Source organism: Balaenoptera ricei, chromosome 5 (genome assembly GCF_028023285.1).
Source record: "Balaenoptera ricei isolate mBalRic1 chromosome 5, mBalRic1.hap2, whole genome shotgun sequence".
NCBI lineage: Eukaryota > Metazoa > Chordata > Mammalia > Artiodactyla > Balaenopteridae > Balaenoptera > Balaenoptera ricei.
Window position 1 is genome coordinate 56,325,807 of NC_082643.1, and position 72,089 is coordinate 56,397,895.

The following is a 72,089-nucleotide window of genomic DNA, read 5'->3' on the forward strand; positions in this document are numbered from 1 at the left end:
AACCTAAGAAAAGTGTTCCAAGGAGAGGGAACAGCAAGCACAAAATCCCTGAGACAGAGAGTGCCAGGATGTTTGGAGCACAATACGGAGGTAGAAAGAAGTAAGAGATAAGGTCAAAAATATAAAGAAACATGGAATCACATTAGAAATACATGGAAGTAGCATCACCATGCAGCACCAAGAAATTGAGACAAAATATTACAAGATAAATATCCAGGGTTATCTTGGATGTCTGATAAACATTTCAGCATCAGCATTCTTAATCTTGAAGATGTAAGAAAGTATTAAAATATACAAAAACAATGTTGCCCACACAAGTAAAGCACATAGCATTCAGCATGAAGCCCTTATTGGGGTGATAAATGTGCCACCTTGGTGGTATAGCTTGTGCCAAGACCATTTTGTTTAATTAGATGCTCCAATTCCTTACTCTTTATTGGGTGAGGGGGCCAGGTCTGTACTACAAAAGGAACACACCAGCAAAATAGCAAATAAGAACAAAAGCTCAGCCTATAGCTCTGAACTGGTTGGGAAAATCTATCTGCGATGAAACCTTTGACCTTGGTCTCATTATATCATGCCATAAGTACACAAAATAATCAGCTACTGAAGGACAATTCCGACTCCATTAAACCATCAATCAACTGTTTAAATAACCATACACCCAAGCACCCAGCATGAGTAGTCATTTATGTTGTTTCATTCATTTGACTATTCGTGCCTCTTTAAAGTGTAGACTAGCTAGGACTTCCCTGGCAGTCCAGTGATTAAGACTCCATGCTTCCACTGCAGGCGGTGCGGGTTCGATCCCTGGTTGGGGAACTAAAATCCCATATGCCATGCGGCGCAGCCAAAAAAAAAAAAATCTAAATAAATAAAGTGTAGGCTAGTTAAAAAGTACGGACAAAATTTTGTATTTCTTTCTTTTCTATTTGTAAGCCACAATAAAAGTTCATTTTCCCTGGGTCATGGTTCATTGTATTTTTAGTCTCATATGTAAAAATTATTTCACTTTGGACAATGGTGTAATTATATGTGTTTAGTAAATATTAATTGATGGCTGCCTAAATTATATACACATACTGATTTTCATAATGCCAAATGCTTTCACTTATTACTGGATACCTAAGGCTGTAATAATGGGAAGTTCTTTATGAAATCAAATTCATGTGTGTCTGCATATCTGCCTAGACATTTACATTGTATTTTTTTTTAATCCAAATTTAGTGAAATGAGTTGGTTTCACACTCTCTTTTTCAGAGCTTTAAATTACTCTCTCTCAGATAATGGCTTCAGAAAGGATACCTCCAGTCCCAAGATCTTTTCTTAGGTTAGACGTACCTCTCCAGCTAACTGCTGGGAAATATCATACAAGTACTGCTAGTTACTAAAATTAAATATTATTAAAATACCTGAAAAAACTCAAATTGTCTATTCATATAACTAGTATAACTAATTCCTAAGTTACTCAGGCTGAGCCTTCATTCTCATCTTGGGCTGCTTCTCTTGCCTCTGGCACTGAATTCTCTATCAGGGACTGATCCTAGTTTTCCATCTTCCATGTTTCCCTCCATCCCTCCCTTTCCATCCCACAGTCTCTACAAGGCCCTAGGCCCATCCTATCCCATTCACGGACTAATGAGTTAGTCTCCCCAGTAAGACCTCCTGCCTCCCAACTCCCTCCCATTGTGGCCCAATCAGGCCACCAGATTAGCCTTTCTACAACACTACTGTTTTTCTGTAACTACTCCTTTCAAAAACCTCAGTGATGTCCTAAAGCAAGCAAAGACTCCAAATCCATCACACTTAGTGTCTTCTATAATCTTGACTGATCTTAGTTTTCCAGATTATTTTCCATTTACTAATCTATAAGTACAATACAGGGCCAATTACTATTCCCCAAGCATACTTTGCACTTTCTATCTCTTTTGTTCTTGTTTCTTCATCTACTCAGAAGTCCTGCCCATCCTGCAAAGCATAGCTCACATGCCACATCTTCCATGAAGACGGGAAACAATTTATCTTTCCTTTAACCAAAAGTTACTTCTCTGACCTCTCGATTTCTATAGCATTTGGAGTGCTTATGTGCCACTTTTTACCTATCACTCTAAAGTTATTTAAGGAATTTTATTTATTTTTACATGTCTGGCAAAACAACAGGCATGTAAAACCAATAAATATTTCTGAATAAAGGAATTAATGACTATATAAGAACAGTAGAAAACTAATATTAAATTTCTTCTACTACAAAAAGGACTTCAGTAGAGGCAGCTGTGGACATGTTCCTTTCCTTTGGTCTAAGGTATATACGTGATAACACCCAGGTATCAGTTGGAAGAAACTGGAGCTCATGAAAAACATTATAACTAAAGATATAAATTAGAAGTCATCTCTGAAAAAGAATGTGTATAAAGTAAGCTTGAAAAAAGTGGAGATAGAGTAGAATAGGTAAATAGGTAAAATTGAATATTTTAAATGAAATACACTTTCTTCTCTTGATAGTATAAATTAAATATGAACAGAGGGTAATAAATAAGATTAAATTGATTAATGAAAACAATTTCTTCTTACTCCAAAGGTGCCTTGTGCTTCTTTAGCACTTTATAGTTTATATAGCATGCATATTATCTGCTTTAATTCTCACAAAATACTGTGCAGTGGGTATTGTTATCACCATGGTACAGCTGGGGCAACTGAGACTCCACCATGTTAGAAGGACTCATTCAAGATCACTCAACAGTTACTGGAATAACAATCTTCAGTTCTTGAGATCTTTCTAGTATACTTCAGTTGTCCCTATAATAATGCCTTATATTCTGAAAAACTTTTTTAGAATTTGACAAATAATTGTCACATACATTTTATTTTGTTCTCTTTGGATAGGGAAGGCATTGTTTTATCAATTTTTAAAATAAGACAGCTGGAGTTTGAAAAAATTATGATTTACATGAGACCTCATAGCTTAGATTTGACAGAGAGAGAACCTGAATCCACATCTCCTAACTCCAGTTCTCTTTCTACACCTCCTTAGAAGTCTTTTACAATGCAGGAGTTAAACACTATGCTCAGAAATTTAGTCAATGAAAGGAATCTTTTATATCTCAGGTCTTTCATTTCAAAAACATGACTGGTATTAGAATGAAGGAAATCTCAAAAAGAAGAAATAATTTTTAATTTCCTTCCTTATTGCAGAAATGTAAAGTGAACATTATTAACAAAGAATGTATTACAAAACTGGAACTATTTTTCAATGTAGCTGGGTCCAAGTAAATTAAAACTTGATATACTATGCTGAAGTATAATCTATAATTTTTCCCTTCTCCAATAATTGTTTAATGCAGCCCAAGATCTATCCTCAAACACTAGAACTCAGTGAATTTTTTTAATCAAGTAACAATTGCTGTAAAACATCTTAAAATATATTTCAATGATATAATAATAATAAACTGGAGAAAGAATGTCCACGGGATTTCTGGGCTTTTGAACATGAGCTGCCCATTTTCCTTGCTTGGCCCTGAAATAAACCTTTTTTTGCTCCAAAAATAAAGAATGTCCATGAACTTCCAGTATATGAAAATGATTCCTTCAAGTTTAGAACCAATTAGACAAAGTATGAATAGAGCATCATAAGGAAGGAATTAATTTTTCCCCCAGCAATAAGGATGGATTTGTCTTATTATGGCCACACTCTCTCATGGGGTTGATTCTGTGGCCTGGATCTGTTAAAAAGAGCCTGAGTTCCAGGATACAGCCTGAGTCCTAAGAAAGGAAGAACTTAACTAGCCTGTGAAGCTATTGAGCCCACACTCTTGGCTTCATTGGCAGCAGGTTCTCCTGAACCATCATCAACCCCCCAACTCAACTACTACATACATGCAAACATAGGCACATGCTTACATAATACCTATTAGTCATTTGTCCATATCAATTTGCAAACTTTATGAGAAAAAAATGAATCCTAGATTGGCTTTTCCCACTAGCAGCAGATTCCAAAGCTTTGACACATCATTTCATGTCTGTTGTACACAGCTGTGCAGTTTGTGCAATGCACAGAAATGCTGGTTCAGGGAGAGACTGGAAGCCTAGATGGTGCCTATGCTCCCTGCCAAGCTGTCTACCCCAGAGTAGAGCTGCATGCAGACCAAGGAATACCACTGTCTCTGTTTCCCAGAGAAGTTGCCTTTTCCTAATTCTCACAGAAGCATTGTATAGGCTTGCTCAGGTCCCTTACCACTTGCCCAGTCTCTGTATCCTCAACTGGTATAAAGTGCTGTATATCCTCAAGGAATATAAGCTTATTTAAATGTTACCCAAGATAAAGTTAAGTTGGAAGGTAAACCATTGAATTAAAAGAAAGTAATGTAGTGCATTCCAAAGGTACATGCACATAAAATGTTGTGGACTTGTGATTCAAGGATAGGAATCTTATCTTCCATATGAACCCAGAGTTTTCAGAATGCATCATGTTTTAATAAAACAAACATATTCAAGAAGTCTTAAAACTATGGCACTTACTCTACCATCATCCAGTTGTGCAATCCTGAATAATCCTGTGTCTCTCTTTTCTTTTGGAGCACACCTAAGGTTATCAAGGACAACCAAAAAAAAAAAAAAAAAAAGTTAAGAAAGAAAGAAATAAAAGTGTTGGACTAGATCAGTGATTTGCTGGAAATAGGAAGGGGTCCTTTTCCCACAACTCAAAATCAAACAGAGAAGCTACTCCATTTTTATCTGTTTTAATCATTAAGCTTCCAAGCCTTTCAAGACCTTGTTTGAACAAAGTATTTCTCAACTTAAAAAATTAAATCATTGAATTGGATAGTCTCTATTGCCTGCCTCATGACACCATCCAAAGTTAATGAAAGGGACTAAAACAGAGTAAGTTCCTCTACTTTGGAACCATTTCTCATATTCTTCATAACTCCAACATAAAATGTAAATAAACACACTCAAATATATGTGTTTGTATATCCTGTAATACAAGGGCTATAGAAATATTTTTGAACTTTCCATTTCTTAGTATCAACAATAAGGTAGTAAGTGTGACAGAAATTAATAACAACAACGTGATGATTAACAGAAAACTTCCTCCCATCTGAAGTGGCCATTTGTAGTTTGAGCTTGACAGACCTGTATTTGCATTCCAGCTCTCTTACTAGCTGAGTAAGCTTCTGTTTCTTACCTGTAAACAAGGGTTTTTAATAGGGATTAAATTAAATGATGTAGAAAAGTTCAGCCAGTACATGGTAAGCACTCAATAGATGGCAGAGATTATTCTCTGATCTATATTTTTGTCAGTATTTAAAATAAGAGTGCACAGCATACAATCTTACATAAAGTCCCTCCAAACTATAGTAAAATTAGTTTTTAAAACCCTCTTTGCAGAGTCATTCATAAATTTTTCCATAGTAATGCCTGATGTGGACTCTGTAATGGGTATTACGTAGGAATGGGGCATATCCTGGCAGACAAGATGCATCGCTACCTTTCATGAGTTACAGCCTAGATATGGATGCAGGCTCATGAGGGGATAAGGGACTGTAACAGAGAAATTCATTGAGCATTATGAGATCAGATGAGGAGAAAAAGGTAACTACCTGGAGGGAAATGAAAGACGTTTAAATTATTTTAAGGATAAAATGAGAATTAACCAGGTATGACATTTGCCACACAAAAGACATCACATACAGAAGGGGCTGTGACATTTGATCTGGCTGGGGTCAAGTGGGCAGCTGAGGATGTGGCAGACGATGAAGCTGCAGGGGTGATATGATGGGCCTTAAATGCCATGGAAGATTTGAATGCCATCTGAGGATTTTGATGAGCTATAGAAAAATTTCAAATGAGGTATTGGAAGGGGAGGATGTCAGACCCTAAGATCTACATTTTTAAAAATCCCTTGAAGGATTTTAAAGTGTTGATTGGAAAGAGGCAAAAATCTTGAATTCATTGGAAAGAGGCAAAAATCTTGAATTTGATCTGGATTTCTCTTTTTCCCACATCTCATAAGTGAATCATCAGCAAATCCTCTAGGGTCTAAATTCAAAATATATCCACATTCTGACTACTTCTTACCACCTCCACTGCTACCACCCTTGTCTAAACTACCATCGTCTCTCACTTCGATTATTTAATGACCTCCTAAGTGGTCTCCCACACCATCCAGGCCCACTATTCCCCGCAAAGTACCCAGAGTGATCCTACAGAAGACATAGATCTGAGGTCAGTCTTTGCTCAAAACCCTCAAAGACTTTGTCTCACTGAGAATAAAGACCGAAGTCCTTACTTTCAAAGCCTTAAGTGATCTTCCCCAAACCATTGACTCCCTGATCATTATCTTTCTGACTTTATTTTCCTCCAGTATCCGCCACCCCTAACTTTCTCACTCCACTCCAGTTCAGCTGCCTCTCTTGCTCGTCCTCAAATTTACCACATGAGCTCCTTGCTCAGGACCTTCAAATTGCTGTTTATCCGCCTAGATAATTCTCCCCCTGGTATCTTCATGGCTTGCTCACTTACCTCATTCTGATCTTTACTCAAATGTCAACTCCTCAGCAAAGCCTTTCTTGGTCACTCTATCTAAATTTTCAGCACCCCGTACTTATACTTCTTCCTACTCCTTTGCTTTTTTTTCCTTTATTTTATTTATTTATCTTACTCATTTCTCTCCCCCCATTATTAGGAGTGCTATGATTGTTTCTTTTCATTGTATTCCCAGAAATTAAATTTTGCCTAGAACATTGCAGGCACTCACCAAATGTCTCTTGATAATGGAAGAAGGGAGAACATTTAAGAGGTATTTCACATAATACAAAATAATAGCAGCCAGAATAAAGAAAGAGATAGAGGTGATGGAGAGAAAGATTTAGGCAGTAGGTATAAGCACCAATGACCTCTCGAATGTGGGAACTTACCAAGAGGGAGCAGGTACAGCTAATTCCTGGATCTTTAACTGTACCAGATAGATGGTAGTGACATTCACCAATATTAGAAATAGTGGGGCATGAGTGCAGGCTGGAGAAAAAGATAGCAAGTTCAGTTCTTAACTGAACTGTTATATTTAAGGAGGTTCTAAAACATCCATAAGATGTCCAATGCATAATTGAAAATAATGATGTGGAGCTCAAAGACAGAAGTCTGAGCTGAAGATCTATCTTAGAAAATATTACCTTATTATATGCTTGCTGAAACCAGGGCATAGGATGGGATCATTGAGGAAGAATACACATCAGGAGAAAACAACCGCGGACCAAATCGTTACTATCATACCTGAAATCTTATTTAAATGGACACAGAATTGTCTAAAAGTCCTCTACAGACATACTATGTATATCTGAATTTGCAATTACCCTGTCGTTGTTTTCCTCTATTCTTACAAATAATGGAAAGTTATTGCCAAGTGACTCTATTAATCCACAATCATATATTGCTTCTAACTATGTATCAATGGCAGAAGTTAACTAGTATTCCTACATAAATCTGATATATTAATGTAAGGTATACTTTCAAATTAAAATTAGATCAACAATTATTTTATTGCACATTTACTATGTGTAAGAACAAAATCCTAGCACTCCATTTAATAAGCACTCAATAGATGTCAATTCCCTTTGCTTCCTCCAAGTGATGTCACAAGGGATAGGAGTCCCAAAATTTTTTCCATCTCTTATAGTGTGAGGGAGGAAGTCTACATCAGAGGAAGTCCATGTTCTTTTATTCTAACCACCCTGGTTTCCATTTCAAGCTCTGTCACTCCTGAGTTATTACTCTCTGAACCTCAGTTTTCCTATCTTCCAAATAGGGATCATAATACCCATCTTACAAGACTATTATGAAGACTGGCAATAAGCATGTATAAAGTCTGACACTTCGGTTCTCATAATAAAAGCATAGAATAAGTTTTCTAAAATTCATGTAATTTTCCAAGTCAATGAGAGAGAGAAAGAAGGAGACGGAAGCTGGTTAAATATGTCACAACTGCACATTTGTTTTGCTGTTTAAACACAACCACTAAAAATTTTACTGATCAGGATCATGCTTTAAAAGCAAACTATTTGCTTGAAGATTTCCACTGAATATGAGTCAAAATTCAGACAGTGTTAGCAAATATATTTTCTCTAATAGTTTTCAAAGCAAATATTGTACACAATTTAGTGTGTGTTGGCATAAGCTTTATAATCAGTGACATACAGAGGTTCAATGACAAGTTGCACTGCTAACAAGAGAGCAGGTATTTCTTCAGCAGTTTCTACAAGATGGAACAACCTATTCTTATGTAATTAATTATGGCTTGTGAGATTAAGGTCATTTGAGCTCCACACCCTTTGTTTATTGAGTCACATGTCTCATGGTGCTTTTTAGCCATTGGGTTTAATATGTTTTCCATGAACTGAAGCAAAGATGGTTCTAAAGCCATTCCCATGGGAGGCTCATCCAAGCTAAAGCATATGCTGACTCTAGCCTATGGTTTTTCTTTTTTGGTATTTTGGCTTCCAACTTAAGCCTTGTTTTTCAGTAACTTCTCATTCTACACTCATAAATCTTGATACTTCTATTCACCTCTGGAAATACAGTCAATTTTTTGTTTTTGGGGTTTTTTTTAAACATCTTTATTGGAGTATAATTGCTTTACAATGGTGTGTTAGTTTCTGTTTTATAACAAAGTGAATCAGCTATACATATACATATATCCCCATATCTCCTTCCTCTTGGGTCTCCCTCTCACCCTCCCTCTCCCATCCTTCTAGGTAGTCACAAAGCACCGAGCTGATCTCCCTGTGCTATGCAGCTGCTTGCCACTAGCTGTCTATTTTACATTTGGTAGTATATATTAGTCCATGCCACTCTCTCACTTCGTCCCAGACTACCCTTCCCCCAACCCCATGTCCTCAAGTCCATTCTCTACATCTGCGTCTTTATTCCTGTACTGCCCTTAGGTTCTTCAGAACCACTTTATTTATTTATTTTTTTTTTAGATTCCATATATATGTGTTAGCATACGGTATTTGTTTTTCTCTTTCTGACTTATTTCACTCTGTCACCTTATTTTTGATAAAGAAGGCAAGAATATACAGTGGAGAAAAGACAACCTCTTCAATAAGTGGTGCTGGGAAAATTGGACAGCTACATGTAAAAGAATGAAATTAGCACACTCCCTAACACCATACACAAAAATAAACTCAAAATGGATTAAAGACCTAAATGTAAGACCAGACACTATCAAACTCTTAGAGGAAAACATAGACAGAACACTCTATGACATAAATCACAGCAAGATCCTTTTTGAACCACCTCCTAGAGAAATGGAAATAAAAACAAAAATAAACAAATGGGACCTAATGAAACTTAACAGCTTTTGCACAGCAAAGGAAACCATAAACAAGACAAAAAGACAACCCTCAGAATGGGAGAAAATATTTGCAAATGAAGCAAGTGACAAAGGATTAATGTCCAAAATTTACAAGCAGCTCATGCAGCTCAATATCAAAAAAACAAACAACCCAATCCAAAAATGGGCAGAAAACCTAAATAGACGTTTCTCCAAAGAAGATATACAGATAGCCAACAAACACATGAAAGAATGCTCAGTATCACTAATCATTAGAGAAATGAAAATCAAAACTACAATGAGGTATCACCTCACACCGGTCAGAATGGCCATCATCAAAAAATCTACAAACAATAAATGCTGGAGAGGGTGTGGAGAAAAGGGAACCCTCTTGCACTGTTGGTGGGAATGTAAATTGATACAGTCCCTTGTTGTTGAGGTAGGGGGTCAATCAGTATGAAACTTATTTGGGTTGGCTTGCTTCCAGCTCTTCTTTTGACTCTCCCCTGCTGAGTACCCACTGATATTTACTGAACTTACAAATGCCAAACACTGTGCAACTGTGACCACATGTCATTGGCACAACAAACCCAGTAGGAAACAGAAGAGTAAACTGAGGCTCAAAAAGTCAGCAAGTGTCAATGGGCCAATTTTATCCTACTAGAAAATTACTACAGTTAGTCATTCCCAAATGTTGGACTCTGGACCAGTGTCACTGAAAGTCAGTTTTGATTAGCATAGCAAAATGAACAAATAAGAACAATGTAGTAAAAAGACATCATTAATCTAGAGCTAAATTATTCATCTAATTTGTTATTATGAGATTATGTCCTTCCTACTTTTATCAATTTAAATGCCCTTTTATTAAAAAATAATATGTGAGCATGGTCAATTTTTGTAATGTTTAATGTGTTTATTCAACAAAATTGAAAGTTGGAAAGTCTATGTCCACCTCCAAAAATCTTCTGAAATGATACTGGTCCCATAGCCATAGCGTACAATGTGCAGGTGGTACAATGTAAAATACCAGGAGATGCCCTTTCATCAGTACGTGAGTTGGGTAGAGCCCAAACAATACCAGGCAACCCTGCTGCGAAAACTGAAGTCTGGGAATCACTGACTCTCAGAGCATTCCCTTCCCACTTATACCAGAATGTTAGCAAAACAAATAGAAAAAATGGAAATCTGACTATATTCTAGCTAAATGTAAGTGCTTTTCAGTTCTGTTAAGGCTTTTAAATCTAAAACACACCCATGAGTTAACACATACAACAAATATTTATAAATATCATAAATCTATGGACCACCTATATATGCCAGGTACCCTACAAACTGTCAGAAACATATGCATGAATACCATCTTTATCCTCAAGGTTCTCACAGTCTAGTGGAGAACCTATTTAATAGAAATATATACTTTATACACTTAACATAACCTCACTGATCTTCAAATTAGCCTTGTGAGGCAAGTATTATTCCCATTTTTTCAGATGAAGAAAATCTCAGATAAATGACAATATGATCTCCAAGCAAACAAGGGATAAAACAGGAATTCACACTCAGCTCTTCTGGTGACCTCCCCAGTGTGAGTGTGTGTGTGGTAGGGAGAGAGGCCATGAGGAAGTACTTGGATTATATGCTTAATATAATACCAGATACTGTTAGTACAAATCTATTGGCTTACACTGCTGTTGATGATTTCATGGGTGAAAAAAATTACGCAAATCCTCTGCTGCTGGTACAGTTCTAATTAATTACAGGTGCTTATTACTCTCCTGGATCTCAGCTCTCAGCCTCTAGACATACCCCCATTTTAATAACCCGGAGAATATTACAGTGAGAAATGCTACTGTTCTGACTCCCTCCACCCCTCTCCCCCTAAAATGATCTCTCTTCAGCACATCCCTGAGGATGGTGCCCAGGTAAGGGAGCTTACTAAAGTAGTGTCCAACATAGGGTCTTAGAAGGAGTTGTAGTAAAACAGAAATAGTTGTTATTCTTGAGAACTTCATCAACTGGCAGAAGAAGGAAAAGTAATTGCAAACCAGAGGTCAGATTTCCTTATTCTTCTATCAAACTATCTAAATGTCAACATTTTAGTGCTGGAAAAAAAATTGAAAGAAAAACCATTAAGGAGAGTGTTGTTCAGTTAGATTTCATTTCCAGAACTATATTCCTATCAAGAAACAATCAGTTTTCTATAATAGAGCCATGTGCAAACTAAGAGACTTCTTACACATGGAAGGCAGAAAATGATCATGAGAGCTGAAATGATTGTTTCTCTGAGTGAAATGAGTGGCCTTTGATCTTTTCCCTTGTTCTAAGGCCAACACGGGCACCATCGGCCTCAAGATCTCTGAATCCATACATAGTATGTTTTGTTACCGTCGCCGTTGTGGTGATCCTGGCAGTGACCACAGCTCTACTTGTCTACTTTTTAGCTTTTGGTAAGTACCAGAAGATTGGAAATACCACTCTTCACATGAATTAACTAAATATACTTTCAGATTAAAAGTTTGGCATTCTCACTTTTATTGCCACTTCTATTTCTTAATACAACATAATTATATATTTTATTCATATACCCCTGAATATATGTTCATGTCTATATTTTCTCTAATTCAGTATTTTTTCTCTTCTTTTTCTTTTGGCCTTTTTTAGTATACTAAACAACATTAAACCCAGACAAGAATTATTCTAGCCAAGGGAAAAAACTCAATATTTTTCTGATGCTAGAGTTCACTTGTTTTGTTTTTTCATTAATACCATGATTTCCTTCTTCATTTAAAATTTGCAAAGGACCTTAAGTTTCAACATCTAAAAGTTGGATGTATCTAAATATTTGTTAATTCATGACCTGTCTCCTGAAAATAATCTTAGGGGCAGAACAATTATGATAGATGAATTTGAAGTTAAGAAGTAGAAAGAGGTTAAAAACAAACTTTAAAAAGGATTCTGTTCCTTTTTGTTTCTCTTAGTTTCTTTAATTTTTCATTGCGTCATAAAAATAGGAAACAAAGAAATAATATAAAGAATGCATATACCCTGCTCATTCACAAACAACTTAATATCTCAGTGAATATTCTTTCAGATGTTTTAATGTAGATAAAATGTGTCAAATTTCACTACATAATATATGTTATAATCTGTTTTCTTCACTTGAAAAAACACTTTGACTTTGTTTTTTTTTTTTAATTTTGCTATAATCCTGTTAAATTATTTAAATCATTGGGGCAGGGCGGGGCAGAGTGTGAAGGCATATGGGTATGTGTGAGTGTGGAGACTGAGCAAGAACAAATTTATTCATTCCAGTAACTAGGAATAATCTTTTCAGTCAATCTAATTATAAAGTTGTGGCTAAATTTTGCTTCTGACTACATTTTGCTATCAAATCACCTAGAGACAAATATGTCCAAAGTGAATTACGGAAGAAGGAAAAACAAACATCAAGTTTCAGATTAAACTAATGAATTTTCACTCTTAACGGCACTGTATTGTCACACTTAAACACAAAGTGCGAAGCCTAAGTAAGTCCTCTTCAAAGTGTATACCAGTGACCACTTATGGCTCCAGAAAGACTTGTCCTTCTGCCACAAAGGACCACACAACCCTATCCCCAGGATCTCAAATGCTTTCCCTGATTGAGGTATTTCTCTGCATAAATTATGTATATGAATGATCAAATGGAAGCAGGGAATTTTTTCCCAAGACAGGTTAGGTTATGTCCATGTTCATAAAGTTTCTAAGGTAAGGACAAGTATGTTTTAGGAATTTTTATTTCCTTCACATAGCTTAATATATCCATTGGTAGACCCTTTTTGATGGAAATAGTTCACATTGAACAACCAGATTAGCTTTCTTGTCAGAACAGTTATTTTCTAGCTTAATCCAGAGAACCAATAAGTCACTAATTCCTCTAAAAAGAATAGTATTTGAAATAATTTTTTAAACTATTCAGAATTACTTTATTCCTTAATGATAAATGAATAATAGTGTATTATAGACATTAATATTTCCTGAATGAATAAATCTGTAATCACAAATCTCCCTAAAATACAGTAAGAATGAAAATTATGATACTACTGAACAATTTAATTTCTCAAATAATGCTGCTCTGATTTTCATGCATTTTTAACAGTTCTAGCATTGCCAATCTTTTTAAAAACTGAAAGAAAAATAATTTCATTATAGTTACATTATATTAAGTTTAGAGTTTTCTTTCAAGGGAATCAAATTTTTTTTAATTGTATAACATAGCCTCCCATAATCCTGTATAATATACAGATTAAAGTACTTAGTAATGTGAGATTGATTCTGCCTTTTCTTTGTTTTACAGGTCAAAAACATTACTTTTACCGTAGCAGCATTCAAATCCTAAATGTTCAATATAGTGATGAGCTAAGTTCATCAGTTACACAGAAATACAGGAATTTGAGTGGAAATATTGAGTCTATGGTAAGTTAATATTTGCATTTCCTCTTTATTATATCATAAAACAATTATGATAATAAACTTAATATTTTGTGATACATTTGCAACTCCTAGATGCTCTGCATATTCTCCTCCCCGAATGGTGAAAGATGTGTTTCGTTGTGCTTTTTCCAAGTCAATTTGCTTGTACACTTGTTCTTGTTCATATTTTCTTACATCATGAAAGTTTTAGGTCATGAGTAAACATATTTTTTATGATTATGACTTCAGATTGGAAGTCTATTGTTTATGCAATTTGAGCATTTTTCCTACCCTTGAGATTGTCTTTTTAAATCCTTTTCATTTTGCCTTCTTTCCTTTTTTCTTATCCAACTAAACATACAGGTAGTAGGTGTTAAAATACATATTAACATAGTTTGGAGAACGTCATACTTTGGTTCAATGATCGACATAGAAAATATACAAAGAAAGCCTGCGCTCTCACTTGAAAAGGCCCCCAGGCTGCTTACCGGGAAACCTCATAAGCAGACCCTTAGCACTGGTTTATCATCACAGACCAGGGTTTGGCCTTCAGCCCTGCAGAGTCAGAGCTGAACAATCTCAGGGTTGCTCACTTACCCGTATGTTTTCTAAGATTCCTAAGGTTATAAATTAGTCCAATGGTTCTAAAACTTTAGCAAAATCACCTGGAAAGCTTATTAAAAATAGAGTTCTAGGCCCCAGTGTCAGAGTTTCTGAGTCAGTAGTTAGAATTTGCACTTCTAACAAGTTCCCAGGTGATGCTGATGCTATGGTCCAGGGACCACACTTTGGGAACCACTGAGTTAATCTATAATGAGAATTATCATGGCTGGGGGACTGAATCATTTGCTTGTCTAACACCCTTTTCCCCTAGGGGCAAACTACACTAGGAGCCAAGTATTGAGAAAAGTGCTTGGTGAGCATTAAATTAGAGCAAGGGAAGTTAGTATATTATTTAAATGTTTAATCAGAATAAACAGCTGAATCAGAATAATCTGGGAACAGAATCTAGGCCAGGAGGCAGAGGTAGGGTTAATATTGGGGAACACCAGTTTATTATGTCAGAAGTGGGAGCCTCCTGTTCCTTCAATAAACTTTTATTAAACATCAATCCTGTCAAATGCTGTGGACATACAAAAAGTGGAGTAGATATTGGATCTGCCCTCATGGAGCTTAGTCTAACATGGGAGATTAAACAAGCTTACAAATATTTACAATATAAGGTATGCAGTGAGTATGTGACATGAGAGCAACGCAGATGTAAGTTTGTGGTAAGAGGATAAATGATATCCAGTTATGGAGATCAGAGACAGTGTCTTATAAAAGATGATTTTTCAGGTTGGCTTTTAGAATGAGTAGGGCACACCACAGCTAAAATATGAGCCAAGGCATAGAGAGGAGAATGTGCTTAGCTAAAAAGTTTGGGTTTTATCTTGCAGAGAGAAAGTCTTGAGCTAGAGGCAGAATGATGCAAACAGGATCTGATAGATTCATGTTCCGAATGTAAAAATTAGACTATAAAGAGAAGAGCCTGCACACAGTAAGGCTAGTTAGAAGCTCATTACGGTGGTCCAGAAGAAAGCCAAGGGGTTAAAACTTGAATTAAGGCATATTCCAGAAAATGTGGAAATGCAGATAAAACTTCCATTTTAGGCTTACCAAAGCAATCCACCTCCCCAACTTCCTACTTTCTCTTCCCAACCTGCTCTTAAAAAATCAATAGGAATATTTAGTTATATCATTTGCATCATGAGAGCCCATTGTTTAGACTTCAAACCAAGAGACTTTTTTTTTTTTTTTTAGTATTTAAAGAATATCCTTAAATTTATTCACATTTATTTAAAAATGCCAGTTTTTAAAAACTTTGGTACTTTGTCATTAGTACCACTGACTGCCCACACAGTTTAGATGTTGAAAGGTGCTGATTTATGCAATAATCGGTGCTTGGGTTAGTAATACTACTCTGAGGCTGGACCCCACAAATACACACACAAATGCAAACTACGCAGACGAATACAAAGAGCCTGTGAGTACCTTTGTCTTAGGCAGAGGGCAACCTGCAAATCTGAACAGATTTTCTTGTGATTAACACTGCAAGAGACATTCTTAAATTTCTTGAAGAAGATACTAGAGACAAACATCTCAGGAGGCCAGTCTGAGGACAGTTGTTCATAATGAAGTCCTCACATCCACACAAAGACATCATGTAATGTTTCAGCTATTTACCCAGTCTAATAAAAGGAGCAAACTGAAAGTGTGTATATCGAGAATCCCAGCTTCATTATAGGGAATTAGAATCCAGCTATTTGTCATTAAAGCAAGATGCCAGAGACATCCTCAGCCCTAAAGAGGTCACTCAGTTCCTGCCAGACAGATCAGATATGTTAGGTCAGCGCATCCTTCATAGAGCATATGTAAAATTGCAAAAGACTGATATGGAGAGAAACGGCATAAGGCATAAAGCACAACGTACATATTCAGCAATGTGAGAAACATAAACTAAGTTTCTTTTCAAAAGCACTACCAGCACATTTGAAAGATATTCAGTAAGTCTTTAAAACCCAATCCCAATGACAAAAAAATTATACAATCTAATTTGTTATTCTTAAATTACTCTCAAAAGTGGTCTATAAATTGTAATGTATAAAGTGTTATCAAAATGAAAATAATTTTAGTTTTGTCTTTTGTTGTAAAGATAATATAAAAAAGTAGAAAAGTCAGGGCATTCAAGAAATATAAAGAGAAAGAAATATGCACAAAATCTCAATACTCATATATCCACTATTAATATTTTGATGTTCCAAGTACTTTTCATGAAAACTGCATAATCGTCCATGCACAAACACATACTATTTTCTGTCAATGGAATAAGACTATACATGCTTGTTTACTACTACTTTTTTCTCAAAAAATATGTCATAGAGGTATTTTAATATCAATGAAGAAATACACCATTTTAAATAACTAAATAGCATTATAGTGCACAAAGGTACAATATTTTATTTAACCAGTCCTCTGTTGACAGATGTTCAAATTGTTTCCAGTTTTTCACTATTATACCCAATATTCTGATGACCAGTCTTGTTGATACATCCTTGCACACCTGAGTGATTATATTCTTGGGACATATTCCCAGAAGTAGAATTATCAGAATATAGGGTGTATGCATTTTTTAATTTCTCTCTAGAGATTTTTAAATTTCTTCTTCAATTTTAATAAAGATTTTATTTTAGAAGCATTTTAGATTTATAGAAAAGTTGCGAAGATAATATAGAGTTCTCATATACATCATACCCAGTTTCCTCTATGATTAACGTTTTATATTACAATAGTATATTTATTGCAATTAATGATCCAATATTAATACATTGTTATTAACCAAATTCTGTATTTTATTCAGATTTCCTTTGTTTTTACTTAATCTTCTTTTCCATTTCCTGATCCCATCCAGGATAGCAAATTACAGAGTTGCCATGTCTCCTTAGGCTCTTGTAGACTATGACAGTTCCTCAGATTTTCCTTGTTTTTGATAACCTTGACAGTTTTGAGGAATACTAGTCAGGTATTTTGTAGAAATGTCCCACAATTGGAGGCCTTCTGATGTTTCTTCTTACGGTTAGACTGGGGTTTGGGGTTTTAAGGAGGAAGACTATAGAGGAAAAGGGTCATTTTCATTACATCATATGAAGTGGGGTACATAATACCAACATGACTTACCACTGTTGACCTTGATCACCTGGCTGAAGTAGTGTTGGCCAGATTTCTACACTGTAAAGTTACTCCCTCCCTTTTCCATATTATACTCTTTGGAAGAAAGACACTATGTACAGGCCACACATAAGAAGTGGAGGAGTAACGAGTTATGCTTTGAATATTTAAAGAATATTTGAAATTCTTCTGTTTGTCTAGTTTCTCCACGTACTAATTCAACCATTTGTTTATATCAATATAGTGATCTATGAATTTTTAACATTTATTTTAATTTCTAGATTGCACTCCAGAAGTGCCCCAGTTTACATTCTTACTACCAGTATATAAGTATGCATAGGTATGCTTATTTCCCCCACAGCATTAACACTATGCGTGGTAAATCTTATTAATTGTTGCTAATTCAATAGGTAAGAAGTGTTATCTCACTATTATTTTGGTTTGCATTTCTTTGATTACTGGTAAGATTTAATCTGTCTCCCTATAGTAATAGGTCATTTTTATAATTTCATTTGTGAATTGCCTGGTCATGACCTTGCCCATTTTCTTACTGGAGACTTTGTGTTTTTATATAAATCTGGGGGAAAAAATTCTTTCCTTGTTAAAATATTAAAATTTGCCTGTTATTCATTTTCATATATTTCTCTAACGAGATTTGACTTTCAACCTTGTTTATAATCTAGGGTTTTTTTTTTTACTGCCATATAGATTTAATTTTTTAGGTAGCCAAAATTATCAATTTTATCTTTGATTCACCTGTAATTTATTTTTTAATAAGATAGAGATCCAGCTTTTTCCCCTAAAAGAGCTAGGTGGTGGTACCAAAACAGTATATTAAATAGTGCAATGGATTTATTTGTTATGCCGTCTTTATCATACACTAAATTCCTCTTTTTCTTTTTTCTGTACTCCCCTCTCTTTCACTGATTAGTCTTTGCCTGTACCAGTACCCAGCTATTTACTCTGGCTTTATAATTAAACATCTGGCAGTGAAAGATTCCCCTTGAAATTCGTCTGATGTATGATTTCTACAGTTAATCTCATTTATTCATACTTCTGTAGAAACACTTTGAATAATACTCTAATATAGTACTTTATAGTTCATAAAGCACTTTTACATATATCATCTAACCTTCAACTCACAAAGGGCATGTAATTTTTATAGATGGGTAAGTGAATACTGTGAGAGATTAAGAAACATGACAAAGGCCATTCAACTGGAAAGTGATAGAACAAAAATTCAAACCAAGGTCTCCTGGTTTCAAGTTCAAGAATCATACCACTTACCAGTGGTAACATGAGTACCATCATTATCCTTGTTCCATAGTCAGCAGTGTTATACTTAATGAGCAGTGGAATAATTCCAGAATTTCTATTATATTAAGCAATTCACTTTTCTGGTTCACAGTTTATTCATTAGTAAAATAAAATCATTGATCTAGATGATTTTTATAGTACATTCTACCTCAAAAAGTCTATGATTATGTGATTTTCACACAAGATATCCATGCCACCCAGTCACCTGTTTTTCTCATCCTGCTTCTCTGGCCACTCCTTCTCCTCTGTATCTTTTTATAGATTCACCCTCCTCTACACTGACATTAAATGTTGAAATTCCCCAACTCTTTGACCTATGTACTCCTCTCCTCTCACATTATCTTCTATCTCTAGATGATCTCATCCATGACCATTACTTCTACCAACACTTATATACTAATGACTCATGCTGTCGTCAGCCCAGACTTTTCTTCTGTACTTCAGACCTTTTCCCCCAACTGCCAGCTTAATATCTCTACTTGTCTGTTGTAAAAACATCTCAAATATATTATGTCCCTAAATCAAACTCATGATCCCTCCATGCCATACTAGCCTTCTTCCCATAATCCTAACCCCATTGATGATAATACCATTTATTCAGTTTTCCAAGCCAGAAACCTAGGATTCATCCTTGACATACTGCTCTCTATCATTCCAAATATCCAATCTATTACCAACCCCTGTAGGTTTTATCCCCTGTATTTCCCTCAGATCCATTCATTTCTCTCCATATTCTGCTACCACCATAACCATCCAAGCCATCACCTCTACACTGAAGTGCCAAAATAGGACCATAACTAATTTATGTTATTTTGCGCCTAAAATTGTTTATCCACATGCAACCAGAGAGATTGTTCTCAAATTGCAAATCTGATTTTATTATCCTCTCATTTAAAACACTTCAGTGACTTCCCATTATTATGATAAAGACCAAATGCTTCACACACTAACAAGACTTTCATGGTCTGGCCTTTCTATATAACTCTAGCCTCCTTGTTTTCTAGGCTACAACTGTCCTGGCCTTTGATTCCTTAAACACAATCTGCTTGTTCCTACCTCAGGACTTTGTATGTGCCATTCACTCCACCTGTGAGGCTTTTCCTTTCTCTTCAACCAGCTAACTCTGATTCTTCCTGAAGATCTCAGTTTCATAAGCATTCCTCTGAGAAGCCTCTCTAATCTCACTGACTGGATCAAATCCCTCTACTATATTGCTGCACTTATCACAGTTATAATTCTGCTTAAATGTGGATGATAATCTGATTAGTGCCTATCTTCCCCATTAGATGTAAGCTCCATGATGGCAAGGACTGTCTATTTTCTCCACCAGTGTAACCCAGTGCTTGATAGAGGAAGCATGAAGCATAAGAGGTGCTCAAAAGCTGTTGAATGAGTGAAAAAATGAACAAGGTGATTTCGAAATAATGAGAGCATCTGTTTGCAAAATATGTGTATCAAAACTATGAGTGCATTCTGATTGAATGGGCCTCTCCAAATAAAACAAGGGACTTCAATCAGGATTCACACCTAGGATCAATTGAACCATTGAAACTCCCCTTTGGCATCAGGGGTGGTATTGCAACAGATTCTGCAAACAACAATTGCCATTTTTTCCAAAATATACCTAAGGACTGTACCATGAAAAAAACTAGGGCACAGGAAGAGAAAGACAGCAGTATCAATTTGCAATTAATCATATCACATCCCTTTTACCATCAGGGCTTTTAGTACAGCCATTTAATAAGCAATGATTGTTGCCTAATGCCTAAAAGAGAATTTGGTACATAGTTGGCATTCAAATATTCGTTGAATGAATGAATAAATGATACATTCTATCTGTTGGTTCCTGTGCTAAGTGCTAGGGACACAAAATAAAGATGTCATTGCAGTCAGGATGAAGCCCACAATGGTCTCCAAGATGGAGTTGTCATACCACGAAGGAATTCACAATAATTTTATTGGAGTCATGGAAGAAAATACTTAAATGTCACTCTACATGTGTTTTTCTCTTTTACGAAAAAATTTTTAAACAAGAAGAAAAAGAAAATAGGGAGAGAAGGAGTGAAGGAACAAATGAACAAACTTAGCTTTGTTACTATTTAACAAATGGATTGACACTGGCACCTTTGTTTGGTTTTATGTCAAGTAGTTCCACACAATGTGTGTGAAAATATCTTGAGGGATGGGGTGGGCAGTAACACAGTAGAACTGACTGGGCATCAGCACACTTTTACCGGCTCTCAGTAGATTTAAATGATATACAGCTTCCACTGGATTTTAAAATTATATTATCTAGCTCTAAAAGTAAACTAAACCTCCCCAAAAATTAATATGAGGACTGAGAAGAATCCTGCAAAACACAAATAAATTTAAAAACCTGCAATTTGAAGATAACCCTCATATGCAGTAATGAATATGCAATATACAATAATGAATAAGTAAATGAACAGTTAGTAACATAAGAACTGACAATCTTCTATTCCTGGCTAAAGCCATACTGCCAGGTTAAGCAATGCTTCTTAGAAGATGTTTAAACACACACACACACACACACATCCTGTCCCTTGAAGGTATAAGTGTGAGAAATTAACTGCTTTTTAAATAAATAAGAGAAAACTTTGGAAATACATGTTTAGCAACGTGTCCAGCATTAGGTGATTGAGTTCAGTTGTTTCGTTTTACTGAAAATTAAGGGCTTAGACATGCACACATAAAAATTTGGGAGGCAAAAATTACCTACCATGTTTGGTTGATTTTGAACACATTTCTTAAAATATGTATATAAATATAATGAAACTCCTTTGATTTGATTTGAAAGGGTAGCCAATTGAAATCAGGGAAGATGGAAAGTCACTTGCTGAATTTCAACAAAACCCTTGCATGATTGGTGGGACTGACAACTTAGTGTCATGATTTATTAAGTTCTGCTAATGAACTTCATGCATCTGGAGCCACATAATTGTGTGGAAACTTCTTCAGTGCTTCAGACCAAGTGTTTAGATTAAACTTAGAATCATACCTTTGGGTCATTTTATCACAGTGTTTCAAAAATTATAAATTCTATCCAGTCATATTGTTAACACTGAATATATTGCTATTAAAAAATAAATGGAATAAAATACCTAAATGTTTGTTCTGTAACTCAGCCTTTTTAATTTTTAACTTTGGCAATATTTTATAATTCATATTGTTAGTAGAACAGTATTATTACATGTGTATAATTTATAAACGTGGTTTGGCCACACATGCACAAAATGTATTACCCATAAGAGTGCATAATCAAAAATATTTGAAGAGTATTGTAGTAATAGATAGATTATATTGCCATGTATTTTATCTTTTTCTTGAAAACTGAGTTTCCAGATCTTCTGATTAAACAGAAAAGAAAGTTTGTAACTGAAGGGTGACTGAAATCACAAAAACAACATTATTACTATTATTCAGCTCATGAATATTATGAACAAAACTGTAACTATTGAGAAATGTTATGAGGTAGGTATGTGAGAGATGCTTCCACCTCATCAGTTGTTCGTGTAATTTCATCATTAAATACTAAAATACAAGACAAAACAAAAAATATACCTACCAAGTAAGAAGGTACTGAAAATAAGAAGGTGATTTACTTTCATGGGGTAGCTAATAAGATCTTTTCCCCCTCAAGATGAAAAATATGTGACAATTATAGACATTCTATGTGTAATGTCTTACCCTTCATATGACCTCATCTATTAACCGGTTTAATGATGGTTACTTTGTTAGAATTTACCTAAATAATCCATGTCTCACTTCAATTCTTATCGATTATGAATATTATTGAGGTTTGAGGATTCTAGGCCATTCTAGAATTCAAAGATAGTATTGTCAAGAGACCTTCAAGATGGCAGAGGAGTAAGACATGGAGATCACCTTCCTCCTCACAAATACATCAAAAATACGTGTTCATGTGGAACAACTCCTACAGCACACCTACTGAACGCTGGCAGAAGACCTCAGACCTCCCAAAAGGCAAGAAACTCCCCATGTACCTAGGTAGGGCAAAAGAAGAATGAAAAAACAGAGACAAAAGAATAGGGATGGAACCTGCACCTCTGGGAGGGAACTTTGAAGGAGGAAAAGTTTCCACACACTAGGAAGCCCCTTCACTGGTGGAAAAGAGGGGTGGGTGGTGGGGGAAGCTTTGGAGCTACAGAGGAGAGTGCAGCAACAGGGGTGCAGAGGGCAAAGCGGACAGATTCCCACACAGAGGATCGGTGTCAACCAGCACTCACCAGTCTGAGAGGCTTGTCTTCTCACCCTCCGGGGTGGGTGAGGGCTGAGAGCTGAGGCTCAAGCTTCGGAGGTCAGATCCCAGGGAGAGGACGGGAGTTGGATGCGTGAACATAGCCTGAAGGGGGCTAGTGTGACACAACTAACTGGGAGGGAGTCCAGGAAAAAGTCTGGAACTGCCTAAGACTCAACAGACCATTGCTTTGGGTCACGTGAGGAGAGGAGATTCACAACACTGCCTAAACGAGCTTCAGAGACGGGCACGAGCTGCAGCTATCAGCGCAGACACCAGAGACGGGCATGAAACGCTAAGGCTGCTGCTGCAACTACCAAGAAGCCTGCGTGCAAGCACAGTCCACACCTCCCCTCCCGGGAGTCTGTGCACCTCGCCACTGCCAGGGTCCCGTAATCCAGGGGCAACTTCCCTGGGAGAACACACAGCGGGCCTCAGGCTGTTGCAACGTTATGCGGGCCTCTGCAGCTGCAGGCCCGCCCTGCATTCCGTACCCCTCCCTCCCCCCAGCCTGAGTGAGGCAGAGCCCTCTAATCAGCCGCTCTTTAACCCGCTCCTATCTGGGCGAAGAACAGATGCAGAGGGTAACCTACATGCAGAGGCAGGGCCAAATCCAAACCTGAACCCCAGGAGCTGTGCAAACAAAGAAGAGAAAGGGAAATTTCTCTGTGCAGCCTCAGGAGCAGCAGATTAAATCTCCACAATCAGCTCAATGTACCCTGCATCTGTGGAACACTGGAATAGACAACAAATCATCCGAAAATTGAGGTGGTGGATTTTGGGAGCACCTGTGGACTTGGAGTTTGCTGCATGAGACTGATTAGTTTCTGATTTTTATGTTTATCTTAGTATAGTTTCTAGCACCTGTTATCATTGGTGCATTTGTTTATTGGTTTGGTTGCTCTCTTCTTTATTTTTAAATTACTTTTTTTTTACTTTAATAATTTTTTTAATTTTTATTTTCATAACTTTTTTATTTTATTTTATTTTTTTCTTTCTTTCTTTTTTTCCTCCCTTATCTTCTGAGCCCCGTGGCTGACAGCATCTTGGTGCTTCAGCTGGGTGTCAGGCCTGAGGCTCTGAGGTGGGAGAGCCAGGCTCAGGACATTGGACCAGCAGAGACCTCCCGGCCCCATATAATATCAACCGGTGAGAGCTCTCCCAGATATCTCTGCCTCACTGCTAAGACCCAGCTTCACTCAACAACCACCAAGCTCCAGTGCTGGACACCCCATGCCAAACAACTAGCAAGACAGGAACACAACTCCACCCATAAGCAGAGAGGCTGCCTAAAATCATAATAAGTTCACAGAAAACCCAAAACACACCACTGGACGAGGTCCTGACCACCAGAAAGACAAGATCCAGCCTCATCCACCAGAACACAGGCACCACTCCCCTCCACCAGGAAGCCTATAAAACCAACTGAACCAACCTTACCCACTGGGGGCAGACACCAAAAACAACAGGGACTATGAACATGCAGGCTGCGAAAAGGAGACCACAAACACAGTAAGTTAAGCAAAATGAGAAGACAGAGAAATATGCAGCAGATGAAGGAGCAAAGTAAAAACCGACCTAACCAAATGAATGAAGAGGAATAGGCAGTCTACCTGAAAAAGAATTCAGAATAATGATAGTAAAGATGATCCAAAATCTTGGAAATAGAATGGAGAAAATACAAGAAAAGTTTAACAAGGACCTAGAAGAACTAAAGAGCAAACAAAAAGTGATGAACAACACAAAAAAGGATATTAAAAATTATCTGGAAGGAATCAATAGCAGAATAAATGAGGCAGAATAATGGATAAGTGACCCGGAAGATAAAATAGTGGAAATAATTACGGCAGAGAAGAATAAAGTAAAAAGAGTGAAAAGACTCGAGGATAGTCTCAGAGACCTCTGGGACAAGATCAAATGCACCAACATTCGAATTATAAGGGTCCCAAAGGAAGAAGAGAAAAAGAAAGGGACTGAGAAAATAGCTTAAGAGAGTAAAGTTGAAAACTTCCCTAATATAGGAAAGGAAATAGTCAGTCAAGTCCAAGAAGTGCAGAGAGTCCCATACGGGATAAATCCAAGGAGAAACACACCAAGACACATATTAATCAAACTTTCAAACATTAAATACAAAGAAAAAATATTAAAAGCAGCAAGGGAAAAGCAACAAATGACATACAAGGGAATCTCCATAAGGTTAACAGCTGATCTTTCAGCAGAAACTCTGCAAGCCAAAAGGGAGTGGCAGGACATATTTAAAGTGATGAAAGGGGAAAACCTACAACCAAGATTACTCTCTCCAGCAAGGATCACATTCAGTTTCGATGGAAAAATTAAAACCTTTACAGAGAAGCAAGAGCTAAGAGAATTCAGCACCACCAAACCAGCTTTACAACAAATGCTGAAGGAACTTCTCTAGGCAGGAAACACAAGAGAAGGAAAAGACCTATAAAAACAAGCGCAAAACAATTAAGAAAATGGTAATAGGAACATACATATCGATAATTACCTTAAATGCAAATGGATTAAATGCTCCAACCAAAAGACATAGACTGGCTGAATGGATATAAAAACAAGACACATATATATGCTGACTACAAGAGACCCACTTCAGACCTAGGGACACATACAGGCTGAAAGTGAGGGGATGGAAAAAGATATTCCATGAAAATGGAAATCAAAAGAAAGCTGGAGCAGCAATTCTCACATCAGACAAAATAGACTTTAAAATAAAGACTATTACAAGAGACAGAGAAGGACACTACATAATGATCAAGGGATCAATCCAAGAAGAAGATATAACAATTGTAAATATTTATGCACCCAACATAGGGGCACCTCAATACATAAGCCAAATGCTAACAGCCATAAAAGGGGAAATCGACAGCAACACAATCATAGTAGGGGACTTCAACACCCCACTTTCACCAATGGACAGATCATCCAAAATGAAAATAAATAAGGAAACACAAGCTTTAAATGATACATTAAACAAGATGGGCTTAATTGACATTTAGAGGACATTCCATCCAAAAACAACAGAATACACGTTTTTCTCAAGTGTTCATGGAACATTCTCCAGGATAGATCATATCTTGGATCACAAATCAAGCCTTGGTCAATTTAAGAAAATTGAAATCATATCAAGTATTTTTTCTGACCACAACGCTATGAGACTATGTATCAATTACAGGAAAAAAACTGTAAAAAATACAAACACATGGAGGCTAAACAATACACTACTAAATAACCAAGAGATCACTAAAGAAATCAAACAGGAAATCAAAAAATACCTAGAAACCAATGACAATGAAAACGCAATGGCCCAAAACCTATGGGATGCAGCAAAAGCAGTTCTAAGAGGGAAGTTTATAGCAATACAACCCTATCTCGAGAAACAAGAAAAATCTCAAAAAAAAAAACAACCTAAACTTACACCTAAAGCAATTAGAGAAAGAAGAACAAAAAAACCCAAAATTAGCAGAAGGGAAGAAATCATAAAGATCAGATCAGAAATAAATAAAAAAGAAATGAAGGAAACGATAGCAAAGATCAATAAAACTAAAAGCTGGTTATTTCAGAAGATAAACAAAATTGGTAAACCATTAGCCAGACTCATCAAGAAAAAAGGCAGTAGACTCAGATCAACAGAATTAGAAATGAAAAAGGAGAAGTAACAACTGACACTGCAGAAATACAAAGGATCATGAGAGATTAATACAGGCAACTATATGCCAATAAAATGGACAACCTGGAAGAAATGGACAAATTCTTAGAAAAGCACAACCGTCCAAGACTGAACTAGGAAGAAATAGAAAATATAAACAAACCAATCACAAGCACTGAAAATGAAACTGTATTAAAAATCTTCCAGCAAACAAAAGCCCAGGAACGGATGGCTTCACAGGTGAATTCTATCAAACATTTAGAGAAGAGCTAACACCTAAACTTCTCAAACTCTTCCAAAATATAGCAGAGGGAGGAACACTACCAAACTCATTCTACGAGGCCACCATCACCCTGATACCAAAACCAGACAAAGATTTCACAGAAAAAGAAAACTCCAGGCTAATATCTCTGATGAACATAGATGCAAATATCCTCAACAAAATACTAGCAAACAGAATCCAACAGCACATTAAAAGGATCATACACCATGATCAAGTGGGGTTTATCCCAGGAATGCAAGGATTCTTCAATATACACAAATCAATCAATGTGATATGCCACATTAACAAATTAAAGGATATAAACCATATGATAATCTCAATAGATGCAGAAAAACCTTTCGACAAAATTCAACACCTATTTATGATAAAAGCTCCCCAGAAAGTAGGCATAGAGGGAACCTCTATGCACATGCACATATGGTCACCTTATCTTTGAGAAAAGAGGCAAGAATATACAATGGAGAAAAGACAGTCTCTTCAATAAGTGGTGCTAGGAAAACTGGACAGCTACACATAAAATAATTAAATTAGAACACTTCCTAACACCATACACAAAAATAAACTCAAAATGGATTAAAGACCTAAATGTAAGGCCAGACTCTATTAAACTCTTTGAGGAAAACATAGGCAGAACACCCTTTGACATAAATCACAGCAAGATCCTTTTTGACCCACCTCCTAGAGAAATGGAAATAAAAACAAAAATAAACAAGTAAGACCTAGTGAAACTTAAAAGCTTTTGCACAGCAAAGGAACCCATAAAGAAGATGACAAGACAACCCTCAGAATGGGAGAAAATATTTGCAAACGAAGCAGCTGAGAAAGGATTAATCTCCAAAATATACAAGCAGCTCTTGCATCTCAATATCAAAAAAACAAACAACCCAATCCAAAAATGGGCAGAAGACCTAAACAGACATTTCTCCAAAGAAGATATACAGATTGTCAACAAACACATGAAAAGATGCTCAACATCATTAATCATTAGAGAAATGCAAATCAAAACTACAATGAGGTATCACCTCACACCAGTCAGAATGGCCATCACCGAAAACTCTACACACATTAAATGCTGGAGAGGGTGTGGAGAAAAGGGAACACTCTTGCACTGTTGGTGGGAATGTAAATTGATACAGCCACTATGGAGAACAGTATGGAGGTTCCTTCAAAAGCTAAAAATAGAACTACCATACGACCCAGCAATCCCACTACTGGGCATATACTCTGAGAAAACCATAATTCAAAAAGAGTCATGTACCACAATGTTCATTGCAACACTACTTACAATAGCCAGGACATGGAAGCAACCTAAGTGTCCATCAACAGATGAATGGATAAAGAAGATGTGGCACATATGTACAATGGAATATTACTCAGCCATAAAAAGAAACGAAATTGAGTTATTTGTAGTGAGGTGGATGGACCCAGAGTCTGTTATACAGAGTGAAGTAAGTCAGAAAGAGAAAAACAATTACTGTATGCTAACACATATATATGGAATCTAAAAAAAAAAAAAAAAAAAAAAATGGTTCAGAAGAACCTAGGAGCAGAACAGGAATAAAGACGCAGATGTAGAGAATGGCCTTGAGGACACAGGGAGGGGGAAGGGTAAGCTGGGACGAAGTGAGAGAGTGGCATGGACATAAATACACTACCAAATGTAAAATAGGTAGCTAGTGGGAAGCAGCTGCACAACACAGGGAGATCAGCTCCGTGTTTGTGACCACATAGAGTGGTGGGATAAGGAGGGTGGGATGGAGACGCAAGAGGGAGGAGATATAGGGATATACGTATATGTATAGCTGATTCACAGAAGAAACTAACACAACACTGTAAAGCAATTATACTCCAATAAAGACGTTAAAAAAAAAACACACACAAAGATAGTATTGTCACCCTCAATCAGGAGGGAAACTTAAAATAGTTCCTCTTTCATTGTTTACTTGATTTTTTGTCCATTGTAATAAAAGGGTCAATAATACAGGTTACAAAATCAAAGAAGTATGAAAGCAAACTCATCCGACCCATTAAACAAGTATCAATAATAAGTTTGAAGGGAGTGAAAAAGCCCAAAGGTTACATGTAAAGCTCACTGAAAGTAGATGCATAGCCTCTGGGAGCTGCAGTAGTCAACTGTGTACAGAACAATTTTTTAAACACACTTTGGACTGTTTTCCTTTTACAGATGAAGAAACTGAGAGGAAGAAAGTTCAAAAGATTCGTTCAAGTTCTCATAGCAAGCTAACTTTTCTCTGTGTCCCCTATCTACCACACTTTCCACTCTCCTATTGGCTTCCTCTTCAAGCATCTGCTCACTGATTTTCTACTAAGTATTTGATAAGTTCTAATGAAAGAGACTACAAAATTTTCACCCACTCTATGAAATACGGATTCTTATCCAAAGGCCTCTTCTTTTATCCTTGTATATGGATATCAACCAATTAATCAACTTGCTTTCTTTATGTTGCTTATTACCTTAGTCCTCACTAAATTACATCAATATTTTCCACATAATAAAAATGTCATAATTAAATTAGATTTTTAACATTTTGGTCCAGTGTAGCCCATGCTGATCTAAATTTTAGCAATTCCTTCAGTTTTAGGTCAGTTCCTTTCACTTCTGTTAAAGTCAAGTAAAATTAAACATAACTCAGTTTATTAAACTCCCTCCTACAATATACCACATTAATAAACACATTAAAATCTATCCTTCTACATAGTTAACTAGAATATGACTCACCAAATGATTGCATTCTATAATTCTAGATCATAGAATTTTGAGTGACTTTTGGCTTTCTTCTTAACACTTACTAGTCCTTCTTGAGTTTTTTAAAAAGGAAATTATTTTGAAAAACTAACAGCCTCATAACTCTTAAAAATGTTCAAGGCCTCTAGAAAGAAAAAAAGTTATTTTGTCTCACAACTGGTTGGTCTGATATCAGCCTAAAGAATGGATACTGAAAAAATAAGATATAATGCAGTGTAATAGAGATTGCATAAACTTTACAGTCTCAAGAAGAACTGGCTTCAAATCCTGGCTTAATATAATATTCAACATGCTACTTAATTTCCCCATCTTCACCTTTTCATGTTCACCCCCACCTTGGTCCAATCTCACAGTACAAGCCAACAGAATCCACTCTCCATTATGAAAGCTCAGTACATCTCACCCTGCATCTTGGCAGAACTGTTCCAGTCACAGAATCACTCACTACTAGTTTACTGCAAAGCTAAACCTTATACCTCAAGAGGACCACCCTTGCTGGCATTGAGCAATGATTCAGGGGGAAAGTTAAAGTTAGGTCAGGAAATACCAACTGATGCTAAAAATAACTTATGTTGCTTAGGCATTAATCAGAAACAATAAGGAAAAGACTGCCCTTTACTTCTTTTCCTCTTTCTCATCAAGCTCTCCATTGCTACTCATTTTAATCTGGTTTTACCCATTTAAGAACCGTTGTTGCAGGATCACACACTGTAAATTGTATCAGTGGACTCACCTAGTGTTGGGTTGGCTCATGCACCCACCTCTTTGGGAACAGCCACCAAATCATATAACGTGGGCTCTCATTGAGCAAGACATCTGCTATGTTTAGAATGGCTTCTAGTGAAGATGCATCCTGTCCATTATCATCTTTGTGTAATAGATGAAGAAACAGGCACTGCATCAGAAGGTTATTAACCTGCCTAAATCGCTCCCATGTGTTCTGAGATGTAACTGAACTAAACTGAACTCTCTATTCTTCATTAACATAGTCAACTCCCCATTAACAACCATGTTGCAAGGTTGGACAGAAAGAGGAAGCAGAGAAAGAACAGTAATTACAGAGAGGTTGTTTTTTCCTTTCTTTCTACAGATTACTAGAACATTCAAAGAGTCAAGTTTAAGAAAACAGTTCATCAGAGCTCATGTTGTCAAACTGAGGTGAGTGGAACTACAACAAAAAATATCTATAAGCATAGATACAACTTGGTGCATTTGATTTTGTTCACAGCATAGATCATGAATGAGACGTTCACACAATGTGTTGCAATATTATGAAAATAGTATCATGGGCAGTTTAAAAACCAATGCCAAAAAAACAAAACATGTCACATACGGTCTACTTACTAATGTAAATAACCATATTACTTCAGTTCTTGGTGGGAAAAGGAGGAAAGGGTAGAGAGAGAGTTGGGTGAAGGTACAGCAGCAGGGTTATTCTATTATATAACTCCAGGGGATACTATTCACGATGCAGTCTATGTAGCAAACAATGCCTTGTGGAGATGTGCAATGTTGTGGTCCTGGGCACGATTGGAACACTAAACCAACACCAAAAGTGGCTTTTTGGGTTTTGTCTGCCTGGAATGCTATAATATAAAGGATGCTGTGGCCAAATACAGACGTGTCTGCTATGAATTAATAATTCATATGAATAATGTTAGAAGTAGCAGCACACAAGCTAGTTATTTGCCGTTCTTACCTTAGTTGAATATGGACTTATCCTTGTGATGTGATGTGATATCCCTACCAACTAAAATAGCCACCCTTACTGACCCTACCATAAATGTCTCAAATGTCCATATTGCTCAATCCTTCAAATAATATACAAAAGCTCTTCAGAAGGGAGAGAAATTATACTAATTATTTCTCAAATACTAACACCACAAGAAAATTAATTTTTCTTATTCTCGGAAGAGTCACCTAGTTAAGTACCCAGGAGCATAGAGCTCTGGTCAGTTAAGTTTTGCTGAGGAGTTCAAGAAGTAAGAAGAATCCATAGGAAGAGCATTTTCCAAAATGCATTTCAGTCAGTTCAGTGCACATTCACCTTAGTACTTTCTTGAGAAATTCTCTGTACCAGCCACTAGCTTGCAATACTTGTAGGACTGAATCTGCATTTTTTTTCTCCTTTTGTTCACTTCCCACTTACTTCTCATTTCACTGCAGTCTGGCTTCTGACCTCACCACAAAATAGTAATTGCTCTTGCCAAGTTCAGCAATGACATCTGAATCACAAACTCCAAAGAAATTATATCAGTCCTCTTCTTGGACCTCTCAACAGTATTTAACACTGTTGAGTTTTCAATCCTTTTTGAAATAGTACCATCCCTTGGTTTCTATGACCCTATACACCCCTGATTTTCCTTTTATCTCTCAAGTTATTCCTTCTCAGTTTTCTTTGTTAGTTCTTATTCCTTCCTTTTCTCAAATGTTGTCAGACTGTGCTGTAAGCCTCTCATCTTCTCAGTTCACACTGAAGCTCCTTTTAGGGGCTTCATTGCCCCTATATGCTAATTATTATCAAAGTTGTACCTCTGGGCCAGTCCTCTCTTCTCATCTCGCGATGTGAATATACACAGCCATCTACTTGGTATCATCATATGGCTATCTTGGACAACTCAACTTTAATAAGTCCAGACCAGAACCTATCATTTCTCCCCCGCCAAATATGTTACTCTTCTAGTATTGCCTAGCTCTCTCAATGGTGTCACCTTCAACCCAGATGCTCAAGAAAGAGTTATGAGTTATCTCTAAATTCCTCTCTCCCTCAACCCACACATCCAACCTTCACAATTCTATTTCTTAATTATGTTTAAGATCCATAACTTCAAACACACTGCCCTCAACCATCTCTCTCCTTGTCTATGAACAGCCTCCTGAGTCTCGTTTCCTGCAGTCTTGCTCCACTCCACATTCTACATAGCAACCAGAAAGATTTTTTGAAATGAAAAGCTAAACATAGTATTTGCTTAAAGTTCTTCTAACTGCCATTCCTTACTCTTATGATATGTCAAATATCATATATAAACATGAATAATATATGTGCATCAAAGATATATGTATTCTTGATATATATATATGTCTCCTTTCATATATATATATATATATATAAAACAAAGTTTACTAAACCTTCCTATATAGGGTTTTCTCCTACCATCTCTATTGCTGGGGTAGTCTTTTACTACTCTCTACTTTGTTCTTTACTCACAAGTCCCACTAGACTGTTTTCAGTTCTTCACTCTCTCTAACCTCAAGATCTTCTTACATAAGCTATTCCCTCTGTCTGAAATACACATCCACACACACACACACACCACTTTTTTTCCCTTCCCCTTCTGTTTTAAAATATACTGCATCAATAGAAAATTTGAGGTACAGTAAGGCCAACAAATCAGGAGATGATGACTTTTGAAAAGAGAGTTTGTTACTCACAGTTCCCAAGAGGAAGGTACATGACTCTTTGATAGAGTTGTTATGAAGATCAAATAAATGAAGTATAAAACACCGTCCTGTTTGAGTATCTATTTACATGTTTATCATTCACTAAAGATACCTCTTCTTTGAATTGCATATTCATCTTTTCTGGTTTTTTTCTATGATTTGTCTTTTCCTTATAGATTTGTAGGAGTTCTTTGTCTATAGGAGGTACCAAACATTTGTTACTTTGAGTTGCAAATATATTCTCCCTGTCTATAGCATTATCTTAACACTTTGTATATGCATCTTTTGTTGAAGAAAATCAATTGTAAAATGTCTTACTGAAGAAATCCTTTCTCCTCTTGTATATAAAGAAAATCTCCCATATTTGACTATAAATTTTAAATTTTTGCTGTTCCTATTCAAGTGCTTTGTGTGTGACATGAGGAAGATTTTTAATTTTTTACATGAGTTATTTTCCTTCAGATTTGTGATACCACTTCTATAGTATATTGTTTACATATGTCTATGAGTCTGTTTCTGGATTCCTATTAGACTTAATAATAGGAATTCTGTTCCTTCCAATTAAGCTTAGTAATTGTCATTCAGATAAAACCTACCACTATGGATTTGCCTATTTCTCCTTGTTCAATATATTTTGAGCACATATTATCAAGCACCTATATGTTTAGAATTATTATATGTGCCTCATGAACTATTTCTTTTAGCAAGGTATTAATCCTTTTTATCACTAATTAATGTCTTTCGATCTTAAAAATCTCTTATATCTGATACTATTATGCTACACTGACTTTCTTATGGTTCTTTTTTCAACATACCTTATCTTCATTTTCAACATTCATATATCCTTACAGGTTAGATTTTTCTCCTAAAACAAGAAGACACCTAGATTACATTTTCAAATGCATTCTGACCATCTTTGCCTTTAACTAGAGAGTTTAGTAAGTTTCAATTTATTGTGATGACAGTTACATTTGTATTTATTTCCTCCATATTATCTTATGTTCTTCATCCTGGTTTTTCTAATGCTTTTTCCTATTATCTTGCCTTCCCTTGTATGATTGTATTTTCATTTTCTTTTTTCCGTTTACTAATTTACAAGTTCTACATTCCATTTATCTTATTTTAGTGATTATTCTTAAAAATTCTCACAAACAAGGAGAGTTGGTTTAATCCACTACCCTTCTTCCAAATAATACAGGAAACTTGGAACAGTTATACACATATTACTGATGTTTTAGTTCCACCTTATTTGTAACACCTGCAAATAAGTCACTGTAATTATACTGTCAATGTCATTTTATTTATTTTTTTAAGTAAACATTTTATTTTGGAATAAGTTTAAGTTTACAGAAAGGTTCCAAAGACAGTACAGAACGTTTCTACATACACTTCACCTAGCTTCCCCTAATGTTAACATCTTACATAACTATGGTACATTTGTCAAAACTAAGAGATTAACATTGGTACATTATTAGACTCTGATTTACTTGGTTTTCACCAGTTCTTCCACTAATGTCCTTTTTTTCCATTTCAGGATCCAACCCAATATACCACATTACATTTAGGGTGGTTTTTTTTTTTTAACATCTTTATTGCAGTATAATTGCTTTACAATGGTGTGTTAGTTTCTGCTGCATAACAGAGTGAATCAGCTATAGGCATACATATATCCCCATATCTCCTCCTTCTTGCGTCTCCCTCCCACCCTCCCTATTCCACCCCTCTAGATGGTCACAAAGCACAAAGCTGATCTCCCTGTGCTATGCAGCTGCTTCCCACTAGCTATTTTACATTTGGTAGCGTATATAGGTCAATGTTACTCTCGCACTTCGTCCCAGCTTACCCTTCCCCCTCCCCGTGTCCTCAAGTCCATTCTGTATGTCTGTGTCTTTATTCCTGTCCTGCCTGTAGGTTCTTCAGAACCTTTGTGGGTTTTTTTTTAGATTCCATATATATGTGTTAGCATACGGTATTTGTTTTCCTCTTTCTGACTTACTTCACTCTGTATGACAGACTGGGTCCATCCACCTCACTACAAATAACCCAATTTTGTTTCTTTTTAAGGCAGAGTAATATTCCATTGTACATATGTGCCACATCTTCTTTATCCATTCATCTGTCGATAGACACTTAGGTTGCTTCCATGTCCTGGCTATTGTAAGTAGTGTTGCAATGAACACTGTGGTACATGACTCTTTTTGAATTATGGTTTTCTCAGGGTATATGCCCAGTAGTGGGATTACTGGGTCACATGGTAGTTCTATTTTTACTTTTTTAAGGAACTTCCATACTGTTCTCCACAGTGGCTGTATCAATTTACATTATCACCAACAGAGCAAGAGTGTTCCCTTTTCTCCACACCCTCTCCACCATTTATTGTTTATAAACTTTTTGATGATGCCATTCTGACCAGTGTGAGGTGATACCTCACTGTAGTTTTGATTTGCATTTATCTAATGATTAGTGATGTTGAGCATCTTTTCATGTCTTTGTTGGTAATCTATATATCTTCTTTGGAGAAATGTCTATTTAGGTCTTCTGCCCATTTTTGGATTGGGTTGTCTGTTTTTCTGACATTGAGCTGCATGAGCTGCTTGTATATTTTGGAGATTAATCCTTTGTCAGTTGCTTCATTTTCAAATATCTTCTCCCATTCTGAGGGTTGTCTTTTCATCTCCTTTATGGTTTCCTTTGCTGTGCAAAAGCTTTAAAGTTTCATTAGATCCCACTTTTTACTTTTGTTTTTATTTCCATTTCTCTAGGAGGGGGGTCAAAAAGGATCTTGCTGTGATTTATGTCAAAGAGTGTTCTGCCCATGTTTTCCTCTAAGAGTTTAATAGAGTCTGGCCTTACATTTAGGTCTTTAATCCATTTTGAGTTTATTTTTGTGTATGGTGTTAGGAAGTGTTCTAATTTCATTCCTTTACATGTAGCTGTCCAGTTTTCCCAGCAAAACTTATTGAAGAGGCTGTCTTTTCTCCACTGCATATTTTTGCCTCCTTTATCAACATAAGGTGACCATATATGCACGGGTTTATCTCTGGACTTTCTATCCTGCTCCACTCATCTATATTTCTGTTTTTGTTCCAGTACCATACTGTAGTATTGTATGATTGATTACTGTAGCTTTGTAGTATAGTATGAAGTCCAGGAGACTCATTCCTCCAGCTCCATTTTTCTTTCTAAACATTGCTTTGGCTATTCAGGGTCTTTTGTGTTTCCATACAAATTGTGAAATTTTTTGTTCTTGTTCTGTGAAGAATGCCATTGGTAGTTTGATAGGAATTGCATTGAATCTGTAGATTGCTTTGGGTAGTATAGTCATTTTCACAATGTTGATTCTTCCAATCCAAGAACATGGTATATCTCTCCATCTGTTTGTATCATCCTTCTTTCATCAGTGTCTTATAGTTTTCTGCATACAGATCTTTTGTCTCCTTGGGTAGGTTTATTCCTAGATATTTTATTCTTTTTGTTGCAATGGTAAATGGGAGTGTTTCCTTAATTTCTATTTCAGATATTTCATCATTAGTGTGTAGGAATGCAAGAGATTTCTGTGCATTACTTTTGTATCCTGCTACTCTACCAAATTCATTGATTATCTCTAGTAGTTTTCTGGTAGCATCTTTAGGATTCTCTATGTATAGTATCACGTCATCTGCAAACAGTGACAATTTTACTTCTTTTCTGATTTGGATTCCTTTTCTTTTTCTTCTCTGATTGCTGTGGCTAAAACTTCCAAAACTATGTTGAATAATAGTGGTGAGAGTGGGCAACCTTGTCTTGTTCCTGATCTTACTGGAAATGGTTGCAGTTTTTCACCATTGAGGACGATGTTGGTTGTGGGTTGTCATATATGGCCTTTATTATGTTGAGGTAAGTTCCCTCTATGCCCACTTTCTGGAGAGTTTTTATCATAAATAGGTGTTGAATTTTGCCAAAAGCTTTATCTGCATCTATTGAGATTATCATATGGTTTATATCCTTCAATGTGTTAATATGGCGTATCACATTGATTGATTTGCATATATTGAAGAACCCTTGCATTCCCGGGATAAACCCCACTTGATCATGGTATATGATCCATTTAATGTGCTGTTGGATTCTGTTTGCTAGTATTATGTTGAGGATTTTTGCATATAATGTTCATCAGAGATACTGGCCTGGAATTTTCTTTTTTTGTGACATCTTTCTGGTTTTGGTATCAGGGTGATGGTGGCCTCTTAGAATGAGTTTGGGAGTGTTCCTACCTCTGCTATAGTTTGAAGAGTTTGAGAAGGATAGGTGTTAGCTCTTCTCTAAATGTTTCATAGAATTTGCCTGTGAAGCCATCTGGTCCTGGGCTTTTGTTTGTTGGAAGATTTTTAATCAGAGTTTCAATTTCAGTGCTTGTGATTGGTCTGTTTATATTTTCTATTTCTACCTGGTTCAGTCTTGGAAGGTTGTGCTTTTCTAAGAATTTGTCCATTTCTTCCTGGTTGTCCATTTTATTAGCATACAGTTGCTTGTAGTAATCTCTCATGATCCTTTGTATTTCTGCAGTGTCAGTTGTTACTTCTCCTTTTTCATTTCTAATTCTGTTGATTTGAGTCTTCTCCCTTTTCTTCTTGATGAGTCTGGCTAATGGTTTAACAATAGTCTTTATCTTCTCAAAGAACCAGCTTTTTGTTTTACTGATCTTTGCTATCGTTTCCTTTATTTCTTTTTCATTTTTTTCTGATTTGATCTTTATGATTTCTTTCCTTCTGCTAACTGGGGGTTTTTTGTTCTTTCTCTAATTGCTTTAGGTGTAAGGTTAGGTTGCTTATTTGAGATGTTTCTTGTTTCTTGAGGTACGACTGTATTGCTATAAACTTCTATCTTTGAACTACTTTGCTGCATCCCATAGGTTTTGGGCAGTCGTGTTTTCATTGTCATTTGTTTCTAGGTATTTTTTGATTTCCTCTTTGATTTCTTCAGTGATCTCTAGGTCATTTAGTAGCGTATTGTTTAGCCTCCATGTGTTTGCATTTTTTTACAGTTTTTTTCCTGTAATTGATATCTAGTCTCATAGCGTTGTGGTCGGAAAAGATACTTGATACGATTTCAATTTTCTTAAATTGACCAAGGCTTGATTTGTGACCCAAGATATGATCTATCCTGGAGAATGTTCCATGAGCACTTGAGAAAAATGTGTATTCTGTTGTTTTTGGATGGAATGTCCTCTAAATGTCAATTAAGCCCATCTTGTTTAATGTATCATTTAAAGCTTGTGTTTCCTTATTTATTTTCATTTTGGATGATCTTTCCATTGGTGAAAGTTGGGTGTTAAAGTCCCCTATTATGATTGTATTACTGTCAATTTCCCCTTTTATGGCTGTTATCATTTACCTTACGTACTGAGGTGCTCCTATGTTAGGTGCATAAATATTTACAATTGTTATATCTTCTTCTTGGATTGATCCCTTGATCATTATGTAGTGTTCTTCTTTGTCTCTTATAATAGTCTTTATTTTAAAGTGTATTTTGTCTGATATGAGAATTGCTACTCCAGCTTTCCTTTCATTTCCATTTGCATGTAATATCTTTTTCCATCCCCTCACACTCAGTGTGTGTGTGTCCGTAGGTTAAGTGTGTCTCTTGTAGACAGCATATATACAGGTCTTTTGTATCCATTCAGCCAGTCTACGTCTTTTGGCCGGAGCATTTAAGCCTTTTGCTTTTAAGGTAATTATCGATATGTATGTTCCTATTACCATTTTCTTAATTGTTTTGGGTGTGTTTTTGAAGGTCTTTTCCTTCTCTTGTGTTTCCTGCCTAGAGAAGTTCCTTTAGCATTTGTTGTAAAGCTGGTTTGGTGGTGCTGAATTCTTTTAGCTTTTGCTTGCCTGTAAAGGTTTTAATTTCTCTGTCAGATCTGAATGATTCCTTTCTGGGTAGAGTAATCTTGGTTGTTTTTCCCTTTCATCACTTTAAATATGTCCTGCCACTCCCTTTTGGCTTGCCGAGTTTCTGCTGAAAGATCAGCTGTTAACCTTATGGGGATTCCCTTGTATGTTATTTGTTGCTTTTCCCTTGCTGCTTTTAATATTTTTTCTTTGTATTTAATTTTTGAAAGTTTGATTAATATGTGTTTCAGGGTGTTTCTCCTTGGATTTATCCTGTATGGGACTCTCTGCACTTCTTGGACTTGACTATTTCCTTTCCCATGTTAGGGAAGTTTTTGTCTATAACCTCTTCAAATATTTTCTCAGACCCTTTCTTTTTTTCTTCTTCTTCTGCGACTCCTATAATTTGAATGTTAGTGTGTTTAATGTTGTCCCAGAGGTCTCTGAGACTGTCCTCAATTCTTTTTATTCTTTTTTTATTTTGCTCTGCAGCAGTTATTTCCACTATTTTATCTTCCAGGTCACTTATCCATTCTTCTGCTTCAGTTATTGTGCTATTGATTCCTTCTAGAGTATTTTTAATTTCAGAAATTGTGTTGTTCATCACTGCTTGTTTGCCCCTTAGTTCTTCTAGATCCTTATTAAATGTTTCTTGTATTTTCTCCATTCTGTTTCCAAGATTTTGGATCATCTTTACTATCATTACTCTGAATTCTTTTTCAGGTAGGTTGCCTATTTCATCTTCATTTATTTGTTCTACAGGTTTTTACCTTGCTCTTTCATCTGTAACATATTTTTTTGTCATTTCTTTTTTTTTTTTTTTTGATGGGTGGTGCTGTTTTCCTGTTTTTCTAGTTGTTTGGCCTCAGACCTCCAGCACTGGAGTTTGCAGGCAGTTGGATACAGCTGGGTCTTGGTGCTGAGATGAGGAACTCTGGGAGATCTCACTCCGATTAATATTCCCTGTGGTCTGAGGTTCTCTGTTAGTCCAGCGGTTTTGACTCGGAGCTACCACCATAGGAGCTTGGGCCTGACCTCTGGCCTGGGAACCAAGTTCCCACAAGTTTTGTGGCACAGTAAAAAAAAAAAAAAAAAAAAAAAAAGAGTGAGAAAAAAGAAAAAAAGGAGCAGTACAATATCAAAGAATAAAAAACAAAGTAAAATTAGAAAGATAAAAAATATATTAGGAAAAATAAAACTATAATGGAAACAACTGCAACAAGGTAAAATAAGACCAAAACAGAAAAAAGGAAACAAAAAGTGGGCGGGGGAAGCAAGCCAGAAGGAGAGAACAATAACAAAGTATAAAGAATAAGATAAAGTTTGAAAAATAAAAGATTTATTAGGAAAAATAAAAATATGAAAGAATCAACAACAATGAATCAACAAGGTAAAACAGAAGCCCAATCTAAAAGAGGAAAAAAGAAAAAAAAAACAGAAAAAAGCCTTGGCTATGGGGGCGGAGTTTAGGTGGGGTGGAACTTAGGCAGGGGCGTGGTTCAGTGTGGGGCAGGACCTAGGTGGGTGGGGGGGGTGACGTTTGTGTGTGGGGCAGGGCCTAGGCTCAGGACCCACGTAGCTGGAAAAAGTCCTGGGGGCGGGGCCTAGGCAGGGCAAAATTCAAGCATGGGGGCACAGTGGGTCTCTGCTTAGGACCCGTGTGGAAGGGAAGAAGCAGCACATGGAAAGGAGGGCCGCCAGAGTGTGGGGTTCCGGAGTTTAGAGGTAGGCCCCTGGGTGAGGGTGTGTGGGTGGGGTTTAGGCCCAGTGCGTTTGGAGGGGGTCTCAGAGGGGGTCTCCAAGTGTAGAGGTGGGGCCCTGGGTGGGGGTGTAGGAGCAGGGCTTGGGCTCTGCGCAGCAGGAGGGAGGCTCCAAGGGCAGAGGATTAGGCCCAGGAGCCCAACAGGCTCCCCAGCTGCTAAGCAGACAGGGAAAGCACTGGCTGTGTTCCCTTCTGTTCCTTCGCACCCCTCCCCTTCCATCTCCCCCAGGGTCTCCCCCGTCGCCGCTGGACCCCTAACCATGGGTGGGTCCCGCTGGGTGTAGGAACTCCTCTCCTCCCCCAGCCACCTCTCAGGGGTTCCAGTCCCATAGGTCTGGCCTTTACTTTTGCTCTCCCTTCCCTCCCTCCCACTCCCTCAGGACCACATGGCTAAAGGGGGCCTCGGTGGGCAGAGGATCAGGCTTGGGATCTCAGCAGGTTCCTGGGGGCCCAAGTGGGCAGGGGAAACCTAGCCATGCTCCCTTTCGATCCTCTGCCCTCCCAATGGTTCCCCAATTTCTCCCTTCAGGCATAGGATCCCTTCCCCTTCCCCAGCCACCCCTCAGGAGTGCCAGTACCATCCCACCTCCACTTCTCCTCCCCCTTCACTCCCCCCAGGCCCCACGTCCTACCCAGTCCCTGGGGGTTCCTACTGTCCCATTAGGTGTCCACAGTCCCCCACCAGTGCCTGGTAGGTGCCCAGTTGTACAAGACGCGAATTCCACGTCCTCCTGGTATGCCATCTTGACTCCGCCCCCATCAATGTCTTTTTAGATTACCAGTTTACCATTTCCTTTGTTTCCTATGTCTTCCTGTACCTAACAAACACCCTTCTTCTGGGTTCAATTTCCTTCTTACTGAAGTACTTCCTTCATAAATTCTTTAACAAGAGTACAGGAACAGTAAACTACACATTTGTTTAGTTTTGTTTTTGTTGTGATGCATGAAAGGTCCTTATTTTAGCCTCATTCTTGAATAATACTTTAGTGTGGATATAAAATTCCAAGTTGATAGCAATTTTCTCTCAGCATTTTGAAGATACAATTATATACTGCCTTTTATCGCTGCTATTAAGCAATTGTCCTTCAGTCAAAACTTTCTTTGGTAGCTAGTTTTTTCTCTATTGTTTGAAAATCTTCCATTTGCCTTTGGAGTTCAGAGTTTTATTATGATGTATCTGTGTGTGTGTTTTGTTTTATTGAGTATGCTTCAGACTCATCTCGATCTGAGGCTTCGTGTCTTTATTAATTCCGGATAATTCTCATTATCTCTTGTAATACTGCTGCTCCTTTATTTTTCTGTGCTCTTTAGCATTTCACTAGGTAAACTTTGAGATGTCTCCTGTCTCTTAGCCTCTATTTGATCTTTTTCATACCTTTATCTATGTTACATTCTGTGTGATTTCTTCATCTCTTTCAGTTAACCAGTTTCTCTTCAGCTTTGTCTACTATTCTGTGTAATTCATCCATCAAGTTTTCATTTCAATTAAAAAGTATGTTTGACTATGTTTACCTGTTTTGAAAAAGTACTATACTTTTCTTATATTTATAATTCCCCTTTTATGTCATTAGTCATTTCAAATTTACTTACCTGAATATCTGTTAATTTTATTATGTGGACTTTTTGAGGATGCTCTTCTTATTCTGATTTTAGCTCATGATGTATTGTTTACCATTGAGGTTGTATGCTTATCTTTAATCCCACTTTGTAATTGGGATCCTATGCAGTCTGGATTTAACATACATACCTCCAAAGCATTTGCTTCTATCAGATACTCTAGGAGGATTGGCATCACATGGACCATTTTTTGGTTAATTTCTTAAAGTGTCTGGGACCATGCATGTGGTATTAATGTAAATCCAAAACTTTCAGGAAGTCAGATTCATGATTATGAATTCTCAGGAGAACCTTTTTTCCATCCAGACCGGGACCTCTGAGACAACTAAACTTCTTTTTCTTTTATGATGTGAGTAGTTCTTCTTTCTAATCTATGCTTTCACTGAATGCCTAGTTCTTTGAGAAACCTAGCCTTATTCTGAAACCTCCTGTCCATCTCCCTATTTTGTACTAGCTCAAGACCTCATCTCCAGTATCTATTAATGCTGAAACACAAAACTATTGGAATTCTAATGCTTAACATGTAATATTCATATTCTTCTTTATTTTTAGTCTTCTAAGATTTCCCTTATTTTCACAGGAGCCCAACTTTGCATTTCAAATAGAATTTATTATATTTTAGCTAGCATTTCTGGTTGTTTTATATGAAAAGCATTTAAAAATTATTTAGGTTTTCATGTTGCTAGAAATGTAAGATGTAATTATTTATTCAGTGTCTGCTTCTTCATCTAAAGTGCCCTATTCATGAGAACGGCAACTGTGAATCTTGGTTATAGCTAATTTCTGAAACTAAGAATAATGCCCAGCACAAAAAAGATGCTTATTTAGTATTTACCTAGTAAATACTAAATTAATATCTGGGGTGAATATTATGGCAAAATCAGCAATTGAGATGAGAGGAGGCAGCCTAGAGTGAGTATGAGAGCATCAAAACCAAATGTGCCTAATGCACATTCATTTTCAGAAAAGGAGAGCGCCAAAATTAGGTGGAGGAAGTGATTTACATGGTAATTTACATGGGAGGAAATGGATATTATCTCGATTTTAGAGAATTATAACCTTTAGCCAAATTATCAAGGTTCTTGTGAGAAGTATCAACAGTTAATCGAAACAGAGATAAAAATCTTAACGTATGACTACAGAAGTTAAAATTTGCTTTTGTAGCCAGATAAGGGGGTGTAGGTACCAGAAAATTAACTTGAGCTTTTAAGTCACATAAACTTGGAAGTTCATCCCTTTATAAGTTTGTTTAATGAGATGAGTGGGGTTTTTTGAAGATTTGTGAAGTCTAACCATAGCTAATACTTACAGCGTACTTACTGTATGCTATGTACTCTTCCCAAAAATCTTACATATGTTAATTCATATAATCTTCATAATAACCCATTTTAATGTGAGGATACAGGTACAGAAAGATTAAGAAACAAAAAACTTACCTAAAGTCCAACAGTAAATGGCAGAGCTGGTGTTCAAACTCTGGCATTCTGACTTTAAAACAAGCTATCCTGAATGGTGGGTACAGTGTACTATGCACTGAAATCTAGTGTTTGTGGGATAGCATTGTGATATATCATTACATAGAGAAACACTGTTATGTGAATCTGTTCTAACGTTAAATTTCTTAAGTAATGTTTTTAATGCTTAATCAAGAAGAGTATATAAAGAGAACGACAGAAAATTATCATAATTATACATTTTTAAAAATATCTTTATGGTTTTTCAGGCAAAGTGGTAATGACGTGATAGCAGATATTGTCATGAAATTTAAATTCACCAGGAATAACAATGGACCATCAGTGAAAAGCAGAATTGAGTCTGTTTTACGCCAAATGATGATTAACTCTGGAAACTTGGCAATGAACCCTTCAACTGAGTTAACACGCAAGTATCATTTTTTTTAGCCATTTCATTTCAATATATCTCTCTACCAGTTCTAATTCATGTTTCGATTTAATGAGAGACTGACTTTTTTCCCTTGGAATTAAACTTTATGAAAACAATGTATTATGAAGCTAACTATAATATATAGCTCTCCAATATAAAATATTCTAAAGTTTTAAAGAATCATTTAGCATTCATGTAGTAAGTTTTATTTGCTAAAAATTCTTTATTATTTTTCCCTCTCAACTCTCCTTGTAAGGGATGTTGCTGTCAGATGTTCAATTTGTAGGTATGTTATAAGAATGGTAAATAGCTGTTCGAGGTCAGAGAACAATTTAATTAAGGATCTATCTCCCTGAGAAAAGAGCATGCAATTGGAAGGTGTCTGGTAAATACTTGTAGAATTAAGAAGGAAATTAGAAGATTTAACAATATCCCTACCTCCTCTCTGAAAATCCTCTCTACTTCTGCCTAGAATGGAATCTATTTCCATTGTTTTTCATCCCTATTGCTATCACTCTGGTCTAAGCCAACATCATTTCTTACTTGAACTACAGCACTAGCCTCCAAGCTACTCTGCTTCTATACTTTCTTGGCCCTTTCCAATGTGTTGTCCACATACTGATCAAGGAAATATTTTAAAATATAAATACAATCTTGCTTAAAAGCCTCCCATGGCTTCCCACAAAACAAAACAAAAATAAAAACAAAACATAAACACCACACGTAAGAAGAATACCATATTTCCTGGTTTACCCAGGACAGTCCTGGGTTCATGCCAATTGTCCAAGAACCATTATTAATATTAGTCTTTATGTCTTCTGGTTTGGACAATAAATGATATGGTGATCTCATCTAAAGCACTGTATGATCTGGTTCATACTTACCCCTCTAGCCATTTATTATACCATTCTCTTCCTCATTCACCACAATCTGGCCACACCTTCACTTTCTCTGTTTGCAAAAATTCTCTCCTTCTTGCCTCAGGGCCTTTGCATACATTATTCCAGTTTCTTATAACACAGGTTATATCACCCCCTTGCATCTGTCAAGTATCATCTGAATCATTTCTTTCTAATGTAAGTCTTTTCTAACTTCCAGTACTAAATTATTTACCTCTGTCATACACGCCTTCATTTTCCTTTACAGCGTTTATCACAATTGAAACTACAATATTATTTCTGTGTCTTCATCCTACTCTGTAAGTTTTCTAAAGACAAGGACCAGTCTGCTTTGTTCATCCTACTGTCCTTCTACTGCCCAGTGTCTAGCACATAATAAGTACTCCATTAATATTTTTGCATGACTTTAAAAAAAAAGGAATTACTTAATATATGCATAGAATTTAAGGACACTCCTTCAACTCTGTCATGCACTGCTAGCTTAAGAAACCATGATCCCCCTCATAATAAGCTCACAATTAAGGGATTTTGGTGGTTCCCACATTGGACTGGTAGTTAATCAGCAAATACCTGTTATAGTTTTACTAGTTGTTAAAATATTGAAATTCTTTCCTATCTGTTGGTAAATAACCACTGCACCAGCCCTACAAAGGTGCCTCCCCAACCCCTCCAAATTCTCCCATCCCTACCTTGGACTCCCAGCTCCTCCCCTTGCAACTACAGCATTAATGCTTAGCACAGCAAGGACCTCTAAGACACTGATCCAGCTCCATAGGTGACTGTGTCCTTCCTGACTGGCTGATGCTCATGCATTACAGTTTGTTTAATCCTCACAACAACCACATGTTATAGATCCTTCTATTGTCCCCACTCAGAAAAGATAGATAATTGCCCAGGGCATACAGACAGCATGTAGGGGAGCCAGTATTGAAATAAAGTCTTTTTGCTCAAAGAATGAAAAGGAATGGTCAGCTCTTTTTATTTCCTTTCTCCAAAAGGATGTTTTGCCTCCTCTAACACTTACAAAGCGGTGTGATGTCCAAGCCCTGTGAAACTTCTGGCAGCAAAAAAGTTTGTTTAAGTTGACTTTAGAGAACATGAACACCTGTCTGAGAGGTTTAGATTTATCTTATAGGAAATAAGAAGCTGATTTCTCATTAAAAGATTTCAAGCAGAGAAGAATATACTCTGATATGATCTACATTTTTAGAAATGTCAGTCTGGTAAAGTAGAGGTGGATGCATTAAAAAGGGCAAAAGTGGAGGCAGGGAATAGGAGTCAAATGATGAAAGCATGAACTAAAGTAGTAGCCAAAGGGAGGGGGAAGACGGTGCTAATGCAAAGGATGGTTAGAGGCTAGAAGGTACAAAATCTGGAAAGCAATAAGATGTGGGAAATGATGAGAAAGGAGGAGTCAGAGACCATTTCAGATTTCTAGCTATTGTTGGAAATGGTGTCATTTACTAAAGGAGAAACTATAAGTAGCAAATTTGGAGTAAAATTTGGTGACATTGAGTTTGAGATGGCTGTAGGACATGCAGAGAAAACTGTTCTATAAGCAGACATTAAACTGGAATATACAAACTGTCACTATCTGGTACCAACATATTTTCCTTTCTGTGCTCTCCCACCACTTCTCTACATGCAACACTTGTATTAGCTCTACTGACTTTATTGTTCCACAAACATCTTACACCTCCATGCATTTGTGCCCACTATATTTCTCATCTGGAATGCCTTTTCACTTCTTGCCTGCCTGAAAAACTCCTTTTAGGTATTCAAAATACAACTCAAATGTTATTTTCATCATGATAACATCTGTGAACCAGAATCATTAGTAACTCTCTCCTTTATCCTCTCTACTTCACACTTAAATTTATTTCAATGATTTCTTGATCAATTTCTACCTATAAATTATGTGATGGCAGACCCCCTATATTTTGTTATACCTGCAGTACTACAAATAGTATCAGTAAAGTAATACAGATATAGTTATATGTACATACATATATATTAGAAAAAAATGAAAAATTAACTTCTCTTATAGCATTTACTACATTGTATCTCCATGATTATGTTTCTGTTTTCCCAAGTAAACTGAGTGACTTGAGAGCAGAAATATCTTTTAAATAAATTTTAAGTATCTTTTAAGCGTTTGATGAGAAATTAAAGCACAAACTTTAGTGTGCAAACAATAAATTGAGGGAATATTATAAACATTTTACTGAAGGCCATGACTCAGATTCTTTCAGCAGGTCTGCGATGTAGCCAAGGAGTCTGTATTTTAGCAGTCCTCTAAATGATTCTGATTATGGTTGTCTGAGGACTACACATTAAGAAATTAAGGTCAAATGGTATACAGTCCTTTTTGTATTGATCTTACTCTCTCTCTCTTTTTAACACCAGCAATAAGTGAAGTGGATACAGAATATATTTTAACTCAAGGTAAGCTTTTAAATTACTTTGTAAATGTGGTTTACCAAAATAAAAAGAGTAAATGTTCAAGTGATTTGTAGTCTTTGCCAAGGCAGTGTCTATTGAGATGGTATCTTTATTCTTAGTTCATTCATGTGGGTTGTTGTTGAGATAAGATATTGCTGATTCTGTTGGCCTATGAAGTGATGTTTAAGTTTTCCCCTCCTTTTAGAAGGAAGAAGTAGCAATGCCATTCCACCACTCTGTAAAAGTTTGGTCTCATTAAGGTTTTCTTGGCAGCTTTGGGAAGTTTTTCCTGCCCTGGTTCCATGGCAGCATTTCAGTAGACTTGTAAATTATGTTTAGTTGCATCATTTATATGCCTTCTCCTAACCACCAGAATAGCTTGCTTTGTTGTGGATTTAAGTTAATCATAAAGTATAATAAAAAAATTACAAAAAGCAATATCAGTTTTATGTCTATAACATATTAGAAAAGTCACTGCTTTCCAATGTCCTTATGTATACTCTCAGGCTAGGACAGCAGAAATATAGCCCCTAGAAAACAGCAGTTTACTTCTCTGGCTAATAAAAGGTAGTTAGAAATTAGTTCAATATATCTTGATGGCTGGCCTATCTCCCATACTTAAGTGATGTTATAAGTTAATGCTTCCTCTGTGGGTGTTTTTCAACTTCATTATATATTTAATTCATGCTTCTTTTTCATTAAAATGTGCTTAAATAATTTACTAGAGAATTTGGTTGGAGAATGTAGCAAAGGAACCTATATTCCATGTATATTCTTAACGGAAGTCTAGTCCTCCTCTATCTGGGAGATCTGTTAGAAAAAATGCCTTTGGATGGTGTCCTATTGAAGCAATGTCACTACTTCAGAGCTGGTCCAGCAATAGAAACTGTTGGTGGTGATTTGCCTCTAATTTCTCAGTAATAGACTAAACAAGAGGAAATAAACCATGGGAGTGGGAGTTAAGAGGAGTTGAGTGATCCAGCCCACTCCAGCCCGTTTCAGCTTTGACCATTGGAGAGTCATGGGCTCTCTTAAAATGTTTAAATAAACCTCATCTAGATACTTAGAAACCTTCAGTTATCCTCGAGAATATTCTGTGGACCTAAAGTAACTCCTTTTCGAGGGCACATTTGGTAAGATAGAGTCAGTTACGGATGTGGACTGAACTGTTCACAATGAACTGAATTACCACTATAGAGTCTTCATGATGAGAGCAGTTTCCCTCCAACTTCACTGTGCACATGAATCACTTGTTAAAATGCAGCTTCTAATAAGTTCTGAGAACCTAATGCCCAGCTTGGTGACTATAGTTAGTAATATGGTATTGTACACTTGAAAGTTGCTGAGAGTAGATCCTAAGTATTCTCATCACACTTACACACACACACAAAAAAGAGAACTATGTGAGGTGTTAGATGTGTTAATTATCTTGAACTTGGTAATCATTCTACAATGTATATGTATATCAAATCATCGCACTATATACTTTAAATATATATACATTGTATCAATATTTGTCAATTATTCCTTAATAAAGTTGGAGGGAAAAAAAACACAGCTTTTGATTTGTTCCCTGATGTGGGTCTGAGAGTCAACAATTTTTTTTTGTCATTGTTGTTCATCTTTACTGTGGGACAACTGACAAATAAAATTACAAGATATTTAAAGTGTACAATGTCATGATTTGATACATGTATACATTATGAAAAGATTCCCCTCATCCAGCTAATTAACACATTCATCACCTCATGTATTTATCACCTCCCTCCCTTTTTTCTTTTTAGTGAGAACTCAGCAAATTTGCTACTCTCTCAGCAAATTTCTATTATACAATACACTGTTGTCAACTATAGTCACTATGTTATACATTAGATTCTCAGACCTTATTCATCTTACAGCTGTAAAAAAAGTTTACACCCTTTTACCAAACTCTCCCTATTTCTCCAACCCGCTGGCCACCACTTTCTACTGTTTCTAGGAGTTCAACTTTAATTTCCACATATAGGTGATACCATGCAGTATTTGTCTTTGTCTGGCAAATTCCCTTAGCACAATACCCTACAGTTTCATCCATGTTGTTGCAAGTGACAGGATTTCCTTCTTTTTTAAGGCTGAATAACATTCCTGTGTGTGTGTCCATGCTTGTGTGCATGCTTATGTGCACATATATACCACTATTTCTTGATCCACTTATCTACTGACAGACACTTAGGTTGTTTCTACACAGAGCCAACATTTCTAACAAGGTCCTAGGGGAGGCCTGTGCTGCAGATCCACAGACCACACTTTGAGTAGCAAGGCTACTGAGAAGATGGAAATTTCCCAGAGAACCTGTGGCCTGAACTGGTGCCTCCAGCACTGACCTATCTTAACCCCCACTCATGAGGAATTCCAAAGAACTCTGAAGCTGCTCCGGAATTTGAAACCTCCATGCCAATTAAGTTCAGCAATGTTCTCTAAAATGCAGTCTATAGGCAACAGTCACATAAGTACTCTAAAAATATAACATATTGATCATGCTTTTGGAAAGCCTAGCATGTCCTGGGAAAGAATACATAAGAGACATAAAAGTCATAAATGATGATGAAATTCTTAAAGCATCTGCCAAGTGTAAGAATCATGATCTTCTCAGCACATTAATTCCCTTTTCCCATTAGAATGTGGGGTCCGTCCAGACCTAATAACATTGTCTGCCGAGAGAATCATAGGAGGCACTAAAGCTAAGGAAGGAGACTGGCCATGGCAAGTCAGTTTACAGTGGACTGGTGTTCACCACTGCGGAGGTGTCTTGATCAGTAAGAAGTGGATCCTGACAGCAGCTCACTGCTTCAGAAGGTAAGACCACAGTTACCTACCCATCTTGGCATACCTTAGTTGTCTCAATTAATACTTACATCTGTGTTAGAGGGTATCAATCAATCACATTTTATGCATAAAAAATTGATCATTAGCGATATTAGATAACTTGCCCTGAATAACACTGCCAATATACGACACAGCCAAGATTCAAATCTAAATTCAACTGGTTCCAAAACCATGCTCTTATTCATTTGCTGAAAGAAAGGAAAGAAAGGGAGGGAGGGAGGGAGGCAGACAGGGAAGAAAGAAAGAAGAGTATCTTTTAAAATCTTCACAATAAAGACCCTGAGGCAAAAGAAGTTTAATATAAAAAATTCATGTATTTTCTTGTTGTCAAATATTTTTTCTTTAGAATTTTTAACTAGCATTTACTCTTTTGCAAGCTACTGTACCTCATGAAAGTATCTCCTGGATATATAATTTCTATTTTCCGTATAACTCCACTATCTAAACTCCACAAAACCCTCAAATTATTTGGTTACATTTTGCTTTTATTCAACCTTAAAAGCATGTTGCATTAATCAACCTTCCAATTCATAGATCCTTATTTTCATCAGTTTGTACAAGACCTTTCTCTCCTTTTATTTTTCTCCTGTCACACCTGTATTCCACTTCTACTACCTTCCCTGCCCCCCCATAGGCCTCACACAAATATTTGACATATGTCTTTAAATATGCAATTACCTGCAAAACCTTTGGTGTGTGTGTGTGTGTGTGTTTAAATTATATGAGTAGCATTGTGTATAAGCCTCATATTTCCTTACTGTTTTTGCTCAATCCTGGGAATTTTAATCTGGTCCACCACTGCATCCACCATATCCCTTCATCCAGCTAGGTTGCTCCAACTTCCCACTGCCGCAAAGAGCAGCACATATACACTTTCTCTCATGCCTTCATATGTGCCTCTCTATAAACCTTCAAGAATTTCTCTGACATACATACCCAGAAGTATATATACAGTGTGTTAAATACACTACAATGCTTTCCAGAATTTTACATCTTCACATGTAATGCAAAAGAGTTCGAACTTCTTTCTCACCAACACAATACTATTCTTTTTCAATTTTTTGTCATTCTTATGAATATACATTAGATGCTCATTATTGTTATAATTTCCATTTCTCTGCTTATTAGTGAGTTTCAGTATCTTTTCATATGTCTACTGGCTGTTTGGGCTTCTCCCATGAAATGCCTATTAATATTTTTTGCTCATTGTATAATGGTTTTTCCCTCCATTTATTGCTGGTTTACAGACTTCTGTATATTCTACAAAAATTTTAGATATTAAACATTGCAAGTCTTTTCTCATTCATCTGATAAATATGTCTATGGTACAGTTAATTTTGTTTTCAGATTTTTATGTCTTTTAATTTTCTCTTTTATGCTACATACTTTTTATTGAAGTATAGTTGATACACAATATTATATATTATAGGTGTACAGTATAGTAATTCACAATTTTTAAAGGTTATACTGCATTTATTATAAAATGTTGGCTATATTCCCTGCATTGTACCATATCCTTGTAGCTTATTTATTTTATATATAATAGTTTGTACCTCTTAATCCCCTATACCTATCTTGCCCTTACTCCCTTTCTCTCCCCCTAGTAACCATTAGTTTGTTCTCTATATATGATACACTTAATTTTGATCTCATGAAATTCATCCATTCTTAACTGTATGGTTTGTATTTTGGGAGTTTGGCTAAAAAGTCCCTATTCCTAGGTCAGCAAGATAATGCCTTATTTTTTTTATATTAGTGCACTCTCTTTCTCTCTCTCTCTCCCCCTCTCATGCGTGCTCTCTCTCTCTCTCTCTCTCTCTCTGTGTGTGTGTGTATGAATACATACACACACACACACACCCCAAAATCTTCAAGAAGCATCACACTTAGTACAGAAAAATCATTCATCAATTAATAAGACAAGGAGCCCCTTACCATCACTACTATTTAAATGGAACTTCTGGCTAAAGGAAAGGAAAAAAATAACAGTTGGAAGGAAAGAGTTAAAACTAAAGTGAACATTATTTCAGACTCCTTAGTTGCTTGAATGGAAGGATGTAGAAAAGGGAGAAATCAAAGAAAAGTTTTGTGTTATACTAGTGTTCATCAAAGTATCAGTATATCCTTATTGGAATAACGGAACACCAGGACGTTCATCACCCCAAGATATGTTTTCTGAAATATTTCTATGTTCTTTAGACAAATGATCACTCATTGTGCCAGTAAAGAATTACAGAAATAGATCACAAAGAAATGTTAGTCAAATACTTCCTAGATTGGGGGTGGAGGGGACAAACACAAAAACCAAATATTTGAAATTCTCATAAGTTCTCTATTCAAATAACATGTTTTCATATTTTTAGCCACTCTGATACTCGTCAATGGACTGTCACTTTTGGTATCTCCACAACATTTCCTAAAGATAGAAGAGGAGTAACGACTATTTTAATCCATAACAATTATAGACCTGAAACTCATGAAAATGATATTGCACTTTTACTACTTGATAAAGAAGTCACCTTTACCAGAAATATCCATACGGTGTGCCTCCCAGAGGCTAGCCAGAATATTCCACCTGGTTCCACTGCTTATGTAACAGGATGGGGATCTCAAAAATACACCGGTGAGTATCTCAGGAAAAATAAAACAAAAACAGCAGCAATATCTCCTGGTACTTGCTAGTACGCTTTTTTTTTTTTTCATTAAGGAACACCTGAAGGGTAGGTTCTATGGACAGAACCATCCTACAGTCTGGTCATCCTAAGATCTAACTAGAGTTCCTTCAGCAAATCAAAGCAATGTCCCTAGAAACTATACAGAATTCTCACACACAGTAGTAGGAAAATGTAAAAGCAAGTGATACAGAAACATGAGTTCTTCCATGATCCAGAGACTCTACAGACTTGAATGGCTCCCCTATAAAGAAAATTTTAAAAATTTATAAGAGGATTTAGATAGGTATTCTCTAACGGTTTTAAGGTATTCTGAACTGAAAGAAATCCTGCCTTCAGACCAAGAAACTCTGTGTGTACATAAGTATTGTTCACACTTATTTATGAAGCAAATAAAATGAGAAAAAGAAATAAGGGTGACATGAAAGAGCAAATATAGCCAAGGGGAAAATGAGTATCAGCTAGAGAGTGGAAGGATAGCATTAACAATATCCATGGGTTTCTAACTATGTTGTAGATCATGTCTCCAAGAAACAAAACAAAGGCTGAATTGTCCTAGAAAATATTTCATTGTGTTTTCATGGCCCAAAGTAATCTGATGTAGTAAATAAAATTTGTGCCAATCACAAAAACGGCAGTGCCATATTGAAGGAATATCAATATAAAATAAATTCATTCTTTAGCCATGAAACAAGATTTGTTTCTCTTTTGTTACTATATTAAAGGTTAATCAATATGTAATTTTCTAATTCAAAGTTAATCAGTGGATATTTCAAAATCTACTAGTCAATTTTAAGTAAGCAGATTTTTTCCCCCTCTTAAGGTCTAAGGGGCACTGTATCACAAACCTAAAGCAAAAAAAGAAAAACACAGATCTATGTAAAGGGGTAATCCATCTCTACTATGGAAATCTTTGCTGAGAAAAAGCTACATTTTCAATAGCCTTCTTTGCTGAATAAGAGATAATGTTTGGAGTACAATTATTCCTTCCTATATTCACCATAGAATCATTAATTTATCTACCCTGAAGTCCATTTTCATTCTGCTTTTATACTTAACAGGCAGCACAGTTTCAGATCTACAACAAGCACGGGTCAATATAATAAGTAATAATGTATGTAATGCACCATCTAGTTATAATGGAGCCATCTTGCCTGGAATGCTATGTGCTGGACTATCTCAAGGTGGAGCGGATGCATGCCAGGTAAGTTCAAGACAATGTTATTCACGTTATCAGCCAAGTTTATAAGCACTTACTAGCATGTCATATTGTGATAGACATAGAGGTATCATTATAATACACAGCCCTGATCCTCTAAAAATGTATTGTCTAGATTTTACAGATTCTTATATGAAGTTGATCTATCATGAAACACTGATTCTGAGAAGCCAAGTTGCAAAGTGGTTAACTATCAAGCTCAAGAACCAGACAGACCCGGGTTTAAATTCCTTAACCTGTATTACCAATGCTTTTATCTATAAAATCGGGATAAGAATAGTATCTAACTTTTTAGGTGCCACTAAAGATTAGATGGAGATTAAATATGTCAGGCGCGCACTAAGCAAGAAAGAAATCTCAGCTATCTCAGCTATTTCTACTGTTGTTGTCAACCTAGACCATGATCACTGACATCAATAACTTTCATCTCAACCTTCTACTATGAAGACTTAAATAAATCACTCATCTAAGAGTTGTAGATAATTGATTTTAAAAATATAAATAACACCTGAATATCAGCACCTTGAAGATAAAAAATTTATACAAAGATCTTAGTTACTTGAGTCACCATAGCTCCCACAATTGTAAAACAGCACTAATGAAGGAAAAAAAAAAACTATTTAGATCTACTTTGTAATTTTCAACCAAATATAAAAACACTAACAATAAATATGAATTCTTACTCTAATGTAATTAGAATAAGATTTTTTTTTGGAAGGTATGTTGCTATTTATTTTTCATAGATCTTTACCGTAGTATAATTGCTTCACAATACCGTGTTAGTTTCTGTTGCACAACAAAGCAAATCAGCCATATGCACACACGTGTCCCCATATCCCTTCCCTCTTGAGCCTCCCTCCCATCTTCCCTATTCCACCCTTCTAGGTCATCGCAAAGCACCGAGCCAATCTCCCTGTGCTATGCTGCTGCTTCCCACCAGCCAACTATTTTACATCTGGTAGTATACATATGTCGATGCTACTCTCACTTCGGCCCAGCTTCGCCCTCCCACCCCATGTCATCAAGTCCATTGTCTATGCCTACCTCTTTATTCCTGCCCTGCAACTAGGTTCACCGGTACCTTTTTTTTTTTTTTTTTTTTAGATTCCATATATATGCGTTAGCATACAGTATTTGTTTTTCTCTTAGAATAAGATTTTAATACTAAATTTGTAATTAAACTATCTAAACAACTGATGTGGTTATATTTTTTAATAGATTTTATTCCTATGTCTGAAACCCAACCCCATATAGTAAAAGCAACAACTACTTAGTGTCCAAAATTACATTTTTGGAATTAAGAAAAATCAATCTGTTTTCTTGATGAATCTGCTACTGCTTTCCTGACTGAATCATAAGCAGAAAAATGAGGTCTATTCTTTCCTCAAACATTGCTGACTTTTATATTTAGTGCTTACATTCTTGAAAAAGAGGATAAGTAGTAGTTCTTACATAGTTTTGGCAAAGACCCCAATCCATGAGCACTTTCCCCAAAATGAAACATTTTTCTTAACTACAAGCTGTGTGGGGGTGGAGGGGAATTATTTATCAATTTTCAAGACACTGTTAATTACCCACTGGTTTTTATTCACTTTAAGTGGAGATGTCTTGATGGTAGGGAATGCTTCTTGTTCCCCTTCCCATTTTCTTCTTTTCTATTGTTAGCCCTGTAACAACAAATTCTCAACTTTCATAGTAGTTTTACAAAGAATTCACCAATCAAATAAGCAACAAACCTCTACACGATAATTTCAGATCTACTAAGAGCATTAATTAGAACTGACTTAAGGATATACATGAGATATAAAAGGGTGTTTATTCATGCTTTACGCATGATACACTTTACCTTCTGCATATACAGATTCTGCTCTTCCTCCAAGCTCAGTTCAGGCCATAACTCACCATGAAACTTTCCTGTGTGTTCCACTCTGGGCCTCACTGATTTTCAGCTGAAATACTATATATAATGCATAGAGTTTATGCCTCAAAAAAATAGCACTTTACATAAGAGCTTATGAGATCCTATTTGTTTTTGTTTATTCATTTTTTTAATTGCATTATTTACTTTTTATGTGCCAGACTCTGTGCTTACACAGTATCACCTGAACTCAGCAAGTCTATGGTCTAGAAGAGAGACCACAGGCTCAGATATCTGCCCAATCAGGCAGTGAAGCTGCCCAGATACAGGAAAAATTACATGTCCCACTTAGTTTAATATTTGCTTGCCCACTCTTGGTAAGACATTATGCAAAGAAATCTCTTACTATAGAAGAAGTAGAAGAAAAACACAATGATGGGAGAGTGCTGAGAACTGGTAAACTGGAGCACATGTGCAAGATCTAAAGGAGGCAGATGTCAATCACTTCCATGCAGTGCTTGCCATCAAGCTGGTAATTCAGACACTAACCCTTCTCCCCATCTAAACCAGTAATTAAGTAGGCATGGAAGAACTACCTACTATTAAGAGCAGTCAAATGAATAGCAAACTATTCTAGAAGCACACTTGGTAATAACAGCTGAGTTTTATTAGTACTATTTACCAGGCTATACTCAGATTGCTACGCATGTTAAACTCATTTAAACACATAAAAATATTACTTACAGATGAGGAAGCTGAGGTACAAAGGGCTATTAAGTAGCTTACTGAAAATCATATAGCTAGTAAGTAGAGGATTCAAACCTAGGCTAACTCCAGAACCCACAGACTTACCCCATTATACAGCATGTAAGATATCCTAATTTTTCTCCCCAAATAGATTATTACATGCACAAATATTTAGTTGGTTGGCTTACTATTATAATTTGCTGGTAAATATTTCATAAGGAGTGTTTTACTCATTGCCATATAAATTTCTATTATTCACCAAAAGAATACTTTTTGATACACTGTGTATCAAACACCATGCATTGTGCTATGAATAGGAAGATAAGTGAGATTTCTAAAAACTTATTCATTCAACAGACATTTTCTTAGCATTTCCTTTGGTCTAGAAGCTTAGCATATAGCAGTGTCCAGAATATGTATGCCCCCCCCCTTCCCTTATGGACCTTACAGTAGAGCCTGAAAAACAGACACTGAACAAGTATCATAAATGCAATGAGAGTTGCAGAGATGTGCAGCTGCTACAACGAGGGGAGCTGATCCAGTGGGAGTAAGTTCAAACAGGCACACAAATGTGCATGTACAAAATAATGAAGCAGCATTATTGTGAAAGTACCCACAGGATGTGAGAATGCAGGCAATGAAAAACTAATCTAGCCCAAAGCTGGAAGTGGTGACAGTGGGGAGGAAAGGTGCAGGTGAGGGATGGCCCCCTGAAGGAGGTGAGCCTGGGATGGGTAGCAGACTGGTGGAGTCTGGAAAATATGCTTCTCATCTTCTCACAGTTGCTGAAGGAACAACACGTGTACTTGGAAGATTTTGTTAATTTTCGCATGACTTGGTATTTAGTATTTCAACAGGAAATGTCAGACTAACTTTATTGTCATACTGGATGTGACTTCTACTGCCATAGAAGTAAACTCAATACTTTTGCATTGTTTTCACACTTAAATAATCAATCACTCTGTTTCTTTCAGGGGGACTCTGGTGGCCCACTAGTACAAGAAGACGAACGGCAGCTCTGGTTCCTCGTGGGGATAGTAAGCTGGGGGTATCAGTGTGGTCTGCCAGATAAGCCAGGAGTGTATACTCTAGTGACAGCCTACCATGACTGGATAAAACAACACACTGAGATCTAGTGCAATAAATAACATCTCTGTTGCAGAGTCTGAATGCAGATATGCCTGTCTAAAATTCTAAAACTTTTCAGCTGCAAAAAGAAACAAAGTGTCCTATTTTAACATTCTGTTACATAAATACTAAAGATTAAATACTATTTAACTTTTAGCTGTTACTATGGGTTTTATATTTTCTCAAGAAAATTATATGAATGTTGCATAGTACTGTGCCAGGGGAAACACTGTAATAAACTAGTTACAGAGGTAACAATTATACTATACTTGTGATAACATAAATGCTAGTAGTGAGAGAAACAGATACCCTGAGAGTGGAAACTAAAGGAAACTGCACAAGTCTGCAAGGTCAGAGGAGTTTCCTCTGTGGAAGTCTCATCAAAGCTGATAAATGGGCAAAGTATACAAACTTGCAAAGGAAGAAGTTGTAGATAACATTTAAGACAGAACAGTATGAGGCAAGAAAAATACTATATTTTGAGAAACGAAATTGAGTTATTTGTAGTGAGGTGAATGGATCTAGAGTCTGTCATACAGAGTGAAGTAAGTCAGAAAGAGAAAAACAAATGCCGTATGCTAACATATATATACGGAATCTAAAAAAAAAAATGGTTCTGAAGAACCTAGGGGCAGGACAGGAATAAAGATGCAGACGTAGAGAATGGACTTGAGGACACGGGGAGGGTGAAGGGTAGGCTGGGACGAAGTGAGAGAGTGGCATGGACATATATGCACTACCAAATGTAAAATAGATAGCTAGTGGGAAGCAGCCGCAAAGCACAGGGAGATCAGCTCGTTACCTTGTGTCTACCTAGAAGGGTGGGAGAGAGAGGGTGGGAGGGAGACTCAAGAGGGAAGGGATATGGGGATATATGTATACATATAGCTGATTCACTTTGTTATACAGCAGCAACTAACACAACAATGTAAAAAGCAATTATACTCCAATAAAGATGTAAAAAAAAAAAGAAATGAAAAATACTATTTTTTTAAATTTCTGGTTACTTAATATTTTATAGGAGGCGTTACATCCTAAAAGTACAAGTACGAAGTCACTGTACAGTCCTACAGCAATCTTAATTACCCTGTAAGAACATGCTCTCATAGGAACTAACCAATGAATTTCAGGCATTTACGATCAAAGCTAGAATATTCACTCCTCACCAGAGACCCAAAGAATTATAATTTTCATGATAACTTTTATTTAAAATATTCTTTATCTATGTGAATGAGAGAATTTATCACCTCCATGGGGGGGTGGGGCAGGGGGAATGGGAAGAGTTGGTTTGCAAAAACAAAAGCAAAAAGTTAAATAGCTTAATTTCAATAAAATTATCTTAATGAAGAAACTTTTCTCTTTCTTTCTCTTTCTCTCTCTCTCTCTCTCCTGCCCTCCCTCCCTTAAACACACACACACACACATGCACACACACACCAAAAGAACACAAATAAAATTTATTAACATTTAATGGCACAGCAATTTATACAGTCTGAATTATGATTGTTACTGAATTTTTACGGGACTCTAGCAGAGCTAAAGTTTGCTTATGCATGATCATCTATGTGTCAGAGTTTCCTCATTCTAAAAGCTAACTTATGACACCTGGGTATCAGAACAACTACATGCATTGTGATGAAAACGTCTTGTATTTCCTCATGTAAAACTGTGAAGAGACCTACACTGAAGTCACTTACTTCACAGAAGTTGAAAATTTAACCAACTCTGTGAAATGTACAAATAAATCATTGGTATACCTTCAAATAACTAATACCTCAAATAAACTATTTTAAAATCATTTCTCTAAGTATTTATGGAAGTTATGACTTTTGAAGGAAAATCCAAAACAATTTATTTAACTGGTTCTCAAACAAAAGAATGGCCAACTAGATTCTGAAGGCTTGGCACTTTCTGCTGCCTTATAATCAAGCTCTGTAACTAAGGCAAGCGTCCAGCTTGAAACTCCCTGGCTGCGCCCTGTGAGGACAATATTAAACTGGCCATTTAGAGTAAGCCTCAGGGGAGTGTGTTTGTGCATCAGTGTGTTGGTGTGTTTGTATGTGTGTGCATGTGCCTTCACATAATCATAAACATACTAGTTTATTTCTACACATTGAAAGCTATATAAAGGAAAGTACTTATTTAGCAGAAAATAGAGCAAATTCAATTATTTATTGAAAATAAAATAGTAAATATTCATAGTTTTATGAAAAGATATTTGAACACCAGAAGAACACCTATTTTAAGAGATTTTTTTAATGTTCTGATGAGATCTATCTTCTTGATAGCTAAGTAACTCCATGAAAGCAATTTTGAATATTTATGGAAGGGGTGGTGATTCATAAATCTTTTCAGTTCTTAAAAAATCATTCTGGAAACTCTGGAAGAAACATTCTAGAACCTTAATTCAGCGCCAGGAAGAGTTATTAATACCAGGGAGAATCCTTTTCATCATAGAGAAAACACACAGATGAACCAATTTTTTTAAAATGGCAAACAAAGTGAATATTTGATGTTCAAACTGAATACTCCTGAGTTTAAAATAGTCAACAGAACTAATAAAAGAATTATTCAAGAAAGTTTACAGCAAGCAACTGACTATTTCACTCCTGGGAAGTCTTAATTAAAGAGTGTAGATCATTCATTTGGCAAATTTATTGAGCCCTATATATTTCAGGCTCTCTACTATACTACTCTCTACTATACACTAATGAAACTAAGATAAACAAGACATAGTCCCTGTGTTTAAGACACTCAATATATTGTATGACAAACAGACATATAATATAATGGAGGCAATGATAAAGAGTAGGATATTTATTATAGGATAACAAAAAAAAGGGGGTAGTTCTAGAAGACTCAGGGAAAATATCTTATAATAATATCAAAAGTGAGTCTTCCAGACCATCCATTTGCCATGAACGATACTAATTACTGTGTGGTTAGAGAGACGGGAGCTAAGAACTCCTCAGGTTATTTATTTAAATATGTCACAAGCTCTAATTTATACAATTCAATTCCTATTTTCCTATTTGCCAAACATTAATCTTCAAACAGATCCAAAATACAATTTTTTATATTTTTTATGTCCACATAATCCAAATCTCAAAATCCAGTCCATTCTGCTTCTAATCAGTTTAATTAATCTCCTTTGGGGAAAACAGATCATCCCCACTCCCCTACATTTCTAGTGATTCATTTCTGTAAGAATCAGCTGTCTTTTGAAGGAACAGTTTTCTTATCATGAGAGATATTTAAGCAGAAGCTGGATAATAACCTGAAGAAATGTTTTAGAAGGTTTCTGCAGTGGGTCAGGCTTAAAAGCAGATTATTTCCATGGTGATTTCCAGACTAAGATTCTACCCATGATAAGCAAATAGTTTTGAGGGAGCATAACATCTGAGAAAAAGAAGAATTTCAGCATATTAGGATATCTGTTTGTTTAATCTGGTGCACAACCATGACACAAATCATCCAGAGCAAAGAAATCAAACTGATCAGAATTCAAATTAAGTAGAAAACCATTCTGGAGAAAAAGAGAACTGAATGAAATGAGAAATTAATTCAAAAAGCAGACAGAGCTCAGGCATTTTCCTACCTCCAATCATACAACTTAGACTGAAATTACTTATGCAATAAAAATCTGTTGATATAGTATTAATAAAGGGTTTTTCCCTGCAAAGTTCATCCATCTAACCATTCATTTTTTTACCCATTCACTTGTTTATCAATAGCTTTTGAGCACTGACAATTTGCCAGGCACTACTGTAGGCTAGCCAAGTCAACTTCAAGGAAAGAACAAGAAAGGCAGAGGAAGAAGCAAGTGTAAAAGTCCTGAGGTGACTACAAGTTTGTGGGTTTGAGGAACAGTAAGAAGTCAATGTGGCTAGAGCAAAACTAATAAAAGAGAGACTAGTGTTAGAAGAGGTTGAAGAAGTAAGCGTGGGGGCCATCTAAAGAAGTTTTGATTTTATTCTAAATGTGAAGGCAAAATTCTGAAGGGAAATTATATGATCAATTTTCTATTTTCTAAAGATAAAACTGGTGAAACCAAGGTTAATCATCAGTTAGATCTGTTAAACCTGTAACCTGCCTTCACTAATCAAGCTCCCTTTAATTGTTACTACAAAAACGTGCATGCCCTCCAAGTGTCATGTAACCTAAACAATAAGATGTTTGCCCAAGTTGTGTCCAGTTCAAGCTCCAGCCAATTAAGACTGGTTGGGACCACTGACCCTCCAACTGCGCATGCCTGAATGACCACTTGGTGACCTTTTAACGTCAGAGGGCTAGGTGTTCTGGCACCCTCAGAACATGCCAACACCACCATTGTCTGACCATGAGTTCTGTGAAGAAGCCTGTAGCTTAGTCACACTTGTGCAGCACCACGATTACCTCACCTTTTTCTTATTTCCAATCATCTTTCCCCATGCTCCCCACACCTCAGACCACCCTGCTTCTTTGTCCCATAAATATCCCAAGCCTCTCCCTCCTTCCTTTGGGGAGGCCGATTTGAGATTTTGTTCTCCCATCTCCTCACTTGGCTGTCTCATGAATATGAAACAGTCCCCCTAAAGCTGGGTTCCTCTGCTGAGTTTATGATTAACCTCTCTATCCAAAACTTGTTCCCTTTTTTGCCCCATACCTATTCCCCCTCAAGATTGAGAAGTATCAAAGAAAATGGGGGATTGACACTGAGAAGGACCCTATGGGGTCCTCCTAGGCACAAAAGTCTTACCATGTCCCCTCTGTTTCTTGCTCACAGGCCTTCCCTGATTTCCAAAGAGCAGATTCAAACAGTTACTAATTAGGAGGTGAGGGAATACAGAAACAAAGGAAAAGCAGTGAAGAGTAAACTGTGCAGTGATAAAGCAGAATACTAGTTCCTCCTCAAAGTATATACACAACAATCTGATACTTTTCTTTGAGTTCTTTGACAGGAACTAAAGCCCTCACCCAGGTGGAGGGTGGTAACTTCAGGCTGAGCATAAGCACATTGACCCCAGACCAGTTAGAACCAGAAGGCTGATGACTGAGATTCCTGGACCACCACCCTGTTACCTCACCACCAACCAATCATGCATCCTGCAGCCCTCCCCCTGAATTTGTCTTTAAAAATTCTTCCCAGAAGACTATTGGGGAATTTGGGTGTTTTGAGCATGAGCCTCCCATACTCCTTGCTTGGCCCTTGCAATAAACCGTTCTCTGCCTCAAATTCCAATGTGTCAGCTTGTTTGGTCTCACTGTGCATCAGGCACACAAACTTGAGTTCAACAACAAATACACCCTTTCTCTGCTGCAACCCTCTGCAATCTCGACATTTGACTTGCTGTGCATCAGGCAAATGAACTTGGTTTGGTAACACTGGCTACCCTAAAGACAAAGAGCTACAAGAGGACAAAAGAAGGGAGATGAGTCAGAAGACTAATGCAGTAATCCAGGGAAAAATGGGACTGACTTGGATTAAGGAGCTAACAGTGAAGATGGTGACAAACAGTGGAATTCAGAAAATATTTGTAGGGAGAAACAATAGGAATTTCTAATAGACTAGATTTAGGGACTGAGGGAAAGGAAGAGATCTAGGTTGACTCAAATTTTGGGCCTGAACCACTGAGATAGGAAATTTGGGAGGAGCAAGTTTGGGGTGTGGAGAAACTATAACAGTTTCTTTCTGAATCTGTTACGTTTGAAATTTGCAAGCAATAAGGTGAGGTAAACAACTATAAACACACATCTGTAGCTCAGGGGAGGGATTGAAACCTGAAATATCTATCTGATGGCATTTACAATTTCAGGGAAGTAGGAGACAAAAGCCATATTGGATGACTAGAAGAGGGAGTGGGAAATGTAGCTTTTAGAAAATATAAGGAAATATCTTAATGATCAAGAAATATTTTGATATCTAAAGAAGATGAAAGAGTGATTTTAGTATCAGAACAAAAAGGGATTTAAAGGCAAGTTAAATTTGATTTTATTAAAATTAAGAACTTTCTATTCAAAAGACACTATTAAGGAATAAAAAGGTAAAATGACAGAGTGAGAAGATATTTGCAATACACATAACAAATACCTTGTATCTAGAATGTGTAGGGAATGACTACAGAGCAAAAGGAAAAAGATAACTCAATAGAAAAATGGACAAATGATTGGAACAGGCATATCAGAACAAAAGGGAAATTTAAATGGCCAATAAATGTAAGACAAGGGGCTCAAGCTTATTAGAAATAAGGAAATGTAAAATAAAGCCACTGTAATGTATCACAACTACACACTTACCAATGGATAAAAATGGAAAGTCTGAGGATATCAAGCACTGGTAAGGATGGAGGAGTGTAAATTGCTTTAACTTGGAAAAAAAATTGGCATTATCAAATAAAGGATATCATATGCATATCCTATGATCTAGCAAGTCTACTCCGAAGTGAATACTCTAGAAATGGGTGCACATGTGCAGGAATATTCAAAGCAGCATTATTCTTCATAGCCAAACAGTGGAACAACCAAATGTCCATCAACACTAAAATGGATAAATAAATCTTGTTATATTCATACAATGGAATACAATACAGCAACAAAAATGAATGGACTAGAGTCACACCTAACAACAAGGCCGAACTTTAAAAAAACACAAAGTCAAACAAAAGAAGCCAGTCACTAAAGAATGCATACTATACTATTTGTTTAAAGGTCTACATTGTTTAGGAATTCATTCTTACTCATTAAAAGCTATTTTTTTTAAAAAAGCAAGTAATTTATTACCAAAAAATACAAGGCTATATTCACCTTTAGAGGAGCAGGGTAGAATTGTAATCACGAAGGGAAAGGCTGGTTTCTTAGCAAACTTCAATGGATATATGATTTATAGCAAGCCATTAAGTTGTACGTTTATGTTTTACATGCTTTCCTAAATGTGTATTGTTTCTCACATCTCTGATGCAGAACATCTGTGGGCATTCCAAACATGGTGAGGGGAAGCAATCTATAATTCTCAGGTCATTCAGGAAAGAATCTTTGAAGGAAATATATGAAACTCTTTTTTTAAGGTATATATCATGATAGACAGCAGAAAAAAAGCATTTTCTTTCTGTTCATGATCCACACTAATCTTTTAAAACTTGTTTTTATTTGAATTTTAAACATCTAGCAGGATCGCCTATTAGTGTTAACGTTGTTACTATACTTAAACATTTCTAATGTGCATGGTACTATTCAAATATCTGATTTTATTTCTTCCACAATTAGTTAATTTTCCTAAACTATAAGTTTTTGAGGGTAAAATAAAAAGATACATAAAATCCCATTTTGTAACAAGAGGCCAGATCAAATGATTCAGAGTTAAATTATTCATGTTAAATGATTCAGGTTAAATAATTGTACTTGAAATAATAAAAATGGTTTAGTAAAAGGTTGTGTGTTTTGTTTGTTTGTAAACAGAAGATTTCTTGAACATTTCATTCAGCTTGTACTAATACACCCCTTCCTTAAAATCTCACTGAACTCCTTATTATAATAAAATTGTTCTTCCGTTTTGGGCCTTAACTCTTATAAGAGTGGACAACCCCAGGGACTTGATACATCCTCTGAACTCCCCCTAGCCACTGCCTCCAATAAAACTCCCTTGATGGAAGGAAAGAAAACTAAAGCTTCCATACATATCAATGCAATGAAAGCAGATGATGAGAGGGAAGGTACAACAGGTATTGGTAAAATCTTCTGGGTTTCAAGTGAGTCAGCTAGAAGTAGTGTTCTGTTACAGTTTTTAAACTACTGTAGCTTTTTCTGAATTTTTAAACTTCCTTTCTAGTTCTAATGCTGTCCTAACTCAATACCTCTCATACTCGTATGGGCCACTTGAAAAAAAACCCTGCCTTTTGCTCCTTTTGTGATGATTTTATGCATCCTCACAGGGTAATTTCACTGACATTTTGTCGTCCTGAACAGGCTTAGGATGCAACCTTGTTTCTTTTCAACCTTAAATATATCACCTTCTCTCTACTTTTGACAGAGTAATTTTATGAGAAAGACATAAATTTGAATGAACTGTCAAAATCATACGCAATAAAAACAGGATTATAAAGAACTCATCAACACTAGCTCCAAAGATGTTTATACCACATACTTGGACGAATTAAAAAAAAAAAAAACTTTAAAATCATCCTACAGATGTTAAGGTCTATAAAATTATATTATTCTGGTTAAAAAAAAAGAAATCTCCATTTGGTTTGTAGCACTTATCAGAACAAGAAAACTTTTTTCTTCTAAAACTCTGAAGATTTTTACAATCCCTTCTCTAAAATTTTTCTCTATAGAAGACTTGTCAAGCATGTCTTATATAAATCTACTGTAACGTCATTATTTTTCCAAACCTGGCTCAGGAAACATCAATTGCAAAATGAAATGCCCTTAACTTTAGGGCAACACTTACCCATGGTGTTGCCGGCAAAGCCCACTGGGGTCCCTGAGAAAAATTCGATGGAACCTAGGTGATAAGGTCTACCTTCTTTTGCGCTTAGTCTAGTTTCACTTGTCTATAGAAGCTGCGTGCAGAAGTCTTGCACCTAACACGCTGGGTTAGCACTCCCAGCATAAAAACGCTGTGCCGGACACTTTGGCGGCTCTATGCAGAAGCACGGCACACGACACCCCAATCCAAGATGGCGGCGGAGGTCCGTGTGCAGAGAGGCTGCGCCCGCCCGGCACTGTGATCTGGGCGTGAGCAGCACAGCTGCGCCCACCTCGCGAGAACTGCGCCCACCTGAGAGAACTCTGCCGGCCTGTGAGAATCCTATAAAGCAGCCCTGATGCCGGCCTGTCAGGGAGAGTGGTATACTCTAGAGCTGGAGCTCGAAACTCTCCGTTCTTGGATCTTAGAATAACGCTTTCCTTTGCTTCTGAACCAAACTCGGTCTCATTATATTGGTGAGTAAGACATCGGTCAGGAGGACCCTTGTTGGGGCCTGACTCCAAAGGGTCGGTAGCAATGGCATGAGATTGAAATGAAGACTTCCTTTCTAGATACCCAGATGTAAGTGTGACTTTCATTTCTCTGTAGATTCATGTAATCTGTTAGATAAATGCCAGCTTAGAGATATAATTGTAGGACTCAACTCAAGGCAAACATTAAGAAAGTTAGAATAACTCTTTCAGAGAAGGACCCCTCTAATTAGAGGGATTCTTCTACCCTGACTCAAAAATAAGATTTTTTTTTATTATACTCCTCTAAAATACGTTCTTAGATTTTAAAACTAAAATTGAAAATTTTTAAATAATAATTTAAAATTGGACCAAATAAACAGGCTCATAAATGAGACAAAGAAAAAGGAGGAATAAGAACTAGAGGACCTATAGTCTATGAGAATATTCTCCAGGATAATATTTGCCTCAAGCAGACTTGATATCCAACACTTAAAAGAAAATATTTACTAATATGTGAGTATATATTTCAAATTACTTACATACATATGGAAAAGTTTAATAGGATCCTACATTTTGACATATTGGATTTTAATTGTTCAAGTAAGTTTTTAACATTTAAGAAAGCAAGATGTGTGTACGTATATTTACAGGTTAGGTTTCTTATGGAACTCAATAATAGTGAATGATATAATCATTGGGACTGAGGAAACAAAAATATATAGCAATTAACCTTATGACCAGTTTATGTCACAGGTTTCTCATGAGATTTACACAATCACACAGCAGATGTACACAGACTTTCCACAAAATTCTTACAGCATTTAAATTTTCAATAAATTAAGACACAGTTGCCTTTCATCTCAGAAATCCCATCATGATGCGTAACAGATAACAGACATTCATTGAATGTTTGTATACATGAATGAATGAAAGTTCAAATTCAATGGCATTGAAGGAAAAATTAACTTTTTTTCTCAAAGTGGATGGAGATTGTAGCCACAAAAAATTTTATCTTACATGCAGTCATTTTTTTTATTATGGCCTCCAAACTCAAAGTACATTTCGAAAAAAAAGTCTAGAATACATTTGTTCTAAATTTTAATAAACATTCTGTCAAAAATTTTCCAAGTGTGCAGCCTGAGTTACTAAAGGTTACAGAGCTAATGGATGAGACAAGTACATACAGAGATACAGACACAGAGACATAGATACTTTCAAACATATACAATTATGGAACTTAAAGGAATTATATATATTCATAGCAACACAATAATATGAACATTAACAAAAAGATCAAAGAAAGTATTCTCAGATAAGAATAGAGAATTTGACTAATTAGTTTTTATGAGTTAAACAATTTTTACAAAATTAGTTAAAATAAGAATTATCAACAGTGAGTATACACAATATATATTCATTAAGAAAATCCATAATACTGTTTTTCAAATCATGAATTGCATGTATTCCAGGATTACCTCTTAGACTAGCCCTCATCTAAGGTGTTCTAAATAAAAATTTTTGCATAGAACAGTATCTTTGAAATGGCTTATTTATTAAATTTAAAAACCAATAAAATTTATTCTTTCCCAAGTACTTTTTAAAGATTGAAATACCTTTATGTTTTATCCTTTGTGATTCTTCAAACTTTCCCTTCATTAAATGTCTTCTATTTGAAAACTAGACAGAAAAGTGCATAACATGTATTTTATACTTATTTTTAAAAGAGATCCATTTTATAAAGCAGAAACTAACACACCATTGTAAAGCAATTATACTCCAATAAAGATGTTTTTTTAAAAAAAAGAGAGAGATCCATTTTAAAATTTCACCTGAAATGTTAAAATTGGCTATACATGAATAAGTCATAATTTTTAAAAATATACACTTTAAAAGAATGTATTGTGTAAACAACGTTATAATAATGGAAAAGAATGAAAAGCTTTAAAAAAAATCAGTGACTGCTAATAATATCAATTTTCACTTTCTCATATTCTCTTCTACTTCTCATCCAAATATATGTATAATTTTACTTAGTTTGTAATCATAATTTTGGTTCCCAAACTGGCCTCTGTACACAGAAGGAAAGGACAGACTGAAGAAAGAGGCAGAACAACTCAGACTGGTAGGTGGCAATTTTAGTAAACAAGAGAACTTACACTCAAGGCTTGTCTTGGGTGGCCACAAGAAGAGCAGATCTCCACACCTGTCCACCAAAATCTTTAAAGTTTACAGTATTTAGAGGCCTTAACTGAGCTCAGTCACATATACAGTCCAGATGATCTCAGCAACAGATTGCTCTCTCAAGGCTGCGTCCTTGAAAATGGCTCCCACTGTGGGAATAGTGGGCAGAACATACATCCCAGGGACAGGAGAGGGGCAAGAAGCCTCCAGTTGCCCAGGTCCATCTTGTGAGTCAGCTGGCAGTCATGTCCTTTCCATGACCTCCTCCAACAATACAGAACAATTTTGTATTCTGCCTTATTCACTTTATATTTTATCTTTAACATTAGTTTATGCTGTTTCATGATAATTATCAAAAGGTTTTAGGTTTTCACTTACTTTATATGTCAATGCATCCATTAATATTTACTTAAAAATTCATTTTTAAATAATTCTCATCTCAATCCAATGATTGATTGATTTTTAATGATAGCTTTTAAAGTGGACACTTAGATTTATAATAAGAAAAAAAGAGATACTTTTAGTTTTTGAAAGTGTTCTAGTGTACATCATCACAAATGTTAGATATATAGAGAAAACACTTTCAAACACATAAAATTATGGCATTTAAAAAGAAACTTAGAGTTGTAACTTCCATATAGCCCCTTTCTATGGAATCTTTCTTCTATATAGTTTTTTAAAGCTATGACCCTATGTTTTTCCTTGATGCTCATTGCTTAAAAACTAATACTTTTATGAAAACCCCCGTTTTTTGCTTTTTAAAAAAATTTTTATTGAAGTATAGTTGCTGTACAATATTATATAAGTTACAGGTGTACAATATAGTGATTCACAATTTTTTAATTAATTTTTATTGGAGTATGGTTGCTTTACATATTCACAATTTTTAAAGGTTATACTCCATTTATAGTTATTATAAAATATTGGCTATATTCTCTGTGTTGTACAATATATCCTTGTAGCTTATTTTACACATAATAGTTTGTACTTCTTAATCCCCTACCCCTGAATTGCCCCTCCCCTCTTTCCTCTCCTCGTTGGTAACCACTAGTTTGTTCTCTAATCTGTGAGTCTAATTCTTTTTTGTTATATCCACTAGTTTGTTGTATTTTTTATATTCCATGTGTAGGTAATATCATACAGTATTTATCTTTCCCTGTCTGACTTATTTCACTTAGCATAATACCCTCCAAGTCCATCCATGTTGCTGCAAATGGCAAAATTTCATTCTTTTTTATGGCTGAGTAGCGTTCCATTTTATATACATACCACATCTTCTTTATCCATTCATCTGTTGATGGACACAGGTTGCTTCCATATCTTGACAATTGTAAATAATGCTGCTATGAACTTTGGGGTGCATGAATCTTTTCAAATTAGTGTGAAAACCCCTTTTTGTATAACTTAAAATCTGCCTTTTAAAGCTCATACTCAAACGTGCTTCTTTAGCTGGTACAATATTTTCTTGCCATAAACTCAAGTATACCCCCCAGAAAAGTAATTTTCTTAATTATATCTCTTTCAAACTCCCATTCTGCCTAATGACTTCAGCTGTACACTCTATTTTTGGTAGATTTAGCCAATTCAGGCTTTTCTTAGGCAGTCTGGGGTTTTCTCAAGTGAGTTACCATACTCCTCCCTCTTCTCTAAGTTCCAGGCGACCCAGCTTACATAGTATCAAAGCACTGGGTTGAGGGGGATGATCTACAGTCATAATCTGTCCAGACTGTCACCTCACTGGCACAATCTACAGGTCAGTCAGCTTTCTCACACGTTCATTTCTACACAGGGCTTAGAAGCATAGAATAAATAGCATATTATCCCTCACTCTTCTCAGTCACCATCACACTCAGCAAGGCTACCTCAGGATCTCACTGCCTCAATACACTGTGAAGTCTCTCTATTCAAGGACTTAAACACCATGATGGCACAAAGAACTCAGGAAGGTGCAAGATCCCATGACTTTATGAACTTCAAATGATTAAGCAGTATATTTTGAGAAGCTCACATGGAAAAACTAGGGACTGACCTAATCTTAAATGATGAATAGATTTACATAGACAAGTGAGTGAGAAGAGCATACTAGATATTTTGAAGAAAAGTGCAAAAGCCTAGCCTAGAATGCTCAAATAAATACAATTAAAGTAGAAATTGTTAAAGAGTGCAAATGTTTCTGATTCAGGTCCTATTAATAATTGATACGAGAACCACCGTTATGGTTTTTCATTCTGATACAAATATCATTACTCTGATGACCTTTACCTTTACATGTTTGGGAGGAAAAAAAGAGGGGAAGCACAGGTTAGAACAATGATTCTACTCGACCATATAAGTTTGAATCTCTTTAACAAAGACTGTTACCCAAGGAAGCCTTCTCTCCCAGCATAACTGGATTTTCCCTTACTGCTGGTCCCTGGCCTCTGGCAAATTCGTTTTCTTCCAAGTGGCTAAACATTAGAATGTGTCAAATCTAGTCTCCACAACACTATCTAAATTTGCTGCTAAGAATAAGAATGCTGTCTAAAAATTTGAAAAATTGCTCGTTAAACCCATGTATACTTTTAATAAAAAATCAACACCCTTTGGATTTCAGAGAATGAAAAATTCTTTAATGAGTGCTAGTATTAGGGTAGCAGTAAAAATTTCAGGGAGGAATTCAGAAAGGATGATATGAGTCAAAGGAGACAAGAGTTATGAGTTGGAGAGCATTCAGGTTCTGGTGGAGGGTGAGAACTTGGAGAGCCATTGGTCTTCCACCAAAAAGCAATAAAAAACTGCCACAATCTAGGG

The 72,089-nt window shown here is 36.3% G+C and overlaps 1 protein-coding gene across 1 annotated transcript; it reads left to right on the plus strand.

Annotated features, from left to right (window-relative positions):
• Nucleotides 1-11,211: 11,211 nt before the first annotated feature.
• On the plus strand, nt 11,212-58,210 carry TMPRSS11D (transmembrane serine protease 11D). Its single transcript, XM_059923833.1, has 10 exons — nt 11,212-11,250; nt 11,625-11,775; nt 13,665-13,783; nt 30,892-30,959; nt 44,212-44,369; nt 47,678-47,716; nt 50,371-50,548; nt 52,942-53,201; nt 54,312-54,454; nt 58,049-58,210. Exons 1-10 carry the CDS (start codon nt 11,212-11,214, stop codon nt 58,208-58,210), a joined length of 1,317 nt encoding a protein of 438 aa, XP_059779816.1.
• Nucleotides 58,211-72,089: the final 13,879 nt, after the last annotated feature.

What these genes read in the sequence shown, in the direction of transcription:
- TMPRSS11D (XM_059923833.1), top strand. Translation starts at nt 11,212, where the DNA reads ATGATCTCTCTTCAGCACATCCCTGAGGATGGTGCCCAG. An exon ending in AGAATATATTTTAACTCAAG is followed by an intron (nt 47,717 to 50,370) that starts GTAAGCTTTTAA and finishes TTTTCCCATTAG; the next exon opens with AATGTGGGGTCCGTCCAGAC. An exon ending in GCAGCTCACTGCTTCAGAAG is followed by an intron (nt 50,549 to 52,941) that starts GTAAGACCACAG and finishes TCATATTTTTAG; the next exon opens with CCACTCTGATACTCGTCAAT.